This window comes from Mus musculus, chromosome 8 (assembly GCF_000001635.26).
Source record: "Mus musculus strain C57BL/6J chromosome 8, GRCm38.p6 C57BL/6J".
NCBI lineage: Eukaryota > Metazoa > Chordata > Mammalia > Rodentia > Muridae > Mus > Mus musculus.
In genome coordinates, this window is record NC_000074.6 from 34,290,181 (window position 1) to 34,362,269 (window position 72,089).

Below are 72,089 nucleotides of genomic sequence, written 5' to 3' on the forward strand. Positions count from 1 at the left end.
AATAAATCCCAGAAGGATCAAATGTTTCAATGTAAAAAAATGTGGATCTATAAAAGCATGAGAGCAAAACTCTCAGGAACTAAGAAAAATCTTAGAACCAGGTACAGCTCTGTAGAGCACAGAGTGAGAATTAGAACAGTAAAGGGAAGGAGAGCAGGTTTGCTTACAGCCAAAAAAAAAAAAAAAAAAAAAAAAATGCTTGAAACCAGAGGTAAGATGGTCCGGGAAGAAAATATGGCAACATTTGTAACAAGGCCAGGTAAAGAGGGGACAGAGAGGGAGGCCACTTAAAGAAAGGACAGAGAAGGAGGCCATGTATAGAAAGCATGTTTTGTTCATAAACAAGGATCATGCTCACTGATAGTTAAAGAAAATTCAGGGACTCACTTATTTTGACTCCCATGGGATTGGCAAAGATTAAAATTTGATGATTTCTACCCCCTCCCACCCCCCATCCCCGGTCCACATTTGGCTAAGATCCTTACCAATACCCTGTGCACTGTTTCTCCTGGGAGGACACAAAGGCATGAGCATTTAAAATTAATTTGGCAAAGTATGGCACAACACAATTAATGTTGTAACGATTTAAAATGTTCGATTCTTTGACTCACCATTTCTGCTTTTCTAAATTTATTTTGTAGACAAATGTGCACACATTTCCAAAGCCAGATGTACAGGCTGTTCCCGGCTGCTTCCTAATAGCAAGAAGAACAATAAGGAGACATTACAGAAGCCTAAATGTCCACCCACAGGAAGCATTTATCAAGGAATGTTAGTATACATGCATACATACACACACACACACACACACACACACACACACACACACACACACACACGGAGAGGGAGGGAGGGAGGGAGGAAGGGAGGGAGAGAGAGAGAGAGAGAGAGAGAGAGGTTCACATACTAAACTAGAAAACAAGTTGCAACATAGTAAGTATTTGTGTTAGATTGAGGTCCATGATATTTGAAGTAGACTCTTCAGTAATTACTCTGTTGGTACAATAGGTTGTAGGTTGAGACAGATAGATTACTGCATTTATAGACTTTTAACATTAGAGAATGAAATTAATAATTTATAGACTTTTAACATTAGAGAATGAAATTAATAAACTATTTTAAGAGACATCCATATGTATATGTATATGTATATGTATATGTATATGTATATGTATATGTATATGTATATGTATATGTATATGTATATGTATATGTATATGTATATGTATATGTATATGTATATGATATATATGTATATGATATATATGTATATGATGTATATGTATATTCTTCTTTAGTCAACTTGATACAAGCTAGTGTTATCAAGGAGGAGGAACCTCAGTGAGGAAATGCCTCTATGAAGTTGCCTATAGGCAAGTCTGCAGGGGATTTTTTTTTTTTTAATTAGTAATTGATGTGGGAGGCTGCAGATCACTGTGGATGGTGGCGCCCCGGATGGGTAGTCCTAGGGCATGTAAGAAGCCAAACCAAACTCGCCTAGGATGAGCAAGCCTAAGCAGTAAGCAACCAGTAAGGAACATTTCTTCTGGCTTTTGCTTCACTTCCTGCCTGCTGGTCCTACCCTGACTTCCCTTCAGGAAGACTACAGCTGTAAAATGAAATAAACCCATTCCTCCCCAAGTTGCTTTTGATCATGATCTCTTGTTTGTTTTTGTTCTTTTTGGGACAGGGTTTCCCTGTGTAGCCCTGGCTGTTCTGAAACTTGTTCTGCAGATCAGGCTGACCTGGAATTCCGAGATCTGCCTGCCTCTGCCTTCTGAGTGTTGGGATCAAAGGCGTGCGCCCAGTATTGATCATGACCTTTACCATAGCCATGGAAATCTAAGATAACCTAACCTACCATGAAAAAAAGAGAGAATTTTTTGCCCCATGTATTAGATACCCCCATTTGTATGAGGTGGAGAAATTGAGGGGTACTATACATAAAGGTAAGGCTGCTGGCGTTGGGAACGTCCTTAGTTCTACCTTTGACAGGGTCTCACCATGTAGCCCAGACTGGCTTTGAACTTTCAATACTCCTGCATCAGTCAGCCTTCCCAAGGGCAGGGATTATAAGTGTACATCACCACATATTGGTCACCTTTTCTGTTGATCTTGCTTTGGGGAGAGGAAATGGTGTCTTTGTTTGCTACCATTTGGGCTTTGGTAAAATCCTAACTCTATTTATAAGCTGTGTCATCCAGAAATATTTTCTAACCTTTTGGGGCTTGTAATAAGGAAACAAATAACTGAGGCCACTCAAAAAGTGCATATAAACAGATAGAAAAAAAGACAGCCATTCCACTGTATCTCAAAGGCAGTGGGCCATAACGGAACCACTGGTAAAATAGAACTAGAGGCCCAATGTTATCAAGCCAGGTACTCTGTTTTTTGTTTTTTGTTTTTTAAAGATTTATTTATTTATTTAATGTATGTAAATACACTGTTCCTGTCTTCAGACAAACCAGAAGAGGGCATCGGATCCCATTACAGATGGTTGTGAGCCACTATGTGGTTGCTGGGAATTGAACTCAGGACCTCTGGAAGAGCAGTCAGTGCTCTTAACCACTGAGCCATTTCTCTGGCCCAGCCAGGTATTCTGTATAGTATGTTACTAAATGCTCTCCTTTGGGCTCTCTTGCTGCCTACCCTCAGCCCTATGCATTGTGGGAAGACAGACAAGCAAGCAAACAGTGTGGAAAACAGCTAGCCATCTTGCATCTCTCCTCAGTTTGTCTTTCTGTGACTTTCTAGACAAAGTTTTGTTTTTTTTTTCTTCTGAACTCAGGGGTTTTGACTTGACTGTGTCAACATTGAGCAGCAGCCTCTGAGCCTCTGTATAGCCTCCACACTCAGAGAATGTTGGTCGGCCAGAAGGCTCTACACAACTTGGAGACGTGGGATCACAAGAGAACTTTAGGGTTAAGCTTCTAGAGAAAAGATTAATGCTGAAGGATGGCATCAGGAAGGTTGTGGATAAAGGAAGGAAGTGGAAAAAATTCAGTAGTTCTGATGATGATAGGGATATTATGTTATGAAGGCAACACAGTGTCCAAATTTGGGGACATTTCATTTTGTAATAAGAGTTTTTAGCAGAGCTAACTGAATCTTTTGGAGTGAAAGCTTAATACAAAAACCAAACAAAAATCCCTGCATTTAGTCTGGCTTGCTCTTATGAGGGTCTTGTGCATGCAACTCCAGCTGTGGTACTTTTACATATGTGCTGATACGGTCCTATCTGGCAAATAATGGTTTGCTGTAGGTATTTATTCCTTCTGTCTCTTTCAATCTTTCTACTCTCTCTTCCAAGATGGTCCCTGAGCCTTGGAGTCGGGGAAGCATGGGATAGATGTCCAATTTAGTGATGAACAGTCCAGTATCTTACTCTCTGTATGTTGACCCGTTGTGGATCTCTGAAGTAATTGCTATCTAAGGCAAAAAGAAGTATATCCTGTGAAGGATGAGAGATATGCTGTTCTATGTTTTAGTTACTATTCTGCTGCTTTCAAGAGACACCATGACCAAGGGAACTCTTTTTAAAAAAGCATTTAATTGGGGGCTTGCTTATAGTTTCAGATGGCTAGTTCATGATCTACATGGCAGGAAGCAGGCAGGCATAGCTCTGGAACAGTAGGTGAGAGCTTTGTATCCTGGTCTGTAGGCAGCAGAGAGGGAGGGGGAGAGAGAGACTGGACTTGGTGTGGGCTTTTTAAACCTCAAAACTCACCCCTAATCACATGTCTTCTAACAAGGCCTTACCTGATCCTTTTCAAACAGTTCTACTAACTGGGGACCAAGCACTCAAACATACAAATCTTTGTGGGGAACATTCTCATTCAAAACACCACAGGTATAAAGAACTTAGAGGCCAGTTTAGCACTATATTGATTTAGCAGAATAATGATATGAGGTTCTCCCCTAGGACCTAGGACCCAGCCAGCCATTGGTTTTTGGTCCAGTTAACAGTAACAGACATGAGTTTCATCTTGTGGAATAGCTTTAAATCCAATCAGAAAGTTACTAGTTACTCCCATAACGGTTGTGCCACTACCGCACCGGCAAGCATACCTTTCTAGGGTAGTTATTATTATTGCTTACAAGGTTCACAGCAAGGTAGGACTGTTGATGGTTTTGCTCCCCTGGCTGTGTGCAGATCACCTCTAAGTACTATAGAGTCTAGACCCTGGGATGACACTTCTAGGTTGAAACCAGCTTGAATTTTCTGTATCCTGTGTCTTAGGAATGCGATGTCTTCAGGAATAGAGTTTTACCATCATGTTTTAGAGAGCAATCTAGAGCAACGACCATAGCCGTTAATGTGGCTATCCCTGCTCCAGTAGATGGTTCTATACCCACACACACATACAAGAGCACTAGGTAGACTCAGTGGAAAAGTTTTCCTTTATCAAGGAAAACAAGTGGTAGAAGGGAATGGTAAGGGAAGGGTTGGAGGGGAGGGCATGGGGGTAGATTTGACCAAAACATATGCATGTATGAAATGTTCCAACATAAAAAAAGAAAAAAGAAAAAGAAAAAAAGAATGGGCAACCACTTAAAAAGCACCCACTTTCCACTTCCTGAGTGAAGGAAAAAACAGCTGAATTAGCCTCTCATTCCATCGAAGCAGCTTTTTGTTGTGCATCTGCGAGTTGACACAGCATTGATCCATTCAATCCGGTTCCAAATTGTTCTGCTAAATGCTACACAACTTTTGTCAGAGAAGCTGTCGCCCCCCCTTCCTTCAAGAGCGATTGTCTATAATTAAGGAGGAAACCAGAAAATAATGATAGGGTTCTCTTCTGCCTTTCTAATGGCTTTCTTATTAAGCATGTCTGAAACTACCACCGAGATGCTGGTTTTCCGCATCCACCAAAAGAAGTCAGCCGTTACACAATTATTTCTTTTTTAAAACCACAATGGGAAACATATCAGAGAGGCTCTCAATGGGCTAAAGACACCATGAAGCACAAAGTGGGGGCGGGATGGAGGGCTCTCCAACAACAAAAGGCTGAGAATAAACGCGTTATTAAAGAAACATCGATGAAAATTCTGATGAGGTGATCTGCGAGGTATTATTGTGCCAGAAGGGGAGGATATAAGAAAGGGCATTGGGGCCGTTGGGGTATTTGCACCATTTTATGGTTAAACATTGGAGGGCATTGAGATGTCCACAGGTTGATGTCTAATCCAAGACACCAGGGACATCATTGCTATAGCCATCCATGTTGGAAAGTAGCGTGTGTTCCTAGGTTAGCAGGCTATTACCCTATTGGGCTCCCATGAGAAAGTGATAAAGTCCCAGGAAGACGGACTCTTGCCCCTCATTCTTGCCCTCCTTCTTTTTCAATTTCCTCCCTAGATGAAATAAAGGGAGAAATGCCAATGCTAGTGAGAGACAGCCAGCAGGAGCATGAACAAGGTCTGACTTGCAGGTGTTTTACTGATGGGTGGATATAGCTTTATAAAAATTACTATATATGCAGAAGAAGGGAGGAGGGATTCTAGGAGCTGAAAGGGTCAGGACACCAGGAGAACTCAACCCGCAGAATCAACTAAGCAGGGTGTATTAGTCAGGGTTTTCTAGAGTCACAGAACTTATGGATAGTCTCTAGATAGTAAAGGAATTTATTGATGACTTACAGTCGGCAGCCCAATTCCCAACAATTGTTCAGTCACAGCTGTGAATGGAAGTCCAAGGATCTAGCAGTTACTCAGTCTCACGCAGCAAGCAGGCGAAGGAGCAAGAGCTAGACTCCCTTCTTCCAATGTCCTTATATTGTCTCCAGCAGAAGGTGTAGCCCAGATCAAAGGTGTGTTCCACCACACCTTTAATCCCAGATGAAAGGTGTAGCCCAGATTAAAGGTGTGTTCCTTAAACTCGGAGATTCAATCTTCTGGAATCCATAGCCACTATGGCTCAAGATCTCCAAACCAAGATCCAGATAAGGATCTCCAAGCCTCCAGATAAGGGTCACTGGTGAGCCTTCCAATTCTGGATTGTAGTTCATTCCAAATATAGTCAAGTTGACAACCAGGAATAGCCACTACACAGGGCTAACATGGCCTCAGAGACTGAAGCAATGATCATGGACCCCACATGTGTCTGTGGTAGGTCTCTTGTGGTTGTAAAGCTTGGTGTGCTTGTGGGACTCTGAAGAGCGGGAGTGAGAGGCATCTCTGACACATTTGCCTGTGCTCAAGACCCCTTTCCTCCTCCTATGGCTTGCCTCATCCAGCCTTGATATGAGAGTTTGTGCATAGTCTTATTGTAATTTGTTATGCTGATATCCTTGGGAGGCCTGTAGTTTTCTTTTGCTTTTTAAAGAGAGATGGGGGAAGAAAGGATCTGGAGGAGAGGGGTGGCTGGGGCTGGGGGTGTGTGGTGGAGGTAGGGGAAACCATGGTCAGGATGTAATGTATGTAAAGAATAGAAATTTAAAAAAATGATTACACACAACCTTGAGTAATTCTTATCCAAGATGTTTAGAACCAGAAATACTTCTGAGATTATTTTCAATCCTGAACTATTTATGTAAATGCAGTAAGATAACATAGTAAGAAGCTAGGAACCTAAATCTGAACAAAGTTTATTTGTGTTTCACACACTTTATATTCCACAGCCTGAAGGAATTTTAATCCATTAGGCAATATTTTTAGTCCCCCTGGGTTTTGACTGCAACCTCACTCATGGGCAGGTGTGGACTTTTCCACCTGTAGTAGCTTTGGATTTTGAAGCATTTTAGATTTTTGAGTTTTTCACATCAGGAATGCGTATGCTGTATGCTAAAAGGCTGAAATCTCATTTTTAGGTTCTGCCTAACTTTCCTCTCTGGTGATCTGGGCTTTGTCTCATGGCTCCTTTCCTTTGCTCCCAGACTGGGCACAAGATTCTGATCAGCACGAATCCAATGAAAATGTCATTCTTCATTTATTAGCAAGCCCGTCTTCTGATCTAGGAGACCGTGGGATGCTTTGCTAATGTGGGAACTGCTCTTTCTTGAAGGTAGATTTATGAATAGGGTGGAGGCAAAATTGGAACCACTCAAGAAGTGACGATTACTCTGGAGGATCTTGAATGTCCCATAAAGGCCTACATGTCAAAGGCTTGCAAATCTAGCCATACATGATTGGAGCAGGCGGGACCTTAAGAGTAGGGCCTAGTAGGAGAAAGTTAAGTCACATGGGTATGTCCTTGACAGGATTGTGAGACCCTGGGTTCTTCCCTTTTCCCTGTACTCCCTGGGAGCAAGCAAGCAGCTTCATTGGCCTCCCATCGTGATGTGCTCTGCCTCCAATGACCCAAGACTGATGTGGGGCCAAGGGATTATTGACGGGATCTCTGGATCTGTGAGGTGAAGGGAAACCTTCCTTCTTTCAGGCTGATTTATCTCAGGTGTTGCTACAACACGGGGAAGCTGACTGACATGTGTATTACTAATAATTGTCTAGAACAATTTTAAGCATGTCTTTTGCTTTGTAGTGGAAAGTCCTAGGATGGGTAACCCCAGAGTATAGCCCTGGAACAAACCCTTGGATCTCTCAAATCTCAGGTTCTTTATTCATTAGATTTGAGGTGAGAGATCTCTTTAAAATATTTTGCATGTATTGGAGTTAGAACTAATTCACATACATTTTTATATTATTCATACAGTAATGATTGGACTTTAGAATCAGAACATTATGTAGATTTTAGATTCAGACATAGAATGATAGGTTCGCAGATGAGAGCTTGGTGGTGGATGATGGCTGACTGATAGACATGATACATAACTGATAGATAGATAGGTTGATGAGACAGATAGTATATAACTTGTGGATAGTTAGGTTAACAATGATGTCAGATAGAGGATACATAGCTCTAGCTTCCTATTCAGTTAAAGTTACCTTCTTGGTAATATCACTGGTAGCAGGCCATATAATATTAGTTTGAAAATTCTTGGGACAGAAGTCATACTATCTTCATAGGTGGGTGACTTTAGCTATTTGAACAATCCCATCATATGGCCAAATACACATGCTTGTAATATCTACTCCTTGACTAATTCCTGCAGTTGACTAGGCCATGGTTATGGTTTGAATATGCATTTTTTTCTCTCACAGGTTTGTGTTATGAACCCTTGTGTCTTAGGAGACTGGGGTGTAGCCTAGCTGGTAGAACTTGGTCAAAGAGGGTGGCCTTTTGAATGATGTACTGAGTCCCAAGTTCATACCACTTTCTACTTTGTGGTGTGCTGTGGTATGGTGGGTCTTCCCTCTAAGGCCCTTCCTGCCACAGGCAGGGTTGTTTCATCATGCCTTCTGCACCATCATGGACTGAAATCTCTGCAAACTGTGAACCAATATAGACCTTCCTACCTTTTGTTGTTTCTGCTACATGTTTTGTCCAGTGACACAAATGTAGTTAATGTAACCACGGTGCTTAGCTGTTTTGTTAAACTCTAGTAGAGAGGCTGCTGTGAAAGTATTTGTAAACAGGTTCACTGTTAAGCTGGTGGATTTGGAGGAAAGCAGGTTAGCTTTCACAACGTGACTGGTATCTCATTCAATAAATGGAAGGATTTAAGAAAACACAGGCCCAGATTTCTGGAGGAGAAGGGAGTTCTGACTTTAGACTCTAGTTGCAGTGTTAGCACCTCTCTTGGAACTTTCCAGTTTGTGAGCCAGTTCCTTAAAACATTTGTCTGTCTGTCTGTCTATCTATCTATCTATCTATCTATCTATCTATCTATCTATCTATCTATCTATTAATCTAGCCATCCTCTATATATCTATATATCAGCCTATCAGTCTAGTTGTCATTAGTCTATTTATCTGTCAGTCATCATTGATCATCAATTTATTCATGATCTATGTATCTATCATCAAACTACCTCTGTCCTTTATGTATCTATCAATGTAGTCATCATCCATCTATTCATCAATAAATCATCATCTTTCAGTCAATGATTCTTATTTATGTATCTTATGTATGTATGTATGTATGTATGTATGTATGTATGTATGTATGTATGATTGTAAGTCTGTATGAATCATCTCTCATCAATCCACCTATCTATCCTCTATGTATCTACCAATGCAGTCATCATCTGTTACTTCTGGGAGTCTTGATTGGGGGTCTTTGTTGTCTAGGAGTCTTTGTTTTCTCGGACAGTTAAAAAATTAAAAGGCAGGAAGAATCTCAAGAGTGACAGGTGGCAATAGAGCAATCTCAGCCACTGCAGACAGCAGCAGACAGAAGCAACAGCTGAAGAAAGGCTTGGGGTTGAGGATGCACACCTGTGTGGCAGATGCACAGGAAAAAGACCCTCTCTGAAGCAAGGGGTAGAGGGAACCCTGGGAAGCGAAGACTCCAGTCTCTTCTGAAGGGCTGTCTTTGTCTTATAAAAGTCTCTGAAGAGTTGTTTTGTTTGTCTCTAATTTATGGTTGGTCAGTTTGAAGAAAGATAGGATGGTTGACTGGCCCACAGTATTGTGTAATATGTCCTATGTGGTCTTGAACTTGTTGAGCCAGTCCAGCAGCATGGAGGCTAGTGGCCGGGGAGAAAATAGTCTATGAGGCCTTTGTTTTAATCTGCCAGGCTTTTGTCCTATGTCAGGAAGGTGAGGAAGAAGCCAGCCATTTTGAAAGCTTGCCACCTTTATTACCTAATCACGGCTCCTCTCCTTGTCTGTCCTCCCACCAAGGAGTCTGTCTAATTCCTGGTCCCTCACATCTGTCTATTAATCATTCAATCGTTCGTCATCATTCTTTTCATGATGTATGTACGTATGTACATATGTATGTACGTATGTATGTATGTATGTATGTATGTATGTATATACTATGTATGTATATATGCATGAATGTATTATCTATCTATCTATCTATCTATCTATCTATCTATCTATCTATCTATCTATCTATCTATCTACCCACCCATACCCTACAGGTTCATGTTTCTCTCAAAACCCTGAGTATTTATATTCAAAACAATATGGAAGGCCTTCAAAGTTCCAGAGTCTTCATAAACCACATGTTAAATTGGGTCCCGAGACATAGATGCATGGTTGGATGGACTTGTCCTAAGCAAAGAGAAGCAAACTTCCACCACAAGACTTAAAAAGGAGCAGATAGAGAATGCCAAGAGAGAAAGATGGGAAAATGAAGATTATAAATTGCTGAAGGGGTCAGCACCGAACCTTCCATCTAGTAGAGCCTCCTTTCCTGAGAGCCATTACCATAATAAAGACACGCCGCGGGCAGCTGGCCAAGCAGCCGCCAGAGTCTTCTGACTTTGGTAGGTTTCTTAGGCTATCACAATATTTGCTTTCACGCATGGGAGATAATTGACACTTGGCTGTCACAGCAACAGAAGCAGGAACAAGACCCACACCACACGGGGAAGGGGGTGGGTCTGGTTTTCATCTGCTAGATCCGGTCTAAGAACGGCTTCTCCCCTGGACAGCTGTCGTCACCCAGTCTGGTAGCTGTGCTTGCTTCCTCAGACATGAAGGACGAGACTGAGGGTGACTGGAAAATTTGTGCCACACGGAAGTCTAAGGGCAGTGTTCCTGAGGCGGTGCTCAAAGTCATCTGTATTTCAAATCTTCACATGGTGGGGGAGTCGGGCAGGACTGCCATTGGCAAACTGATAGGCACAGTGCCAAATCTGGTCTGTGTTCCCATAGCAGGCTGCTCCACCCTTACTGACAGTTTCATACAAGCAAACAGCAGGTCGTGGTCATGTTTCATATCCACCATCTCATCTCACTCTTGCCCTGTTCTACTGAAACTCTTCCCCAGCAAGTCTCTTTCTGACTCTCGTGCCATGGTGTGTGTGTGTGTGTGTGTGTGCATGTGTGCACGCATCTGTGCGTGTAAGTGCATGCATGCATGGAGAGTTATTTATTAGGACATGGAACACAGACACTGCTAAAGAAGATGGCACTCTCTCCTGCGGTCAGTGATTGTCAATAGTCTCTGGGGGAGGGGCGGGCATCATGAGCACCAATAGGAAAACATGAATGTAAGAATAGCTGTGCTTACAGTGGGCTCATAAGGAAGCAGGGTTTGTCATCAGTTTACTTGGTGCCTGGTTCTCTCTTAGCTTGAGCTCATGTGTCTTTCTGGATGGGTTGCTAGGGATGCTCTTTGCCTTGGTTACTAACTCTACCAAAGCTTGTCAACAAGCTAGAGTAGCTATTAGTTGAAGACCCACGCCCCTTCCCTCTGTAGCAGCTGGGATTGGGGCAGGAAATGTATTCTAACTTGGTGGCCTATATGTGCCTTCCTCTGATCTTCTTCACTGAAACCAAGTTGTTGCTATTCCCAGCATACGTGGGGTGCGTCTGTAAGTCTATTCTCTGCAGAAAGTAGAGAAGCACTGTCCAGGGGTGTGCTGGCTCACAATGGCTCCTCAAAAATGAATGCTGTACCAGGTATTGATAGTGCTCTTTCTCTGATGGCTTAGCTTGTGGGCCAGTTTAGAACTTGGCAGTAGGAAGGAGAGAAGGATGAAGGAGAGGAAGCCCAGTTGGATTAGAGGTTCAAGTTGATAAGCAGGTATATAGGTCAGGATTGAGTAAGTAGTTGGTAGACCCCTGGGTTCTGTATTGAAAAATTGCAATCTTGACTCAAGGGGAAATGAGAAGGAAAAGGAACAGGTGGATGACAGAAGAGTCAAGGTTCTGGGATGAGCAGGACTCCTCAGCAGGGAGGCAGCTGTAAACCAGGGTGGTGTGCTTTCAGAAAGGCTCTGATTCCCAGGAAGGAATTAGACTCCACTAAGAACTAGGAACTTGAGAGTTGTACTCGTGGCCCACTGGAGAGGTTAGCAGACAACTTGATGTGTGTAGAGACCTCCCTAGGGTTCGGATCAACAGAGCTAAGATGTATGCTTGGGGGTTCCTTGGCCTAAATGTTTCTGATCCCTCCAAGTCTATGTGTCGGATCTCCCCACCCCCACCCCTTGCCATTCTGCTAGAGGCGAGCACAGCATTATAGTACTGTGCAAAAACTCACGAGAAACAAACAGCCCGCTCCAAACACCAGATCTGCAGTCTGCTGGACAGCTTGGGCTTTCTACTTCTAGAGTTGAGAAAAATACATGTCCACTCTTTGTAAGCCACACAGTTCACCGGCACCTTTATTCCAGCAGTCGGAATGGACTGCCCTGCTGATCAAGCTGTCTTTCTGTCTTGCTCACTTTCCTGGTTGGAGGTTTATAAAAAAAACCCTTCAATTCTAACACTGGGGAGGGTGTGTCAGCTCCATGTGTTCTGAAAAGAGGCCATAAGGCCTGCTCTTCTCAGGCAAGATCACAATCCCCTTTTATGACTTTCCATGAGACATTGCTGGTTATGAACGGTGCTTGCTTTGAATTTTTGTCATCATTATCATCAGGGTCGTCTGTATTACAGTCATTACCATCTCATCATTGTTATGACCATCATCATTACAATAACCATCGATATTATATCTGTTATAAGCATCATCACCACCATCTGCATCTTCATCGTCATCACCATCATCGCCATTTTCCATTTACAAAACATTTAACTTTCTGCTATACACAATAAAAGCAGAAAAACAGTGCCACAGATTTCCATATATCTGACATCTACTTTTATCAAGTGTTAATATTCTTTTTATTGGGCTCTATGAAAAAAAAAGAAACATCACAGATACAGTTTAAAAAAATCTCATCTTTTTATTATTTTACCTTCTTTTTTTTCCCCTTTATGACAACAAGCAAGCCATGAGCCATCATCTTGAGGAGACAAGTTCCTGGGGTATACATTCCTGGTCAAAGTATCACCGTACATTCTGCATCCTGGATTTTTAGAAAGCAGTAGTGATGTATTGCCCTTCACCTCCAGCGGAGGTTCTGTCAATGTTTGATGTGATGAAGACAAAGGCGTTGGCCTCCTCACTGAACACATTTGTATTTCTCTGATTCTGTCGTTCCCCCCTCTTTATGTAGCCTAATGCTATGCATTTGCTTCTACCTCCTGTGAAGGGCTCATGCATCTATAGACTTGGTAAATATGGAGTGTAGAAATAGGATCTACCTTGGGGAGCTTACACATGCATGTAAAGACCAACTCAACTGCTTTAAACTTAATTTCAGATGCAAAAGATGGGACAGAAATGAAGGCGTGAGATAAAGACATCAACTAAATTAATGTCGTCAGAACAGTTAGCATTTAATACGAGTGGAAAATATCCCACATAAAATCTTGCCAGGAAATCTCAGTTCTGATCTCCTCTTGACACATGGATGTGGGATAAATACACACAAACACACACACACACACACATGTACACACATGCACAAACATACTCAAATGTACCCCCCCCACACACACACAAATATACACCCATATTGTTCACTTGGGTCTTGGCTACATGGAATCTCTTAGGAGGGCTGTTAAAGATGGAAGGTGGTCCAACCTTTTTGCATTTCAACATGGTGTTATTATCTACCAATGTGGTTTTCTGCTCTCATAGCTAGCCAGGATGACGGCAATCCAGGTGCTTTTAGGTTGAACATACCTGGTGAAATACTAGGATTTTTAGCTCCCAAGAGATGGAAGGTTCTCCTTGTGACAGAGGCTGCCATGCTTCTAGCCCCCTTAACCACCTGTTTCTTTGGTGGAAGGATATTGATGTTTCCATACAGATTTGGAGCAAAAAAAAAAAAAAAAAAAAAAGGCTTGGTTTTATTCATTTTTTTTTCTCTCCGAGTGAGGGAAGCTTTTCAGAATGAACATACTGAACAGCAAATTATCATCCCATTAAGCGCTTAAAATTATAGACAGCTGAGCCAAACACGCTACCCACCGCTTTCCCTCGCCCCTAGATCCAGTCTTACACGCAGCTACACATTCCAGATGATCAATTTGCTTGGCTGTGATGGTAATTTACCATCCCCGTGTTTTGCTTCGCAATGGTTTCTCAAATATCATTCTCGAAAGATAGGCTCTGCTGCAGGCACTCTGGCAAGAAGTCTTCGACTTGGGCTCTTACGTGGTTCAGGATTGGGATGTCCAACAATTCAGAAAGGGCCTCCTCCCCCATCTCCACACACACACACTCACTTTATATATACATACATATGTATATGTATTTATATATTATTGCCATCACTACACAATGGTGGTTTCATGGTCTCCTGTTGCTCTTCCACCACCACCTTTGCTTTCTATATAAAGCCTTTCCACACAGAGCACTAGGACTCTCTGTGACAGCACAGTATGAGAAACGACAAAGAGGAGAGATACAATATCATATCTGGTACCCCATTAACTATTTAATAAATCAATTCAACATTTACTGACCACCCACAGTGTTGTGCCAAGTGTGGTGCATTTAAAAAAAAATGGTAAGAAACAATCACTATCCTCACGGAGCTCATGGTGGCAAACAACAGATAAATAATCACAGATGGGGAGAGCGATAGGCTGTAATAGAATCTGGGACAAGGTACCACCTTAGCTCCATGTTCACCAGATAGCTTCTGAAGAACAAACACAAGGAACCTTCCCTGCAAGTGCTTTCTCCATCCTTAAGGTCATCAGACAAGTCTGCAAAATTGTGAAGGGTCGATGAATTGAACTCAGGACGGGCAGAGTGTGTAGGAATTCCAGCCACCCTCCAGCTCCTTACCCACACAGTCCACTCCATACAAACCATGCTCAATTCTTCAGAACCCGCATTAGCCTGCCCTCCTTCAGGGCACGCTATATGGAGGCCTCCTCTCTGTTGCTTTGCTTCAATATCTTACCAGTGCTTCAAGGTCAGGCTCACCTTGTTGAAGGCTCATGCACCACCAGGTGATGTTGAAGATGTAGATCAACATCTGCTTGACGGTGATCTTCCCAGGTTCTCAGTCCCTCAGAGAGCATAATGTATCACATTCATTTTTCACCCCAATGGCTTGTTTACTGAATAAGACAACTGTACTTTCATTATATTTTACTTATTTACTCTTTCTTTTTTCACATATGCTGTCAGGAGCCATCTAGGAAAGACTAAGGCTAGCAGGTAACCTTCCTGGAGGTGGCCCACCATCTTTCCATGGTCTGTAGTGGGTGAGCTCTGGGAATCAAGGTCCTAAGAGACTTCATCCCAAGATTGCTTCTTGCAACTAATATAGACTTTCCTGTCTCCATTACATACCCTAAGGATTCCTGGGCATTCTCCCACCCTATTGAGCAGACTTCTTGCTGATCAACGTGAAAATGAATTTTCATGAATTAATGTTTAGATGAATTAATGATTTTATAGAATTCCTGATTTGAATTAGATAACTTTAGGAAGAAGGTTTTAAGAGATGGTTTTAGTTGTTTTGCTAGGAAGATGTAAGAAAGTTAGAATCAAGAATAGAATGTGCCCACTCCTCAAAATAGTAAATAAAGGTGGCATAATAAGAAATACATTGAGCTTTCTTAATTACAAAATACTTTTGGGACAAATTTGTACTCAAGAGAAACCATTCAGGTCCAAGGATGAAGCCACAAGTGTGTGCACTACGATAAGGTAAGGCCATGTGAAAACTATTGCTTTGACCTTAATGAGCTTACAGAATGAATCATGGCTTTGAACTTGCTACTGATTACCTTCTGTTACTTCCCTTCGAGGTAACATTTTAACTATGAGGTAATTCTTTCTTTCATAGAGAGCTTTTGGTCTAAAAGCTATAAAAAGGCTGAAAGCAATAAAGAAAATCAGTGTGGCTATTTACTGCTTCATCCAGTGAGTTGCCTATGTGAGTGACTTCTTTCCCCTTTCCTTTCTCTTTGGTTCAGAAAGAGTTAACCAAGGAGGGGCTCCTGGCTAACTGGCCAGAGAGTACTAGCAGTAAATCCTTTTACTCAATTCCCCACTCCTAAACAGCACATTAAGTAGCCAGAAATTAGCGCTTATTCAAGCACAAAGAGTTCACTTTCCCCAGTGCGTATTTAAGCACAGAATTAAAGAGACAAGAAGCTGGTGGTTTTCAGCCACAGAGCAAGCCAGAGAGTGTTAAGTTTCCAGAAGCCTTCAGCTTCCAGCCCCCAGTTACAAGGCTGGAGGTTGTCGGTCTTTTGGCTTTCATCCAACTCTGTGTTCCACCTCAGCTCCAAACTCCAAAAGGCTGGGGTGGGACCCCAGTAATGTGTTATATGTGTATGTATTACGGCATATGTATATCATGGAGTGTGCATGTGAAGGTCAGAGTTCAGTGTGCAGGAGTGGGTTCTTGCCTCCAGCCATGTGACCTCCCAGGGACCAAACTCAGATCGCTTGGCTTGGAGGCAAGTGCCTTTATTTGCTGAACAACCTTCCCAGTCAGTAGGAACTGTTTGATACAAGGTGAGATAATTCAGTTTTGATTTTCCTGGATGTGTTCTTAGTGGGATTCTCACTGTGTGTAGAATGAAGAATATTGATAAGCTTGATACTTTTTCTCATTGATCGGAGACAAGGACTGTGTTCTTTTGGGGGCGGGGAATAAAAAAGCTTTGCTTTTGAATTATTTTCTCTTAGGGTAGAAGGAAGCTGAACAATTTTATGTGAATCAAGGGAGAAAAGAGGAGGGTTTGCTTCCCAACAGGAACACGGGCTCAAAGATTTGTAGTCATCATCTTCTTCTTCTTCTTCTTCTTCTTCTTCTTCTTCTTCTTCTTCTTCTTCTTCTTCTTCTTCTTCTTCTTCTCCTTCTCCTTCTCCTTCTCCTTCTCCTTCTCCTTCTCCTTCTCCTTCTCCTTCTCCTTCTCCTTCTCCTTCTCCTTCTCCTTCTCCTTCTCCTTCTCCTTCTCCTTCTCCTTCTCCTTCTCCTTCTCCTTCTCCTTCTCCTTCTCCTTCTCCTCCTCCTCCTCCTCCTCCTCCTCCTCCTCCTCCTCCTCCTCCTCCTCCTCCTTCTTCTTTAGCACTAACACGTTTATTTACTAGCCAAAGGAATGATCCTGGGTAAACCAAGTTTGACATGAAGTTCCATGTAAAGTGTTTGTGATAAAGAGAACTCAACAGTCATGAAAAATAAAACCAAAGAAGTGAAGCTGTTTGTTGTTTATGTCCGCTCACTGAATTGAGCATATTCACTCTGGCAGCTAACTCCTGTCCAGGATGACGAGGAAGCTCTCATTGCACCTTCTCGTAGACCCGAGTGCAGGTGGCATTGTTCATGACACGCTCCACAATCAACTTCCCATCCTTCAGTTTTCCTGTTATCGTGCTCCCCTTCCCATTGCTGGTGCTGGACCAGGGCACCATCTTGGAAGGTACAGACCATCTCAGTTTTTCTGCCATCAGCCATAGTTTCATCAAACTTCTCTCCCAGGGTACAAGAGAACACGGTCGTCTTCACTGTGCTCTCGGTTTTGATGGTGATGTTGTTGCCATCACAAGTAATGATAGAGTCTGGCTTGGCCATGGCAGCCATCTTCCTAAGAGCCAGTCCTACTCCTAGCTCTTTCGCGTACTCCTCAAAGCCGTGGCTTTCCATCAGGCGCCACTTCCCTTCGAGATCCTTAAGGCTGGCCATGGCGGGCGGGAGAGCACAAAAGCAGCAGAGACACAATGGTGAGGATGCTCGTAGTCATACTTCTTGTCCTAGGAATCCTTGTCACCAGTCTGACTTACACAGTGGTAGCAGGAAGACCATTATACCAACCAAACAGAGCCTTTTACCTGGTGTTCATCTGAGGAGACTGGAAGGATCCAGGTGGTTAATAGATGTGATTTTGAGTGTTGAGATCATGGGGGTACAGGTCACCCCAATGGAATTTGGCAGCCTTTGCTTCAATTTATGTTGTGACTACGGAGTTATAGCATTTGATATGTCATGAGGAGAGATTAATTCCATTATGGAATGATGATATAGTTTGGATCTTAAATATCTCCGACTTTCATAATGTAAGGCCTGGGTTTCTAGTGAGGTCATACTGGGAGACTGTGCGAACCCCAAAATGATGATGTCTAGTGGGGAGCCTACAGGCAATGGGGATGTGCCCACAAAGAGGGGCAGTGGGAACCCCAGCTTCTTCCTCTCTTGCTCCCTGGATATGAGGTGAGAAGTCAGAAGATCAATAAATCACAGACCAAAATCCCGAAACCATGGGTGTAAGAGGGATTTTCTCTTTCTGAGTTCATCGTCTCAAGAGTCGGCTACGCTGATGGCACTGATGCATGTGTGTGGTTTTTAGCCTAAGAGTTCTAGGATTCATAGGAAAAAGTGAGAAAAACAAATATCCCACAGGAGTGAAAAACAAAGTGAAAACAAAGAACAGAGACAGAGCACACATATTCAACACTCAAGCTCTGGGCTGTATCAGATGGTCACTAGAGATAGTAGGTGTGCCCAGGCCCTGAACCCAGAATCATCTACATCTGGGCCTTTGATGATGTTATACCCGAAGGGAGTACTGTGGAGAACACCAAAGTGATCAAAATAAGGTCAAAATAAGGTCAGTACTCCACATCTATTGTTATTTATTTATTTTTAAATTTTATTTACTCATTTATTTTTTATGTGTTTGGGTATCTTGCCTATATGTACGTCTGGGCACTGTCTGTGCATATGGTGATTTTGAAGGCCAGAAGAGGGTGCTGGATCCCTTGGAAATGGAGTTGCAGATGTTGTGAGCTGCCATGTGGGTGCTGGGAACTGAACCTGCATCCTCTGGAACAACCAGTGCTCTTTAGACCAGGCCATCTCTCCAGCCCCTCAAACACACACACACACACACACACACACACACACACATATACACACACATCATGTGACTGGTTTTATTGACAATTATAGGTGCATCCAAGAGTTTGGAGTAGATTTTTTGAGATGATGTCTGGGATTTGGGAGGCTCAGTGGGCAGCGATGATGGCCATCCTACCAGTTTCTCACCGCTGTAATGAATTGTCTGGGAGAACTTAGGAAGAAGACATTCATTTCAGCTTACGGTGTGTCAGTCCATCGTCGGTGAGCTTCATGGGTTCTGGGCTGTGGTGAGGTAGTCAGGGAGCATGTGGAGCAGGAGCCTGCTCACCCCATGGCATTCAGGAAGCTGAGAGAAGGGGATGAGATATTCCTTCCAGGGTACACCCATATTTACCTATGTCCTCCAAGTCGACCATACTTCCTAGCTTCTACTACCTCGATACTCCGATACTGCCATCAAATCACAAACCCATAAATGAATTAACCCACTGCTAAGGATCAAACGTCATGATCCAATTCATTCCTAAAAGTCCGTCTTCTGACAACCAAAGCTTTAAAACACGGCCCTCTTAGGGCACCATAAATGTGAAGTAAAATGTATGTGTATGTGGCATGTGTGCACCCATGTGTATGGGGGAGGCCGGAAGTTGATATTGGATACTTACTTCATTGCTTTTCATCTTCTATTTTGAGTCAGGGTCACTCATTGAAACTGGAGCTTGCCAACTTAGGCTAGGCTGGCTGGCCAGGGAAACCAGGAGTTTCTCCTGTCTCCACCTTCTCAGTGCTGGGGTTACAGATATTCAGCACCATGTCTGGCTCTGTATGTGAGTGTTGGGGATGCAAATTCAAGTCATCATGCATGGGCAGAAAGCATTTCACTAACTGAGCCATTTCTCCAGCCATTGACTCCTGCCTATTGATAAGTCTAGTCCCAGACAGAATGTTACCCTGGGAGAAACTTGAGATATTGGATCTGTAGCCTCAAACTCCATGAGTGAGTATCACAGTCATGCAATGAACGGGGCATCCATGTCTCCTTTCAAAACCATGGTTAGGATTATTTGTTTGTCTTTTTTTTTTTTTTTTAATGGTCAGTCTGCAAGAGCTGACAACTCTTGGCATGGCACAGTCTTAAGGAAGTCTTAAAAATCTGTTGTGTTTTTAAAACAATATTTGAAATTCAGAGATGTTTTAATCAGCTTAGAAGCAATCTACTTTGGAAAAGGGGGACACAAGTCTGGAAACCACACCATCATAGGTCTTTAATAGCTGATTACATTGCAGGCAGAAAAAATGGTTAGGCGGTCATGGCCAGAATGAATAATGACATTAAATGGAATACAAAACACATCCATATAGTCTTATTGAATTGCGAGTCAGAGACAGAGAGAAGTTGAAAATTTGTCTGAATCTGATTAGACAAATAAAATCTCAGACGGAGGAGTGATGGATGATGTGGTTGACTAACTTTGGTCTCTTTGGGAGCTAAATGTCTTCAGAGGATGCATTATGGAATTTCAGAGCTGGAGGGAGTCCAGGCGTTTAATCCAGATGTTCATCTGTACGGATGACAAAAGGAAGGCTTGAAGGAATAAAGAATCTGACAAAGGTCTCTGCAGCTAAGAAGAGATTGGGTTTCAACTTGAATCCAGAACTGATTATTGGAAAGCTAGAGGCAATTTGATGTATCACATTGTGCACCTCACTGACAGGTCTGCCCGCAATAAGGGCTTAATAAATATTTATCAAGCTACAGGAATGCTTGGTCTTGTGTTATCTGAGTTACTCTGTCGGGCATTTGGGGATCCCCACAGCACATCAAACACCCACAAATGACCTCTGTATCAGTTACTTTTCTGTTCCTCTGATAAGGTAACTTATAGGAAACAGAGTTTATTTAGGGTTATAGCTCTAGAGGGATAAGAGTCTGCCATGTCAGGGAGATGAGTGAGCAAATGGTAGACATGGTGGCAAGGGCAGGAAGCTGAGGGCTCACATCTTAGACTGAGAGTGTGAGGCAGAAAGAGTGAATTAGAAATGGTGCAAGGCTTTGAATTCTCAAACCCTGCTGCAGTAAAATACTTCCTCCAACAAGGGTATACCTCGTAAATATCCCCAAATAGCATCACCTACTGGGGACCAACTATTCAAATAATTGCAACTATATGGGGAGGGGAGAATATATTAGTCAGGGTTATATAGAGGAGCAGAACTATCTATCTATCTATCTATCTATCTATCTATCTATCTATCTATCTATCTATCTATCGATCAATCGGATTTATTAGAATGGCTTACAGGCTATGGTCCAGTTACTTCAACTGTAGCTATCTACCAAAGGAGGTTCCAAGAATTCAGTAATTGTTCAGTCCATGAAGCTGGATGTCTCAGCTGCTCTTCAGTGTACACCAGAATCCTGAAGAAGTGTGTGCTAATGCCAACAACGAATGGGCTTTGCCAACATGAATTAGGGCAAGCAGGCAGAGAGCACAAGATTCCTCCTTCCTTGTCCTTCATATAGACTGCCAGTAGAAGGCATGGCCCAGATTAAAGGTGGTTTTTCCAACCTCAAACGATCTGGATTAAAAGTGGGTCTTTCGATTTTAATGACTTGATTAAGAAAAAAAAAATCCTTTACAGGTGTACCCAGCTGCTTGGGTTTTAGTTAATTCCAGATGAAGTCAAGTTGGCAAGCAAAAACAGCCAGCACAGGGCCATTCTAACTCAAACCACGGTACTGTCATTTTTTCTTCTTAAGGTACAGTGACACTGCGAGCCTGGTGATGCATCTCTTGGCTCTCAAAACGCCCAATGTCCACAACGACTACTTTATATTGGTTCTATGTGCCTAACACATCACCACTGTGCACCCAGACTTCTGCTCTGGAGTGGAAACTTAAGGGTTCTTTGGAAAGTCAGCAGTGTTGGATGGTGTTTTGCTAAAGCACACATGTGAAGGAATGCTTTGCTGAAGCAGATACGGAAGAGAGGATGTTCTGCTAAAGCAAGCACGTGAAAGGATATGTGATGAAGGATTCTTTGCTAATGACATGCATGTATTGATCTGCCTTACATTGTGTAGTTGAGCTGCATTTTGTAGGGATTCCAGAGAGAGAAACACACCAAAAAAAACAAACACAAACAAACGAACAAAAACAAAACTTCTGGTGGTGTGCTCTAGCTTCTTACCAATTCAGCGGACTTGGGCCCATTGGCAGAGTGTTATCAGCTGAGGCAGACACATGTGCTAAGGCAAGACACGAGGTGAGGCAAGACCCGTGGATGACATGTGATGTTTGGAGGGAGTGTAGACAGGACTCAACAGACTGGGAGAGGAGCTTGGGGCTTGGCTTGCTGTAGAGCTAGCTGTGAGGTTTATTGGTTCAGCATCTTCTCTGAACTTCACTTCACTGAGAGAGACATGACAAAGAACTCCTGGTGTCACTCCTGGTCCCTCCTGCTATCTCATGTCAATCCAGCTGAGGCCTGGCTGTTCCTGCTAGGTCGCGCCACCACTACTGCTATCCTGACACTACTGAACTGGACTGCAGGTGTATCCATGAAGTGTTTGCAGTGGATCAAGCTGCCACTGCTAACCTGTGAACTGAACTCTTGATTTCCTGACAACACAGATGGGATCTGCTCCAAACAGCCATTTCTAAACAGGTCCACTTCCCCCATATCCTTTCTTTTCCACTACCTCTGGTGGGTGGTGGGCTAGAAGGGAGGTTAAAATGTTTAAGAACCATCATTAAAAGTAAGCTTAGAAGAGATGGCTTAGTGGTTAAGAGCGTTGACTGCTTTTCTGAAGGTCCTGAGTTCAATTCCCAGTAACCACATGATGGCTCGCAACCATCTGCAATGGAATCTGATGCCCTCTTCTGGTGTGTCTGAAGACAGCTACAGTATACTCATATAAATAAAATAAATCTTTTCTTTCCTTTTTTTAAAAGTAGGCTTAGAAAAAAAAGTTATACTTTTCAGAGAGGCAATGGAGAGAGAAAATATTGTTCACCTTCCCCCCCCCCCCCCCCCCCGTCATCTGAGTCCAGGTTATCCACCTAGAGGCCAGAGCCACCACTTCCTCAGGCCACAAGCTGGGGAACTTGTAGCGATGCTTCTTTCTGTGTCCTTCACTAGTGACAACTTTAAGGATGCAAAGGCGTTATCCTTGATTCTAGTCCTCAAGCCATTGTCTTAGGCCAGGGACCCACTGCTTTTCCCAAAACCTCTGTGGACACTGAGAACATGACTTTCCCTGTCACTCACCTGACCACTGCTCTCTTCTCATTAGGCTGGGGTGAGGTTTCCCACTGTCTCTGGAATAATGCTAAGATGTTATCACATTCCCTTTCAATCTTCCAGTCCTAGAGATCATTTATATACCGTCTCTCCTTGGACATATAGGGATTGAATGTGGGTTAGCCTGCAAGCAGGCCTAACTCACATGACTGGCTCATTTCTTCTTTGTTTGGGAACTAATTGTGTTTTCTTAACAGACACATCCTAACAGGGAACTCTGGGAAGTGAGGGGCAGGTTGCCTTTCTGTTTATAACACTTCATGTTCTTTCTTCTGATAAACATGGCTTATTTACAAGGAGGCTTCATGCCCAGTTTTTTTTTTGTGGTTCACAAGGGTTTGTTATCTTTGGAAGCTTCCTAAGTTTCTAGAAATGCATGTCAGAATGCAAAAGAGCTACAGTTTTCCAAAAATGTAACATCTTTTGCCATAATAGTCCAACAAAAATAAAAATCTGAGGTTTTGGTATCTGTTTGAAGATGAAGGGTGGGATGAGGAACTGTTAGGAACCCCCTGTGGAGCAGTGAACAGTGCCCAGAGGGGATCTATTCAGGGAAGGTTTGTGATGGTAACACAGCTCTCCTAAATTCGCTTCTCCTTGCCTTAACTCTCCTGTGACATCTCCTTGAGTAATTCTGACAATATTACAAATGAACTGAACTTCAGATGCTGAACGGGGTGATAGGTATTCACAATGAATTAATATCCTGCCTTCCATTGTAGGCACAAATTGACTTCAGATCTAACTCAATCTCATTTGAAAGGTAAATGAATAAAGCCTTGTGAATACAGTTGATCATTTCTTGACCTTTGAGTAGACAAAGATTTTCTTTTTAAGTGCTACTTTAAAAGGACATGTAATGAACAAAAGAAAATGATTGTACTGCACTAAGAACTGTTCATCAAAAGCATGAGAAAGAGAGAAGGAAAGATGGTAGAGATTCAGTGTATCTGTCTATCTATCTATCTATCTATCTATCTATCTATCAATCATCTACCTATCATCTATCTATCTGTCTATCATCTATCTATTACCTATCTTCTATCTTTCTATATATCTTTCATCTATCTATCTGTCTGTCTATCTATCTATCTATCTATCTATCTATCTATCTATCTATCTATCTTCTATCTATCCATCTATCAATCATCATCATCTATCAATTTATCAACCATATTTCATCTATCTACCTATCTATAAAATATCTACTTATATCTATCCACTTATCAATCATTTGTATTTTATATAGGACTCAAATCTTCAATACCTAAAGAACTCAAACACCATGTAAAAGATAGAAATTCAACAGAAGAATGAGCAAATGTCTCTAATAGAAACCTCAGAAAGAAGACACCTGAGAAGAAATAAGAAAGTAAGTGTGAATTAGTCAACTCAATTGATCATTTGAGGAGGGCCAGCTGATACCACAGCATAATTCTAGAATATGTGACTAGAATGACCGAAACAAGATGCACAGGAAATGCTCAGGGCTGGTAAAGCTGTATCGTTACGACTAGCTCCCTCATGTGCTGTTCATGAAGCATGCGTTTGATGCAGAAGACACTAAAGGACAAACTATTGGCCATGGTCTACTCCAGCTGGGAAACACTAAAATCTAATTCAGAAGCTTCAGTGTTAGGTGACTATATGCACCAGGATAAAGTGTTGCATGAACCATTGTAATGAGTTAAATGAATGGAAACTAGGGAAGGAAGGAGGTGGGGTGGGCAGATCTTTTGAGACCATTGGATGGTTTGTGTTAGAGAGCTGGGACAGCAGAAAAGGAACTTAAGTCAAAGTGGGGCCTTGGTAAGTGGGATATGAGAGAGTGATGGAAGTTAGTGATATGAAAGAAAGTGGGCTTAGCTTATGACATCAATTCCCAGATGGGAAGAGAATTTAATTTATCAAACATTTGAGCAAATCAATAGATGATCTACCATCCCACTCAAGAAGAAATGAGAATAGATGTCTATGATAGCTAACCTTGTTCTTAGTTATATGTAAGATATTGAGACAGAGTCTTCCTATGTAGCACAGGCTGGCCCTGAATTTGAGATGCCTTGAAATGAGAGATGTGTAGTACCATGCATGGCTAGGCAATAGTTAGTCTTGCTTGACAACCTGGTTGGACTGAGGACCATTCACAGCAGCAGAGAAGAGCCCTGTATGTCAGAAGAAAGTGAGCTTTGGATGTAGTTGGCACCACTCAACTATAGTTTCAGGGTGATCAAAAAGGGAGGGAAGGAAACCCACTAGCACAACATTCTCTGCTTCCTGCTGCCAGGATGTGGTCAGATCTGCCCTGCCCACCCTGCTACAATAAGCCTCAAAAACTGATCCAAAATAAGTCTTTCCTCTCATATATTAGTTAACACCTTTTACTTTTATTTTCATTTATGGATATTTTCCCTGCATGTATGTCAGTGTACCACATGCATGTATAGCCCATAGAGGCCAGAATAGGATGTCATATCCCCTAGAACTGGAGTTTCAGATAGTTGGAAGCCATTATGTAGGTGCTGGGACTTGAACCTGGGGCCTCTGGAAGAGTCGCCAGTGCTCTTGACCACCATCTCTCCAGCTCGCTCCCTTATATTAGTGATGTCAGGCATTTCCCTGTAGTGTCGACAAACAGTGAAGATACATGTTAGTTGTATATTGACAGGTTTTGAAGGAGTTTTCTGGGGTGCAGCCAGATGATACTTGTCTTACATAATGATATGGCCAAAGGGGAATAGGTTGGGCCCTGGAAGAAGTGAGAGGTGAGGTTTTGGATTCTCGACTACAGAAGAATCGGTGACAGAATGGAGGAACAGGCTCTTCAGGGCAGGGCATATTGCAGAACATGAGGAAGACTGGCGGCCTCTTGAAGATCTACAGGCTAAGAAAACAATAATGTGTATACTCTAATGCTATGCTATGTACAATGAAGGCTTTCAGAAGAAAGAGGAGGCAGAATTTAAGGGATCATCACCTACTAGAATTTCCAAAAAGAATTCCACAACATGCCGGCACATAGCACTCACGAAGGCAATATGACTTCCAAGAGCCAGTGATAGGATGCAGTTGAAAGTGGTAGAAGAGAAAAAGCGTTTCTGTGAGTGAGATCAGGTTAGATGGTGAAGTCCCAGGAGGAGCGCTGCATTCTTTGAGCTCTCTGTCTGCAGTAACATCTGGAGAGAGAGAGAGAGAGAGAGAGAGAGAGAGAGAGAGAGAGAGAGAGAGAGAGAGAGAGAGAGAGAGAGAGAGAGAGAGAGAGAGAGAGGGAGGGGAGGGAGGGAGGGACATATACCTATGTAAATATGAATACAAGTCTGTGTATATGCGTGTACAGGCACACACACATGGCTGCATCTATATGTATTATAAATGTATAAATGCTTTTATGACCTCGCTTGAATTTCCAGCCCACATAAATCTCCTAAATAACGTGCCTACTTCAGAGACAAAGGATACCAGAGTATTAATTAGGCTAAGTGTTTTATGTGATGATGCGGTGGGGGGAGTTTGTGGGGTCAGGGTTTGAGCTGGGCCTGGTGCCTCATCCAGGCTAAGTACTAAAAAATGAGGAGTGTGTCTGAACCTTTCTCTATATCTTTTCAGTGTAATATATCTCATGGGGAGTTGGTTCTTTTAGCCTACTGATTCTTTTAAATATGTGCTGTGAACATTCTTTAAAGTAGTTAAAATGGAAAATCAAGCCAGCATCCCATCCATATTCTCCCCTTTAATAGACGTCTCTGTGGAGAGCTATACTTGGCTGGGAGGACGTGAAGGAATCAGCCCTCCCTGACCTGCGCGAGCTCACTGACCGGAGGACGTGATAAATGGTGCCCATGCATGCTCTTCGATCGTCATCTCTACAGATTCACAGGGACAATGCCAAGGCAGTTCAGCTTGAACAAATCACGTGGGTGTTAGCGAAAGGGAAGGTTCTGCCGGGCAGTCTCTCAAAAATGGTTTTGAAACTCTGCTCTGCGGACCTGACCTCTTGGTTCTGAATGTTTTGGGGGAAGCAGTTTATAAGCTGATGGAGCATTCTGGCTTAGCCCGCTTCCTGAATCGACTAGGGCTTTTATTACCACTTAGGAAAACCTGCTCTTCTGAAAATTGTACGGTGAACCCTTAATGAGTTCTCAAACAAGAATGAGGTAATCTTCATGATAATTTAAAGTATTTCAGAGGTCAGGGGGAGCTTATCGTTTGCTTTATCACAGACAGAATTGACTTTTCCAGTCAATCATTTAAGCAACAAACTACCTATACTATGCATATTATCACGAAGACATCTTTTTCATATGCGTGTTTCTTCTTGTAGGTGCTTTGGGTGTTCATCAGCGAGGCAGGAAAGAGACCAGATGGCTCATTATTAGAAGCCGATCATTAATTTAGACATCCTTTCCCTCCTCCCTCCCTCCACTCTCTGTCTTTGAGTCTATCAGGAAAAACGGTAATTGACTATCTGGGGGAAAAGGGGACGTTGACTGTTTTGGAATGGCTGGCTGAATAAAAGACAAGGGCTCCTCCTCCCTCGGACGAGCAGATGTGTGCTTTGTTATAGGTTCATATTGGGTATATTAGCTTTGGGGCAAAGTGTGATGGGTCGCCATGAATCTACAAGGGAATTTCTTAGATGGGGGTTTGAATGTATTCTGTTGGTTTAACATGTTTCTCCAAGATGGAGATGTAGGTAAATCAGGGATCTGAAAAAAAAAATCCTTCTTGGAAACATTTTTTTTTTCAAATATAAAAGAATGTGTTGACCAGGTCACATTTAGGTTCTCAAAGTGTCAAATCCTCAAAGGCAGAAGTAAAAGGCCTATTTGAAAGGACAGTTCCTTAGCACCTCTCTGAGACGAGGTCTTTCTAAATAATGATACGTATAAAAGAAATGACTGGAGGTCTATAGTCATAAGAAGGGCATGGAGTTTTCAGACTATCAAAACCAAATATGGATGCTCCAGTAAGTGATGTTCCATTACCCCCCCCCGCACCCCACACACACACACGTACCCCAATCAGTAGCTACATCCAGAGGTTCAGGGTTTGTGTGACTGCCATCCTTCCAAATTCCTTTCATTTACAAAGGTTGTAGATAGTGGTTGTGAGGTAGGTGTGGCTCAACAGAGTCCAACAGTGTCTTCTGGTGTGAAAGTCAGAGCCATTGAAGTGCTCTGGGGTGAAGCTTGCTCTCTTTCTTTCTTTCTTTCTTTCTTTCTTTCTTTCTTTCTTTCTTTCTTTCTTTCTTTCTTTCTTTCTTTCTTTCTTTCTTTCTTTCTTTCCCTTCCTTCCTTCCTTCCTTCCTCCCTCCCTCCCTCCCTCCCTCCCTCCCTCCCTCCCTCCCTTCCTTCCTTCCTTCCTTCCTTCCTTCCTTCCTTCCTTCCTTCCTTCCTTCCTTCCTTCCTTCCTTTCTTTCTTTCTTTCTTTCTTTCTTTCTTTCTTTCTTTCTTTCTTTCTTTCTTTCTTTCTTTCTTTCTTTCCCTTCCTTCCTTCCTTCCTTCCTTCCTTCCTTCCTTCCTTCCTTCCTTCCTTCCTTCCTTCTTTCTTTCTTTCTTTCTTTCTTTCTTTCTTTCTTTCTTTCTTTCTTTCTTTCTTTCTTTCTTTCTTTCTTTCTTTCTTTCCCTTCCTTCCTTCCTTCCTTCCTTCCTTCCTTCCTTCCTTCCTTCCTTCCTTCCTTCCTTCCTTCCTTCCTTCTTTCTTTCTTTCTTTCTTTCTTTCTTTCTTTTTCTTTGCTTTAACCCCAACTAGCAGGCAAGTGAAACAAATTTTGAGAAAACATTCAAGAAGCCAAACTCCCAATTTGCCAAGGGAGTGTGACTATCATTTGGATAGTTAGAGAAGTGAGAAGAGGTGGTTGAAGGTGTTGCCCCATTTTGCCTACTGCCCAAAGTACCTGTCACTCAAAAGATGAGTTTTATGAAGGGGAGTTTGCTTATGTGGTGACCACCACAAGGAAGTGAGAACCTCAAATCTCAAAGCCACCCTTGTGAGAACAGCATTTAGGGGCATTTATGAGACAGAGAAACAGTTACCTGAGGTGAAGGAGGAAGAGGAGGAGGAGGAGGAGGAGGAGGAGGAGGAGGAGAAATGGGAAACTGAAGTCATCAAGCCAGGTGTAATGAGACATGCCTACAATCTCAACACTCTGGAGACAGAGGCAGGAGGACCTCAGCTATTTCAAGAATAGCCTGATCTACATAGTAAGTTGCTATATGGCAAAGCCCCATTTCAAAACAAACAAACAAACAAACAAACAAACAACAAACAAGTAAATAGAGGTGTGATGGATGGTTTGGGTATGCAGAGACTTACTTCATGGCTTTGCCTGGGAAAATGGTGGTTTATCACGTGGAGGGTGAGTTTGGCCATCCAGCACTGACCACGTCTCATGTGACATCTACTCAAGTGAAGGGATTAGTGTGTCGGCTAGTCTGAGGTGGACAGAAGTGTTTCTAAGTCTTTGAAAAACATCTCAAGAGACGGCTTCCACAGAGACCATGCATGCAACAGGGTGTCCTCTAAACCCAGCGACAACAGCAAGCTGCTAATAAGGCTAGTGAAACCCAGGGCTTCAGATGTGGTAGAGAGCATTGCAGAAAAATATCTATCAAGTCCCTTGTTCCTTCCCACTTGGCTTCCAGTGGGCATCCTGGGAGGTTTCTCTCCACCTCTCAAGACCTTCCTCCCCCGCTGGTGTCCATTTTGAACTGTGAGCCATCTGCGAGTGTGGGAGCCAACCTGTCATCTTGGGATGTCCGTGACAAGCCTAACTTCCCCGGCCTGCATCTGAAGATACTTCCAATGCAAAAGGTTCTGCCCACCCAAGTGTGACTCTCCTCCCTCGCCAGTCCCATTTGCTCTAGTGGGGGCATGCAGGTGACAATTTTTATGTTAGGGCCTAGTCATGGCCATATATCCAGTTCTCTATGTTGGAATGAGGTTTTGATTTTTTAAATCTTGGGGAGACACTGACTATGCTGGAGCAGCCCCATGTGTCAGTTTGAATGGGCAAGGCTGGAAGCACTCAGTCACATCTGAGGAGGGCAGGCCTCTGGGTAGGAGTGGCTGAGGGGGAGCTATTTGCATCTCTGACCTGCCGCATGCCTTCGCTGAATGAAATTCATATAATTACTACACACCGTGACTTCCTCTAGAGTTGTATCCGTTCCTGTTGGCTTTTTCCCCCCCTTCTTCTTCCTCCACTTCATGAGTATCCAATTAATTAACAGTTGTCATGGTGACTGTTGCCATGACAGCATAAAAATTTCCCAAAGAGCTTCTCATTCATATTCTAATGAAATAACATGTACAGAGCCGGGTGGCTGGAAAAAATGGTCAGGAGGATTCCAGAAGAATGGAGAGGAAATGAAAGGCTGTTCTGCCGGTTGTCCAGTGTTGACTTTAGTCTGCTTGTCTTCAGTGAGACTGGTTTTATTGCTCTTTATTAGTTTTCCTATAGAAATGCCCAGTAATTCCTAGGGCCAATAATATTATTGTGCAAAGCAGCTTAACTTAACCTATGGATGGACAAGCTTTTTGTCCTAGGTCAGAAGATGGGGGACATACTGATTTTCTTTTATTGTTTGGTCTGATGACATTGCTTGTAGGATACCTAATGGGTTCTCTTAGGGCCAATAAAGAAAGCAAATAGCCTTTGGCAGCTTCCACCTCTCAAAAGATAGCATCAGTCACCTGTCCACACGTAATTCAGCAAGAAATCCAAGATTTCTTGGCTGCCCTTGGAACACTGTCCCTGGATTGTGCGTTCCTGTTTAATGTTTGTTATGGTTTAAATATGCAAAGTTCCCCACAGGTTCCTTGTTTGACTGCTTGGTCCCATCTGCTGGTGTTATTTTTACAGGGTTTGGGGAATTTTAGGATATAGGACTTAGATAGGAAAAGTAGGTTCCTAGAGACTGTAGGTTTTATGGGGTATCTTGTCTCCTGGTCCTTTCTGTTCCTCTCTTGTTTCCTGTCCACTTAGCTGTAAGAACATCTGCTGCCACATAGTCTCAGGCATGTGAGGCTAAGTGAGCAGAAACTGACCAACCAGAAGCTCTGAGGCAAATAGAACTCTTCTTCCATTTAGTTGTTTCTGTTGGGTTTCTGGTTATGGCGGTGCAACAGTGAGCAGTGCATTGATTCTCTCTGTTCCTCCATGAAGGATGAAAAATTTCTAGAACCCTTCCAACCACAGGCCTTTGTGTACTAGTGCCCTTTTCTAAATCTAGTACTTCAAATATTGGCCAAACCTGTGCTTTACAGTCTGTTCCATTTAATCTCTTATTTACAGGCCCAGCCGGCATGGGCTCCATGGGGGACAACACTGGCCATGTGTGAGGCCCAGATTCTTAGCCTGTGGACAAAGCCTACTGTATTCTTTTCTTCAACTTTTTCTCCTCACAATGATTCGTCTACTCCAGTGCTTAGAGTCTTTAGCATATAATTCTTTGTGTGTGAGTGAGTGTGTGTGTGTGTGTGTGTGTGTGTGTGTGTTTCCAGTAAACTTTATTGATGGTATTTAAGACAGTAGGGAGGGCTCCCTAGGCCCCTCCCATTATTATGGGGGTTTGGGATGGAAATTGTGAGGAAGATGCTCAGTGTTGGGATAGGGACTCCTCAGCAACCGAGGGCCTCTCTCTTGCTCTCAGTGTTCTTGTTGGGGTGGGTGGTCCAGTTTTTCTTCCTCCTTGGAGGCCATGTAGGCCATGAGGTCCACCACCCTGTTGCTGTAGCCGAATTCATTGTTATACCAGGAAATGAGCTTCACAAAGTTGTCACTGAGAGCAATGCCAGCCCTAGCATCAAAGGTGGAGGAGTGGGAGTTGCTGTTGAAGTCGTAGGATGCAACCTGGTTCTCGGTGTAGCCCTGGATGCCCTTCAGTGGGCCCTCAGATGCCTGTTTCACCACCTTCTTGAGTCATCGTACTTGGCAGGTTTCTCCAGGCAGCATGTCAGATCCACAATGGATACCTTGGGGGTAGAAACAGGGAAGGCCATGCCAGTGAGCTTCCCATTCAGCTCTGGAATGACCTTGCCTATAGCCTTGGCAGCACCAGTGGATGCAGGGATGATGTTCTGGGCAGTCTCATGGTCATCACACCATAACCTTCCAGAGGGACCATCCACAGTCTTCTGAGTGGCAGTGATCGCAAAATTGTCATGGATGACCTTGGCCACGGGGGCTAAGCAGTTGGTGGTGCAGGATGCATTGCTGACAACTTGAGTGAGCTGTCATATTTCTCATCCATCAGCTGTTCACACCCATCACTAAAATGGAGACATCAGGAGAAGGGGTGGAGATGATGATCCTTTTGGCTCCACCCTTCAGGTGGGCCCTGGCCTTCTCCATGATGGTGAAGACGCCAGTAGACTCCAAATATACTCAGCACCAGCATCACCCCATTTGATGTTAGTGGGATCTTGCTCCTGGAAGATGGTGATGGGCTTCCCGTTGATGACAAGCTTCCCATTTTTAGCCTTGACTGTGCCATTGAATTTGCCATGGGTGGAGTCATACTGGGACATGTAGACCATGTAGTTGAGGTCAATGAAGGGGTTGTTGATAGCAACAATCTTCACTTTGCCGAGCAAAAGGCAGCCCTGGTATCCAGGCATCCAATACGGCCAAATCCATTCACATCGACCTTCACCATTTTGTCTACGGGACGAGGCTGGCACTGCATGAGAAGATGTGACTATCTCTGGAACAGGGAGGAGCAGAGAGCCAGCATATATTCTCTTCCTTCCTTCCTTCCTTCCTTCCTTCCTTCCTTCCTTCCTTCCTTCCTTCCTTCCTTCCTTCCTTCCTTCCTTCCTCACTTCCTTCCTTCCTTCCTTCCTTTCCTTCCTTCCTTCCTTCCTTCCTTCCTTCCTTCCTTCCTTCCTTCCTTCCTTCCTTCCTTCCTTCCTTCCTTCTCTCTTTCTTTTTTCTTTTTGGTTTTTCGAGACAGGGTTTCTGTGTAGCCCTGGATGTCCTGGAACTCACTTTGTAGACCAGGCTGGCATCGAACTCAGAAATCCACTTGCCTCTGCCTCCCGAGTGCTTGCGTTAAAAGGCGTGTGCCACCACGCCTGGCTCATATAATTCTTTTAAACTTAGCTTTTATTCACTTATGTTTATTTTGTGTGTATTTGTATACATGGGAGACAGGAACACAGTTGGCAGGGACAGTTATCTCCTTCCATCCTATGGGTTCTGAGTTAGGCTTGCTGGCAAGTACATTTGCTTGCCGAGTCATCTCTCCAGCCTCATTTGTTATCGTTGTTTCGGACACATGCTATATGCAAGTCTAGTTCCAAGCCTCTGCTCTTTGTCTGAGCAGCATACTTCTCAAATCCTGCCTGGAGCTCTCCTCGCTCTACTGTTGCCTCTTTGCTTGCCCCTACCTTCTATGTAAGGATCTGAATTCATTCTCGTTGTTATTCTTTGAAGATTCAGGGCTGTGTGAACTAAATTTTCATTCTTGCTCCTTTGGGAACTAAGATGCCTATTCAGATGTCTAACTAAGATGTCTCTCAGATGTGGTTCTATATCTGCAAAACACTGTATGGTTAATATTTTATCATCTATGCCCTGAAACCCTTCACAAAGGGTGGGAATGCTCTCTAGAGGCTCTCTCTCTCTCTCTCTCTCTCTCTCTCTCTCTCTCACACACACACACACACACACACACACACACACACACACACACACACACACACACACGATGTTTGCAAGGACCAATTTAGCTTGAAGGGTCCATTATTTGTATGAATAATTTTCTCAATAGATCAAAGATAGGTGCAATGGTGTGGGTGGGAGGTGTTACTTTAGTCCCTTGCAATCCACATCCACTCTTGATGAGCCCTCCCACTTCTTCATCCTGGGCCACTGTTGCTAGGATACTACACATCCCTCTACCTCCAATGGGTTTGGCTTAAGCTGGGTGGTCAACCCGGGGCCAAAGGGAGCTAGGATGCACACCTGCCTGCTGAGCCTGCTGCACCTTCAGCCTGGGCTGACTCCCAGGGGAACCACAGGCTCTAGGCCAGTGCTGCAGCTGGGCCTGCCACCTTTCTGTCAGCCATAGTTGGCTGCTGAGAGGGCCCTAGGCTGGGTGAGCCATCCCCCCCTCCCAGTAAATATACTTTCTTACAGGGAAGAAATGTACCCAGATGCCTTGTGGGACATCCTAAGCCTTTTACACCTGCATTGCCGAATCTTTTGTGCCTCCAGTAAACTTTACTCAGGCTTTGAAGTCTTCCCATGGCCCACAATGCTTGCCTATCTTGGCTTGATGTGACTTTTCCCTTATGACCCAGACAGACCCTTTGTTGGCTTATTTATGTTGTTTCTCTTGTTCCTTGTAGCTGCCTTAGCTGTTTTGGAATCTGATCTACATGGCAGGCTCAATCATTCAGACTCACCAAAGCCTTTCCTATCTCCTAAAGACAATGTAACAGCATGGGCTTAATAAGGCCACTGAGGTCCCACACCAGTCCCTATTTTAACTCACTATAACATAGTCCTATGTGACCTGCAGCCCTGGGCATCAAACACAGCCTCTTACATGCCCAGTTTCTTTAGTCATCTCTATCTTTTCGCCTTTGTCTTCTAGCCTCTGGTAATCCAATCCCATCTCTGCTTTTTAAATTTTATTTTATATTATTTCATTTTTGTATACTTAATTCACTTTGTATTCGCTCATTAACCCCCCTCCTAAAACCCTTCCCATTAGTCCCCTCCCCTTCTCCTCTCAGCCCGTGGGGGTCCCCTGGGTACCCCCCCCCCACTCTCAAGTCTTTGAGAGGCTAGGCGCATCCTTCCCACTGAGGCCAGACAAGGCAGCACAGCTAGAAGAACAAATCCTTAGGCCTGTAATTTGATCAGGTCCACTGGAAACTGATTGTTCTCCATTCCTCCATTGCCACTGTCCCAGGAGGTGGGCAGTTCTATCATTCAGTTTCTCTGTTTCTCTGGCACTCACATTGATGCAGTCTGCCCCTTGTCCCACAGCCTCACAAACAGGACTACAAGAGACGGGTCTCATCGCCTGTGTAAACGTCTTTTCTAATTCAAGCAGTTGGATGGCATGGTATTTCCTAAACATGGCCTTCCTCTGTCTCAAAGATGGGACCCAAAGGGTTATCTTCCGACACATCTACCCTTCTCTCTCTTTCCTCCCTGTCTGGTTCTTTCCATGGACTCCAAATGTTGGTTCCATTTTAGCTTGGATTAGTTTGTACTCTATTTTCTATACATCCCCTACTGCAAGAAATGCTAAGTCCATACCCCCATGTAGTCTTTTTTTTTCTTTCTTTTCCTGCCAGTCCATAGGTCACTGCTGAGGATGGTATCCACAGGTCTTACTGTAACTCCTCCCTTAAGTGGTCACATTCATTCTGGATAGAGCTCGGCCTATCCAGAGTACCCAGGGCAAACTCTGGACATAGCCGCGTGCACCTGTAACCGCAGTACTGAGGAGGCAGAGAGAGGATGCCTGAGGTTTGCTGGATTCTGAACACATGCAGGGCTCTTTCAAGAGGGAATCTCTGCGTTGTCGTTGCTTGTTAAGAGTGAATACTTTGAAATCGGCCCAAGTCAAGGAGTTTGAACTAAGCCGCTTCTCGTGGAGCTGTGTGGTTGTGACCTCCACATTTATATCCACATCCAGGTGGTTATCTGCAAAGCAGATATGGTTTCAGAGGGGATTTCCAGCCTAATCCCTGGTAATTAGCTCAAAAAGAGAATATTTGGAGTGAATTCAACGGCACCAGGCAGCTGGTGCCGGGAGATGCTTCTTTGCCTAATTTCCCTAAGTGGTTTCTGGGTAACCTCACCTTCAGACCCTTTGTCAAACACAGCTGAATCCTTAGAGGTGCTGAGGCAAGGCATGCAGTTAACCCCATATGTTCTGTTTAACGGAGCATTTGGGTAGCAGCTGAGACCAGCCCGTGATATGCCAGGCGTTCTCTGATGATTCGCTTTCCCTGGGAATGTAGAAGTCAGCGATTCATCTGTCTTGGAAGCATCCGAAGTCAGTGGGGCCACCAGCAGTTGATGTCAAACGCCATCAGCTCTTCCCTCCCCCCCCCCCCCCGCTCCCGCCCCTCCCCCTCCCCGCCCCCTCACTTCCCAGCTCCACTGCAAAGCTACCAACCACATTCTGGGCTAGCCCTTGGTTGGAGCTTTGTTTTGTTAGAGCTTCTGGGGGAGGGGGGATGGGCAGCTCTTAGCTCACTGGTCCCAGGAAATCCTGGGGTGCTGAGGAGAGAGAAGCCCCTCCCTGCGCAAATGATGGGAGCTCCGTGGATTCTCACCTCGGCTGGCTGCCTCACTCTGGCGCACCAGCTGCCAGCCCTGTGACATAACCTGCTCAGGCGTGAGGAGAGGATGCCATGAAAAGATTCATCTCCTGAATGATCATCACCCCTGCTTCCTGATTCACTTCCAGGCCCCCTAGCCCCCCACACTTCACAGCCCATCCGCAGGACCATCAAGGCGTGGGATTCTGAAGACGTGCAAGTCAGACGGCGGAGTTATTAAACCCCACGTCGTCAATTCTAATTAATGCCGCGAGCCACCTGGATATTTAGTGGCTGGAAACAAAATCAATTTGAGTTCTGAAATTGAATTTACATACAGCTGGCGTGATAAATCAGTGACGCGCTGCAAGGTAGCCCACTTCTCTGCAGTCCGGGGATAGAATTCCTGTTTGTTATCTGGTTATTTTGTAAATTCCGAAATTAACCCAGAGCTGTTGGCCTTTCCAGAAAGGGCACGATGGCAGGGAGAATGCTTGAAAACTTCAATTCCCACTGTAGCTCGGGCATGAAAAGAAAATGTAATCTCTGTATTTTTGTTTATAACTGTCTCAGTTTAATTCATGATTTGCCGTACTCCACACCCCACCCCCAGTGGAACAGGGGAAAAACAAAAAAACCTAAATGTCTAATTTGGTTTGAGTTGAATGTCTGATTTGATCCTTTAAACAGAGCCTTCAAGGAAGGCTCAGACTTCTAGGGAAAAAAAATGCCTTGAATCTCAGATGGCCTCCTCTGCTTCTGGCTGTGTCTCTTTCTCAGTGACATCTGGCATATGGAAGCATCCTGTGACAGGGAGTCCGGTCTGCAGCTCTGGACCTCCTGGTGCAGGGACTGTGCCCTCAGGCTGATCTCTCATTCCCTACCTCAGGAGTTGGGTTACTATCCTGGGCCCGGTAGCATTCTCCTCGCTTGCCTGCCTTCTGGGTCTATCTGTGGCCATGGTTGTTGGACACTGTCCCTGCTGATCTGGACAGGTCCCTGATTTTCGCCATCACTGCCAGGTGAGGAGATGGCTTGGAAAAGAGAAAGCACAGGGTATCTATCCATCTCTTCTCTCTGCTTTGCCGAGCTGATCAGCCTGGCTTTGGGTTGGCATGTGGCAGCTATCCCTCTCCAGAACTCTCCATAGTACTCAGCTATGTAGGTAGCAGAGATAATGTCTCCCTGTACTCGGCTAGGCCTAGCGCAAAAACTCGGGGATGGAAATGAAGACATGCCTCTGTGAGGCTCCCTTTCTTTCCTTATAGTTTCCCCACAGTACTCCAAGGTGGAAAGAGAGGAGACTTCCTTTCACTCCCCATATAAAGGGCTGCTTTTTCCATGGGACCTTCCTGCTTCAATGGAGGGGACATGTTGTATGACTTAATAGTCTCTCAAAGAGTTTTTCTCTTCCAGTCCCAGGCGCTGCGGGAGCTGCGGGTTACCGTGCAGACACGGCTAAGTCTAAGAACCACACCACACACAACCAGTCCCGCAAATGGCACAGAAACGGCATCAAGAAACCCCGGTCGCAAAGATACAAATCCCTTAAGGGGGTTGATCCCAAGTTCCTGAGGAACATGCGCTTTGCCAAAAAGCACATCAAGAAAGGCCTGAAGAAGATGCAGGCCAATAATGCAAAGGCAGTGAGTGTGCGCGCAGAGGCCATCAAGGCCCTGGTGAAGCCTCAGGCCGTCAAGCCCAAGATGCCAAAGGGAAGAAGCCACAAACTCAACCGTCTGGCTTTCATCGCTCACCCCAAGCTTGGGAAGCAGATTCGAAGCTACATGGCCAAGGGTCAGAGGCTTTGCCAACCAAAGCCCAAGGTTCAAACCAAGGCAGAGGCCAAAGCTCCAGCCCAGGCTCCCGAAGGTGCCCAGGCCCCTGTGAAGGCCCCATTGAAAAGACTCCTGCACGTGAAGACAGATGGACTGCTGTGACACATCTACCCACATGCTATTTGCAGATGACCAGTATCCTATGCTGTTTTTACAAATAAACTTGAGGCCAAAAAAAAAAAAAGTCTCTCAAGAACCATGTGTGGTTAGCCTATGGAAGGGGGTGGGCCTTTAAAAGGTGGAGTTGGGCGAGAGGAGGGTAGGTCACTGGAGAGATGCCCTTGAGGGGACAGTGAGGAAACAGTTCCTTTCTCTCTTTTCTTGCAAGGCAAGCAGTCTGCTCTATCATGTGCTATGTGCCATGGTCTTCTGCCTCATGGCAGCTGAATGACAATAAGACCAACTGACCACGGTCTGAATCTTCCGCACCTGTGAGCTAACACAAACTTTTGAGCTGCTTAGCTCAGGGATTTTATCAGTGTAGTAGAAAGCCGTCTAGCGCGGCATGCAGTCTTAAGTGTCAGTGGGATTTTCGTGTATTGGTGCTGTCTCCCTTCAGTCCTCAGTGGTTCAGGGACATGCTCTATTGTTAAGCACTATCCAAGCAATCCTTGATGATGAAAGGGAAGAAGAAGATAGAAGAGGGTCAAGATAGTGCTTATATTGGACAAGGTCTCACTGCGTAGCCCAGGATGCTCATGAACTTGTGATCATTCTGCCTCGGTGTCCAGAGTGTTAGAGTACAGTAGGTGCCATCATACCTAGCTAGAAATGTAAACCCAGGACAATCACCTGGGTAATGTCTTGTGGCATAAGTCCAGGTTTCTTTTTAAAAATTTGGACATTATCATTGAATTACTGTGTTCTCTCTCCCCTCCCTCCATCTCCCCATATATGCCTCTCTGCTCACCCTCAAATTCAAGGCCTCTTTGTTCACCAATTGTTATCACCTCTCTCTCTCTCTCTCTCCCTCCCTCTCTCTCTCTCCCTCTCTCTTTCTCTCTCTCTCTCTCTCTCTCTCTCTCTCTCTCTCTCTCTCTCTCTCTCACACACACACACACACACACACACACACACACACACACACACACACACTCTGTTCAGTTAATGTATGTTTTCAGGGCTGATTGGCACCAGAGTCTAATTTTTGAATGTCACAAACTATTATCCCTGCCATTCATTTTGCATTCAACCTGAAAAAGTCTGCTGTTTTCAGGCACACAGACACCTCTGGGTGCCTTGAGCAATTGAAGGTGACATCAACATATTCAGAAACTCAGGAGAAACACACATGAGTGACCGTCTCTGTCCAGATAGATCAGACTGTATTACAGTTCACAGAATGCACTTCATCAACAGCATTTAGAAAACATCAATGGTGTGTGTGTGTATAAGTGTATGTATGTGTGTATGTCTGTGTGTGAGAAAGATAGATAGTTGAGTTAGTTGTCATACATGAAAAAAGAGAGGTCCATTAGACTATCCTGGAATAGGATGTATAGGATCCTATAAAACTTTGAGATTGTATTCACAGATACAACACAACATTTATAAGTTCAAAGGTTACAAAAAGGCAAGTGGGAGTAAGCAGTTTCAACTTAAATAAAGGAATTCTGGGAGAATATGAAGACAACAAGGATTAGCATTACACTCAGCCAGAAGACTGCCTTTAAAAGCAACAATGTGGGCATCAGATTTGAAGACAAAGTACTTATTCCTACACAGACAAAGAAGAAAGGAAGTGTCTGCAGGCTTTGCTGGGAGGGGTGCAGGGTTGGTGAGATAGGATGGCACAGTGAGTGTTGGGAGTGGCATTGTGAGAATGGCTTCTGTTGAGAAATCTAGCTGCCTCTGAACAGGCACAGACCGGCTATGTGACCTCAGTTAAGGGTGCTTCAAGTACCTTCTCATTTCAAAGAAGCCAGAGGAGGTCCTCCCAGGCTCCTTGCAGGCAGAGCCTTGGTATAGACTGGGAGAATGGGGGATGGGATGAAAAATGGCACCAATGGGATCCCTCCATCAACTGATGACAGAGTCACCTGGAGCCCAGGAGAGCCGTGGTCCAGGAATGAAACGGTGTTGAGATGCTGCTGTCTGTAGTTGGCTGAATGACGGCCTCCAAGATGTGATGTCTGAGTCCCAATTCTTGGAACCCAGGCTCAAAGTTAAAGGAAAGAAACAGGGCTTTTGTCAAAGTGATTTAGATTAAGGATTTTGAGGCGGTGAGGTCATCCGAGATCAATTGAGTAGACCCCAACTGCCATCTCCACTGCAGATATGATGTGATCTGTCTACGCATGCTCCACCACCGTGGGATCCACCTACTCACTCTCCACTGCTGTCACGCCTTCCCTGACTTGATGGTCTGTCTCTCTTCTTACACCATGAGCCAGAATAACCCTTTCCTTCCCAGAGCTCCTCTGTATGATATTTTGCTGGGCAGTATGAGAAGTAAGGGCTGTAGAATTTCATCACTGTGAAAACGATGATCCCAAAGTCCTTGATATTCATGGGTGGGGTCTCAGACACTTGATGAGGATCATGCTCTGCTCTGTGTACACTCACATAACATCCCTGTGAGCTACAAAGTTTTGATTCGATTTAAAAAATAGTTTACCTTGAAGTTACAGAGACAGACAGACAGAGAGACAGACACACAGACAGACAGACACACAGTGAGTCCAGAGTCATGGAATTAAAAGACTTATGAGCAAAATAACCTTACTTCTCTTCTTTCTAACTCCAGTTCTACTCTCTGGACAATGCTCTCAGCTCTGCAGGTCTTAGTTTATCCTTGTCTGGTCCTGTGCTCATGGACAGAGTAGCATGGCTGGACTTTGTGGTCCAGATTGAGGGTGGATATTCCTGCTTCAAATAATTGATTATAAAATCCTCTTGCAGGAGTGCCCAGCAGCTTGGATCTTGGTGGCTCTAGATGCTGTCCAGCTGACAGCCAAGATTCAACCATCACAGGTAGCTGTATATTTTGTCTTTTAAGTTGCTGCATAGCTTTCCCAGAGTAGTTGGAACATTTTTTTTTTTCTCCTCACCAACAATGCATGAGTGTTTCAGGTTCTCTCTGTATATATTTTAAGGGACAGTGTGACATAACTGTGAACTTAACCTTTGTTGGTGTACCCTAGGCGGTGCCGCTCTGATTCTGAAAATAACAGTTGAGCTGTCTGAATCACTCAAAAGCAGCAGGATCCTGCTAGCTAGCCTGGTCTGGCCCCTCAGCAGTGGTGAGGTACTGGGGACCAGCCAAAAGGCACCCCTGGGGGTTGCAGCCAACTCACATGCTGAGAGGTCTTTGGATGGCCCAGGTCCCTCCCAGAGGTTTGCTGTCTATAAGTCAGGGCTGTGGAAGTGTTATCTTTGGTTTTGAGCAACTTTTGCCATTGTGGATGCAAGGGGCTCTTTATTTTGGGGGATGGGGGAGCCCAAGCACAGATGTTACTATTAAAAGCCCCAGTTGCATGGAGGGCTGAAAGTGGCGACAACGCAGAGAAAATGTTGTCTTCTGATTCCTAAGAACAGAGCCAGATGGAGGAGCCTAGCTGGGAATAGGAGGTGGGGGTGGGGTGGAGAGGGGGAGTGTGGCTAGGATCAAAGCCAGAAAAGAGGTGGCTTCCCAAAGAAAACCCCATGCCAGTTGCTGACGGGGGATGGGTGCCTTCCATCAGAGTTATAGAAAGCTCAGCTATGGGTCAAGCTATGGGCTTCGTGTCCAAATGTCTAGGTCCAACCCTGCTTCCCACCCTATGACCGTTAGCAGTGATGGCTGGTCTCAACTTGATTAATAGAGAAGTGCCTAAGGCATTTGTAAAGCACACCCCTGAATGTGTCTATGGGGGTGTTTCTAGAGATAGTTAGGTCTTGAGAGTTGTACCTGATGAAAGGTTTACTTTGTAGTGGATTAAAATGCCATAGACTGTTAGGAGGTGATGGAAATGTGGGAGGTACGGTCTGATTGGAGGAAATACACCACTGGGGGCTTATACTTGATGGCTATTTCCTGCCTTTCTTTCTTCCTATGATGCTATTCTGTGTCTTGTCCACCATGATGTCAGCCATTGTGACCCACCATCCTGGCCCAAATGGACTGAAATCTTTGGAACCATGAGGTGAAATAATTCTCTTTTCCTTGTTTTTTCAGGTGTTTGGTCACAGCTAGGTGAAACTAAATAATAAACCACCTGTGCAAATTAGCCAAGCTTGTTTGACTTTTTCAGGTCTCAGGGTTCTTAGCTCCAAAATAGGGTTGCTAATGGCGGGCTAAGAATTTACACTGAAGATGACTGGGGACAGTGCATGCAATGTCCTCAGAATGGTTCTCAAATTTGCCTACGAAGTAGAATTACCTGGAGATCTTTAAGGATCTCCAAAGGCTAGGGACTGAGGTTACTGACACTGGCCTAAGGGGTACAGCCTGAAATGCTCCCTAGATAACATACTGTGTTGAGTATTTTTCCCCCAACTAAAATTCATGGCCTTCACCAAACTTCAGAAAATGGCTATTATTTGGAAATATTAATAGTTTCATTGCAGGTCACAATTAGTTAAATAAAAATCTAGTGTAGCTTAAGCTAGACTAAGTTGTTATATATATATATATATATATATATATATATATACATACATACATACACACACATATTTATATATAGTTATAGTTATGAAAGGCTTAGGCATAAACAAGATGGTGTGAAGACACAAAGTGTTTCACAGCTGACAAGTTGACAGATGCCTAGGATGTCAGCTAGCAATTACCAGAAGCTGGAAAGGAGGCAGGGTTTACCCTTCCTCAGAGCCCTTCAGAAGGTTTCCTTGGCATTAGGAGTGTTTGCACACAACCTTGAGGACCTGAGTTCAGATCCCAGCACACATGTAAGAAGCCAAGTGTGACTGCTCAAGTGTCTATAAGGTCAGTGCTGGTAAGGGGCTGGGAGTGGGGCAGTTAGGAAGATCTCTGCGACTTGCTGGCTGCCAGTCTAACCCCAAAAACCATGAGCTTCAGGTTCAGGGAGAAAGCTGCTTACATGGAATAAGGCAGAGTCATAGGGAAGGATACCTGGCTTCTAGCCTGCACATATTCCAACACCACACCAGCACCCATATTTTCATAAATATATCTGTCTCTGTCTCTGATTCTCTCTTGAATCATGAATTAATGAATGTCTGTTGTTTTCAGACAGCAGACATTTGTGGTATTTTGGTATAGCAGCCATTATAAAAAAAGACCTCATGTAATTATTATAAGGTTGTGGACAAAGCTGTCAGTACAATTACTCAATAGATGTGAACTTTATTCATCATCTTGCAGTGTATTTATTGCCTTAGTCATGTGCAAGAATATCAGACTGGAACATCTTTGTTATTGTTAGTGTGTGAGAGGAGTCTTAAAGAATCTACTCCCTGGGATTAGAGAGATGGCTCAGTGGTTAAGAGCATTGGCTACTTTTCCAGAGGACCCAAGTTTGATTTTCAGCATCTATATGGTAGTTAACCTTTAATTCCAGTTTCTGGCCTTCATGGGCAATGCACACATAGGGTACAAAAACATACATGCAGTCAAAACCACCATATATATATATAAGATAAAAATAAGTAAATCTTTAAAAATAAAAGAACCTCACTCATCAAGCATGGATCAACCTCACAAACCAAAAGGGTAGTTCAGAGACATTTGTCCACGTGAGCTCTAGTGACTCTGTTACTATGACAAGTTGGGTCATGGGAACCTTCGGTTCACTGTTTCTGCTTTTGATGGTCAAACTATTCTACAAAGTCACCTTCTCTCTGATATATTGACTCATCAAGAGCCAGGGTCAAAACTTGCTTTCTTTTTCCTTCAGAGCATCAGCTTTTGGGAAACAAAGCCAGGTTGATAATTTTACTTCCTGGTGTTCTGCTCTGTCTTATCTTCTCTTTGAAGAAAAGAAGCACAAGAACCAAGAGTGGGGACTGGGGAGCAAGGAGCCGCAAGGCCTGAAGTACTACTGGTCTACCAGCAGGGGAAATCCCCATCACTTATTGATCCAGTGATAACATTCTCCCAGAACTCTTTGCCATGACAATGGACTCCAGGAGGCCTTTTCCTGTGATTCGGGGAGATGGACAGGTTCTGGGGCTGAAGTTTTGCATCACATATGTGTTAGAGTGAATCCTGTTATTTACCTCTTTATCTTCCATTTCTGGTATTCAAGGGGATTCTCAAACTTCAGCAGCCAACCGTTCTGTTTGCTTTGGACTGAAGGATTTCAGGGACCTGGGCATTTCCTTGCTAAAACTGGTAAAGTCTGAAGCAAGCTGGGTCAGTCTGTCTTTCTCTCAGAATTTTTGTTTTCCTCTGAGACTAACATTTTGGGTCTCTGTGTAAATTGGCCTTTGCCTGTTTCTAGTCTGCCACGTCTTTTCTTTGCTATTCTAAAGAGGTAGCGGCAGTCACCTATGAGCAAGACGCTCCCTCCACTTCCCAGATTGACCTGACTCTACTCTCCTGGCTGGACAGCTTTGCCTTTGGGAATGAGCATCCTGGCTCTGGAGTCCATCTTCTGGGCTGCTTCCAGGCTTACCTGTTACCACAGCTCACCATCACCAGACTGTTAGCTGTATCTTGTCTGTTGTACTGAGATCATTTTAAATTTATGTGTCTGTTTATATTCATGCCAGTGGGTGGATTGTCAATGAGCAACCCGAAACGGAAAGAAGACAGATTTCTCTATCGGTGGATTAGCTGTCAGTTGCTGGCAGAGTGAAGAGAGCTCATGAAGTGTGTGTGTGTGTGTGTGTGTGTGTGTGTGTGTGTATGTGTGTATGTGTGTGTGTGATTGGATGGGTAGGTGGTTGAGTGTAGGAAAGAGAGGAAAGGAGGAGGGATACAGTAGAGAAGACCATCTGTTCCTTGGAGCCTCTTTTAACTGTTCCCTCCCTTCTTTCCAGTAGCTACGTCCTTGGTTACCATTGTCTGGGACAGACTTTGATTTTAAGATATTTCTGACTTAGCTGTTGACCACAACAGTGATTCCGATTTTTGGTTCTTTTCTCTTTGAATTAGGTTTCCCACAGGGAGACGGAGGAACAAAAGAAACAGATTTTACTCACTTGGTTTAACTTCCTGGGTTCCATTCCTAGAGATGGTCCCTATAGCTTTAAGAAAACCAATTAGCCTTTTTCGGACCCTGATATAGTTGTCTCTTGTCAGAGTATGCCTGGGCCTAGCAAACATAGAAGTGGATGCTCACAGTCGGCTATTGGATGGATCACATGGCCCCCAATGAAGGAGCTAGAGAAAGTACCAAAGAAGCTAAAGGGATCTGCAACCCTATAGGTGGAACAACATTATGAACTAACCAGTACCCCGGAGCTCTTGACTCTAGCTGCATATGCATCAAAAGATGGCCTAGTCGGCCATCACTGGAAAGAGAGGCCCATTGGACACGCAAACTTTATATGCCCCAGTACAGGGGAACGCCAGGGCCATAAAAGGGGAGTGGGTGGGTAGGGGAGAGGGGGTGGGTGGCTATGGGGGACTTTTGGTATAGCATTGCAAATGTAAATGAGCGAAATACCTAATAAAAAATGGAAAAAAAAAAAAAAAAAAAAAAGAAAACCAATTAGCCTTTTTCATCGTCAGTTGCTTTGTAATAACAAGAACCCAGGCCACATGAACATGTTTTCAAAGTGTGGTACTGATGATGATAATCCTAGGGTATTCTCTATATTATCCTCTGCCCAAAGACCTAACGCAAAAGCAAGTGAAGGCATGTAGTTTATAGAAGAAAACCAACACTGATTACTCTGACAATCTGCCTTACTTGCTTATCTACCTCTGAAAGCCTGAACAGAGGTCAGAAGCAGATGTGGGTATCATCCTTTGCCTTGTTCTCTGGAAGCAAGTCTCTCAGCCCACCTGCAGCTGGCCTAGCAGCCAACAAACTATAAGGCACACTCCTGTTTCCACCTAAGAGCACTGAGTGTCACAGGCACATGTGCTGATACATGAAGCTTTTTTAATGTGGGTGTTGTGGATTCAAACTCGGCTTCTCATGTTTACTTAGCAGGTACTCTTCCTCGATGAGCCATCTCCGCTGCCCACAAGTACTTTATGGTTATGTCGGCACATGTGGTATTGGTGTGTGCACCATGCATGCGATCATACCGGCGAACCCATTGTGCACATATGCACATGTGGAGGCCAGAGCAAGATGTCGGCTGTCATTCCCTGTCACTCTCTACCTTATTCCCTCAAGGCAGCCTCTCTCAGTGAATTGGAAGCTCACTGTTATGGATAGCCTGGCTGACCCTCCAGCTCCCCTCATCTGGCTGCTTCTGCCCTGCAATGGTGGAGCCACAAGCATGGACAGCCACGCCCAGGAATCCTGGGATTCAATCTCTGGTCCTCACGCTGGCAGAGCAAGAACTCAACCACGCATTATTGCTTTAGCTATTAATTTCCTTTTCACGCTTTGGGATAAGGCTTATCCCAGCCCCATCAAATGAAAAGGAAAACAGCTTTGATTTAGACAAACACTGCAAATATCTCACAGAATTCTCAATACCCTGTGCCCAGCTCTCCTGTTATTGACAATTTACATTATTATTATATGCATGAACACCAACACCGTCTTCATATTTCTGTAGCTTTTCTCCAACCTCTCTGCTTTCTGTGCCAGAATCCCATCCAGAATTCTGCATCACATTTAATTCTCTTAGGTTCCCAAAGGCAGGGCCAGCTTCCCTTTTCCAACTACCTCTTTGTCTAGTGTGTTTTTGTTTAGTTGATTTCCATTATTTCTTCTTATACTGAATTCAATTCATTCTTAATTATTATTATTATTATTATTATTATTATTATTATTATTATTATTATTATTTTAGCTTTCTTTGTTTTGAGACTGGATCTTACTATGTAGCCCTGGTTGACCTGGAATTCACTATGTAGACCAGGCTGGCCTTGAACTCTCGGAGATCTGCTTGCCAGTGTGTACCAACACACCCATTTTTTTTTTGTTCTTCTTAAAATGGAAACTTATATACATAATTTTTAAATTTTATTTTTCAATATAAGCACATCAATCTCTAATTTCCCTTTAAATTCATTTTTAAAATGATTAGCAATCCGGTAGAATTTTTTTCTAATATCATGACTGATATCTCCTTTTGACCCGTAATTACTTAGGAGTGTTTTGCTTAATACACAAATAATTGGAGGTCTAGCTCTGTCTCTGTTGTTTTCTAACTTAAAGCAGTCAGTGCATAGTGTGAGTGGAATGTTTAAATGTTTCAAGGCTTGCTTTCTGATCTGGTATATGGTCTAGCTTGGTAAGTGATCTCTGTATGCCTGAGAAGAGTTGATATGATGCAGTTGTCGGACTAGCATGATACAAATGTCGGTAACATCAGAGTGGTTTGATGTAGCTGTTCTGATTCTCTGGATTCTTGTTGAGTTTTGTCTTGTGGTTCTACCAATCCACTGAGAGAGAAGACACCGTGTGTGTGGACTGGTTACTTCTCCCGTGAGTTCTGTTAATTATGTTTGTGTGTCTGAGGCTCTGTCATGGGGAACACAAACTGTCATTTAGAATAAACTTGGTTATCTCTGAGGACATTATGTGCCTTGGGTCCACTTTATCTCATCTTAGTATAGCCACAGTTTTGGGGATGGCATGTTTTTAGTTCCATCCAAGGTATGTCTCTTCTGACTAATATATAGTTGGGCCTTTTGTATTTTTCCTTATAACTGTGAACTTGTAACTCTACTCCTACCCCAAATTTCTCCATTTTAAATTCCTTATATTAATGTGGTCTGTTTTCTGAACACATTCCATTCTGTGAATGAACCAATATTCACACATTGTTATTGGCTAAAGGCTATCTTTACACTAGGAATCACTGTTGGTATTGTAGGTACTATCAAGTTTGATAAATGCCATGTAGCTACTAGTGTAGGGCCGCTGTTTTATTGCCCCCAATTCCCACATGTCACACATTATGCTCCTTTTCTGAACTCCTTGCCGTGATCCATCCTTTGTTTCCATAGTTACCTTTCTCCAGAATGCTAACTACTTGGATTAACACAGTAAGTTGACTTCTCAGACTTAGCAATATGAAGTTAAGGTTCCTTTGCATCTTTTGGTGGTCTGATCATTTTTTATTACTGAGTAATATTTCTTATTAGTGCATATGGCAAATACAGTACATCTTACCTATGGAGTCTTTAAGGACCGGTTCTATTGATGCAGGAATTAAAGGGATGCTATAATAATAGGTTCTGCAGAGGGAGATATGACATGGCACGGAGGAGGCATCTAAGAGGAACTTCTAATGTACAGGCTTACCCAAGCAGATGTGGAGGGAAAGAGGTGAGGAGAGGAGAGAAGAGGAGAGGAGAGGAGAGGAGAGGAGAGGAGAGGAGAGGAGAGGAGAGGAGAGGAGAGGAGAGGAGAGGAGAGAGAAAGGAAAGACAAAAGGAGGGGAAGGAGAGAAGATGGAGAGGGATAGGGAAAGATGAACCGAGAAGGAAGAGGGAGAGAGGGGAGAAGATGAAGAAGAGTCAGAGAGGGAGGTTAGAGGCAGAGTAGAGATCTAGGCCATATGCGAGTGCTTTTCTTGGGGGCTAAGGTGAGTACACACACAAAGTGTGAAGGAAATTCACTGGTATGTTTGAATGTCATTGTGTCACAGATGGGGAGAAGAAAAGGAATCTGTGTCAGGGGCTGACCTTATCAACCTGGTACACATGGCCACCTGGTACTTAGATTCTGTTTGGGGCACCAAGAAAAGAAGTCCTTAAAATTCACGTATTGTATGGATGTGTCATAGTGTTGATTCAGCTGTTGAAGGATATCTTGGTTGCTTCTAAGTTTTGCCAATTATGAATAAAGATGCTATAAATATTTGTGTGTGGGTTTTAGTGTCGATATAGTTTCAGCTCACTTGAGTGAATTCCAAAAAACTTGACTGCTGGGCTTCATAAGTGTGGTTTTTTTTATTAATTACTTTCTGACAATTTCATATGTGTATATAATGAATTTTAATGTTCATCTCAATTACTGTCTCCCCCCCCCATGAATCGCTTCTTCTTCCCAAGTAGTCTCGCTATTTCCATGTCGTGTGTGTGTGTGCATGTGTGTGTGTGTGCATGTGTGTGTGTGTGCATGTGTGTGTGTGCATGTGTGTGTGTGTGCATGTGTGTGTGTGTGCATGTGTGTGTGTGTGCATGTGTATATACGTGTGCACATGCCCCACTCAGTTGGATTAGGGTTGCTTTAAGAGTATGGGTATGGGGTATTTAATAAAGCATGGACAGCTTACCACTGGCTACACCACTCTCCCTTCCTTGACAACTATTAATGGTCAGTAGTTCCTCAGGAAGGGGTGGGACCTCACAAGCCCCTCCCGCTTCCATGACAGACTACCTGTGGGTCCAAAGTTATGTAACCACAGCTGCTGTGAGATCAAGGGTGCAACAAACATGTCCTGCCTGGCAGACAGCTTTCTACAGTACCCCTGTCTTCTGGCTCTTACACTCTTTTTATCTTTCTGCTACGGAGGACCACATTTTGTGAAACATTCACAGACTACTGTTCTGTATTCTCAACAGCACTCAAAGGGTTCTAAGATGCCACATGCTCGCCAGAACTTACCGCTATTTGTGCTTTGGCTTTTGGCTACTCTGTAGGTGTGTATTGTTTTATAATACGTCATGTGGGATTTCTCTTTATGGGATTATTTGCTGCCTGGATTGTGTGTGTGTGTGTGTGTGTGTGTGTGTGTGTATGCGAACTGTCCATTAAGATCTTTTGCTCATTTTTATGTTAGACTGCTGTCTTAGTTTGTTCTATTTATGTAAAGAGACACTGTGATCACAGTAACTCTTATAAAGGAAAACATTTAAGTGGCTTATAGTTTCAGAGATTTAGTCTCTCACCATTGTGGTAAGGAGCATGGTAGCATGCAGGCAGACATCATGGTGTGCTGGAGCAGTCAGGAGTCCTACATCCAGATCTGCAGGTAGCAGGAAAAGAGAGAGACACCAGGCCTGACTGAAGCTTTTGAAATCCCAAAGCCCACCCCTAGGGACACATCTATTCCAACAAGGCCACACCTCCTAATCCCTCTCAAATAGTGCCACTCCTCAGCGACCAAGCATTCAAATCTAGAAGCCCATGGAGGCTATTCCTAGTCAAACCACACAGTTGCTTATTCTCTTATTCTCATGTTTTAAGAAGTATCTGTGTATTTGATGAATCCTTAATCAAATATTTGTTTTGGAATAATTGTCTCAGAGTTTAGTTTCTCAGAGGGGTTTTCTGGGAATGGGTCTATAGAGCAAGTTTGAAGAAAGGCCAACTTAATTTTTTTAAACATAATTATATGGCACATCTAAAAATTTATTAGGAAACTCAAGGTCATCTACATCTCTTATGCTTTTGTACAGTTTTAGATATAGGTACATGGGTTGAGTGGTGGCACACACCTTTAATCCCAGCACTCAGGAGGCAGAGGCAGGCGGATTTCTGAGTTCAAGGCCAGTCTGGTCTACAAAGTGAGTTCCAGGACAGCCAGGGCTACACAGAGAAACCCTGTCTCAAAAAGAAAGAAAGAAAGAAAGAAAGAGAGAGAGAGAGAGAGAGAGAGAGAGAGAGAGAGAGAGAGAGAGAGAGAGAGAGAGAAAGAAAGAAAGAAAGAAAGAAAGGAAGAAAGAAAGAAAGAAAGAAAGAAAGAAAGAAGGAAAGAAAGAAATTGTATAAGGTCACTATCTATTTTTTGTATGTATACTAGATGTCCAGTTGATCCAGCAACATTTGTCATAAAAAAAGAAAAGGAAACAGTAGTTATGCTTTCTCCACTAAGCCTTAGTTCTTTGGTCAAAGATAGGTCATGGTTGTGTGGGTCTATTTCTGGGTCTTCCATCCACTTGGTTGATCTGTATGTTTGTCCCTTCACCACCCCACATTGTTGATGGCTGTAGCTTTGTAGCAAGTGTCAAGGCTGACAACGCCAGTTCTTCTGCTGTGTTCTTTACTTTCAGCACTGTGCTGGCTTTGCCTCGCCACATAGATTTTAGAATTTTCATGTTGATTTGTGAAATAGCTTGCTAGTTTTTACTGGTGTTGCACCAACTATATACACACACTCGGGGAGAACTTACATCTCTGACTTCCTGTCTTTGTGTGTGGAATTTCTTCTGATTGTTTAGATCCTAGATTTCTTTCATCAGAATGTTGCAGTGTCCCTATAGAGATCTTGGGCATATTGGACTGCATTTATCACCAATTCTCTTGCTTGCTTACTTGGTTCTAACGAACATCACACTGTGTTTTGCTTGGTTTCTTTTGTTCACTGCTGGTACATAGGAAGGTGACCAACTTTTATATTAGCCACACTTGTGACTGCCTGGCAGTCTGCACTTCCATGATTTTACTCTTTGTTTGGGGGATTTCCTGCATAATCTATGCCATTTGAACACAGAGACTCTTTTTTTTTTTTTTTTTTTTAAATTTGAGTTTCTCTGTGTAGCCCTGGCTATCCTGGAACTCACTCTGTAGACCAGGCTGGCCTCGAGCTCAAAAATCCACCTGCCTCTGCCTCCCAAGTGCTGGGATTAAAGGTGTGCACCACCACACCCGGCTGAACACAGAGACTCTTACTTATTACTTCTTAGTATATATTCTCTTGGCTCTCCTCCTAGTCTCTCTGCATTACTGAGGACTTCCAGGGTGATGTTGAATGGTGGGAGTGAACAGCCTTCCATGTTCTTAATTTGAATGGGAAAGTTTCTAGTTTATTACTATGATTATCGTGTTAGAGTTGGCTTTAATTCTTAGTGTTTTTTTTTTAAACCAAGTTGAGGAACTTCCTGTTTATTCATAGTTTTGTGAGAGCTTTCATTGTGAATAGGTGTTATTTTGTATCATTATAAATAGGTGTTATTTTGTATCGAATGCTTTTCTGCATCTGTTAACATAATTGTATGATTTCTCTCTCCTTTAGTGTATTGATATAATGGACCACATTAATTGATGTTTGAACAATGAGCCAGTCTTACACCCCTGAGCTCAACCCACATGGACATGCTGTGCCATTCTTTTGACTCGCTACAGAATTCAACATGATATAAATTTTATTATGGGGAAGAGAACAAATGCAGTTGTGCTTCCAATATTTGGGGAAATTACAGGGGTCAGCACACTTGGATGGCAATAGATAAGCTTTGCCCTGGAAAAACCCATCTGATTCTGAAAATTCTGATTTGGAAGACAAATGATTGCTGATTCAATTTAGTACAAATGCAACTGTTCAGATTCTCTGTCTTCATGTAAGCTTTGTCAGATTATGTCCTTCAAAGTTCACTTAGGCTATCACATAAGGTTCTTTTTTTGGTATATATATATATATATATATATATATATGTATATATATATATATATATGTACATATATATATATGTATATATATGTGTGTATGTGTGTGTATGTGTATATGTATATTTACATATACACACATATGCATATACTCACACATACATATACATTGTACATATTGGGGTGGGGACATAGCTCATTGGTAGAGTACTTGCTTCTCGTATGCAAAGGCTCTGGATTTAATTCAAAGCATAATTTTGCTTAAGTTTATATATATAATGTAAATATACATTAATATGTTATAAATGTAACATTTCTGTATTTCAGTTATCTTGTGCTCTGAAATGATGTCCCTTGTTTTAATTTTCATTTTAGAGTCTCTTTCTCATTTTTACAAAGGTAATCTGACAAGGATTTTAAATACTGTCATGGTTTATGTGTTCCTCAGAAGTGTGTTGCCCAGTTGCTAAGATGCTAAAGCAATTCTGGCCTGATATCACACTTTACATGGTTTCTAGTCTCTACACTTTAAGGTGTATTTGAAGCTCAAAATATGATTTCTCTTGATGAATGACCCATTTTGCATGAGTTTGAGAAGAGTATGTATTCTGTTGTTGAATGTAATAGTCTGAAGATGTCAATTATATCCAGTTGATTGATGGTGCTACTTGCTTCAATTATGTCCTTAACGATTTCCTGCTTACTGGGCTTGTCAATTACTGAGAGTGGGGTCTTACAGTCTCCTACTGTCGGAGTTGGCTCATCTGTTATTCCATGCAGTTCTCTCAGCTTATGCCTTGGTTTCAGTTCTACCATATTTTGACACTTTGCTTTTAGGTGCATAAATTTAAGGATTGTTATGTCTTTTTGTAGAATCAACCCCGTTTGTTATTAATATCGTGCTTCCTTGTCTCTGATGGTTATTTTTGTTCTGAAGTCTCCTTTGTCTAAAGTTAAAATAGCACTCTAGATGTATTTTAACTAGCACTAACAAGGCATAACTTTCTGTATCCCTTCCTATTGTTTTTAAAGATTTTGATACTTTACTTATTCTTATTTTATGTGCATTGAGGTTTTGCCTGGAGGTCTGTCTGTGTGAGGGTGTCAGATCCTCTGGAACTAGAGTCACACACAGTTGTGAGCTGCCTGCCAACTAGGTGCTGGGATTTGAACCTGGATCCTCTAGAAGGGCAGCCAATGCTCTTAACTGCTGAGTTATTTCTCCAGCCATTTCCTAATATTTCTTAAAATCAAATTCATCTTAACTGATATGCATATATATACATATGTATACACACACAAATATATATATAAACACACATATATATGCACATATATATTCACACATATATGTATACACACACATACAAACATATTGTGCACGTTAGGGTGGGGATGTAGCTTAATGGTAAAGTCCTTGCTTAGCATGCGTGAAGACTCTGGATTCAATTCCCAGTAGTGCAAAATCGTGCTTAACTGTGGAGTGCCATATGTGCTTTGATAGTCTTGCTGGATATAGAATTCTAGCTTGGTAGTGTTTTCCTTTTCACATTATAAATATTTTGCACCACTTTTATCTTTGTGTCGTTTCTGAAGAGAAGTCTGAGCATGTTCCTGCCACTTTTCCTTCATACATAACTTCATCCTTCCCACATAACTTCCTTCATAATGTTCTCTCTTTATCCCATTTGCAATTTGAATATGTTATGCCTAGTCATAAGTATTTTTGTATTTACACTGCCTGAGTGTTCCCTGAGCTTCTTGGACCTGTGGTTTGGTATACTTGTCAGCCATGATTGCTTGACATCTCTTTTCTCTGTGCTCTTTATCTTTTACATTCCCTTTCTGCGTCCACGGAGGTCAGATAGCTCACTGTCACTTTTGTAATGTTTTCCTTTGGCGTTTCAGTTTGGGCATTTCCTTTGTCGTTTCCTCAAGCTCATGAATTCTTCCCTCAGCTGTGTTTGTTTCATGGATAAGACCATTGAATGTGTTTATACTTGTGGGACAAAACACCATTGCCAAGGCAGTTTATAGAAGAAGCATTTATTTGGGCTTATGGTTACACGGAGATAAAAGCTCGTGATGTTGGAATGGAGGCATAGCAACAAGAACACGTATGGTGGTGGGGCAGGAAGTAGATGGAGGGCTCGCACGGTGGTGGGGCAGGAAGTGGAGGGCTCGCACTTTGGCGGGGGCAGGCAGTGGATGGAGGGCTTGCACAGTGGCGGGGCAGGAAGTGGAGGGCTCGCAAAGTGGCAGGACAGGAAGTGCATCTTTAATAACAGTGGGAGTAGAGAAAGAGAAGTGCCAGGAGGCTTGGATTTTTGCTCTCAAAGCCACCCCTAGTAGCATACTTTCTCAGCAGGGCCACACCTCCTAAGCCTCCCTAAACAGCATCACTTAGTGGGAACCAAGTATTCAAACGCCTGAGACTGGGAGGTCGGGGGGGGGGGGGGGGGAAGGGCCTCTCATTTAAACCATGCCACATGCATGATTCTTGTTAAAATATTTTTTATTTCTTGCTTTTTCCTTAAATAGTTGTTTTGTTTTTCAGCCAGGTGGTGGTGGCTCATGCCTTTAATCCCAGCACTCAGGAAGCAGATGCAGGCAGATCCCTGAGTTCAAGGCTATCCTGGTCTACAGAGCAAGTTCCAGGACATCCAGAACTACACCATGAAATCCTGTCTTGAAAAACAAACAATGCAGATTTTTTTTCCTTCATGTGAGCTCTTTTTTACTTAACCATTCCTGTTCATTTTTTCCCCTTAGCATTTTAATTAAAGTTTTTAAAGTCCACAGTCCTAATCTGAATGCCCATCACACTATATCTGGACTTAAATGTTTGCTATGGTTATTCCATCTGTTTTTCTTGGTACCTGCCCATGATGCATTTGTGTTAGAAGGAACTGAGGTTGATAAATATGAGGCCTTTTGCTTACCTGGCTAGGGGTCAGACTGTCCTGTTTGTTAAAGCTATGGGTATCAGAGCTCTCATGTCCTATATCCCCTCTCCCCTGTATTTTTGTCTTCCTTAGAGATGTATGAAATAAAGCTTGAAGTAATCTTCTTTGTCCTGGGCATCCTGTCATTATAAGAACTCCTGTTGATGTGGTGGTGGGGTGGGAGGATCAGAAGGAAACAGTTCATGCCCTTATGATTATTAATAGATTCAGTCTTTTAGTAAGTATGTGTTCTGGGCTTTCCTCTCTGAGGTGAGTTTATTAGTGAGATTCTGATGCTGTAATAAAATACTTGAGAAAATCAACTGAAAACACAGAAAGGTTTCAGTGCAGCTCACTTGCACTGGTTGCTTTGGGGCCTGTGGCAGCAGTACATCTCACGGAAACGGGATGCGTGGTGGAGGACATCTTTACTTCCAGATGTTAAGCTAGGAGAGACAACAACAGGAACTGAACTCCCAGAAACCTCCCAAGGGCACCCCCCAATTGTCTAACTTCCTTCCAATGGTCCTCACCTCTTTAATGTCCCATCACCTCCCAGGGGCACCTGTCATAGGGACTTGGGTCTCCCAAGTAGCCCTTTTCTATTGAACTTTCCACCTTGGTAGAAGTTCAGCTTGTAAGGAGATGTGATTGACACAGGCAGTGTTCATATACTCACCTTCTCTTCGGGTCAATCCCTCCTTCTTCCTCACCTCCACCTCCAAGAGATTCCCCCCAAATATTCTTTGGCCAGGCTTCTCTAATCTTTCTTGGACATTTCCTGGTCAAGTAGTTGGAGGCTTTCTTCATGTTTCAAGGAACCTCCCACCCCAGCAGGTTACTGACCAGGATGGGGGGGCTCCCATCTCAAGTTAATAATGCAGCCTCAGATGCTAGGAAGGTCAGAGACAAGGCCAGCCAAGGAGGACCAATTCACAGCCTTCTGAAGTAGATATACATCATCCTGGCATTGGTATTCATTTTGCATTTTAAGGCTGAGTCGATTCTCTTTGTCTTTGCCTTGAAGCTGCTATGGCAGAGGCTAAAGCTGCCGGTTGATTTGTCATTTGTCCTAAAAAAGTGGTAAAGGATGGGACAGGACTCTAGGCCTGGCAGTGGATACAGGAAGATGAAAGCACAATACTCTTGCTGGGATAGTTTATAATGTGCTGGGTAATTAAGCCTAAGGTCAGTTCCAGGAGCAGAAATAAAGCCAATGGCAGCACTGGCTCACAATTCTATGCAGACTTATTGGGAAGCAGTCACTCTATTTATGTGTGTTTCCTTGAATGTGGGGGATGGCTTGCCACCAACTGAACTGCAGTGAAAGGCATGTCTATATAACTTATACCTTACTTCCTAAGTACTAGAATATAGGTATGTATCACCAAGCCCAGCTGACGCAGAAATTATTTATAAGATCTCTGACATTCCCTTTTCCTCTAAGTCTTCTAAATCTGGTGTGTATTTGTTATTTATAGCACAGCACAATTAGACTAACGTGATTTTAGGTGCCCAATAGCCATGTCTGGCTATGGCTACCAACCTGGAAGGCACAGATCAAGGGAGGTGTCTAGCATATTGTTTTGATTACTTACAAATGGTCATTTGAAACGCAATTATACAATGGTTTATTAAATGACTATTTTGAGAAGCCATTGCTATTCTTCTTACCTATCTGGCTTGCATCACAAGACTCCGCTGAGCTCTAGCACTATTTGCCATCTATCAGCAGTATGACTGGTGACACCCTTGGCTTATAGTGGCAAACAGAGAGTGTGGATACACTGGACAAAGGGAATATTATTCATGTTTTGGGTGTCATCCTGCATGGGATGGAGCAAGGTGATGCAAGATTTCATCCTGCGACTCAGAATGGTTTGCAATTTGCAACTCACGAATTGTTTATTTCCGGCAACTTCCACTTCATATTATCCTACTGGAACGGAGCCACAATTAATTTGGAAAGTTCTGTTATAGATAAGGGGGTAGTGGTTACTTGGAATACACAGATCACACTTCAGAACTTCTGTTTTGTGAGAAAGGAGGAGACGAATGTGATCGGAGAGTGATAATAACACAAAGAAGATGAAGGATCCGAGAGAACAGCTGTGGGGCTGGGGGGTGGTATTTTAGATGGCTTGGTCATGGCAGACGCCTCTGGAGCGATGACATTTGGGGTTCCTGGACATAAAGGGAAATAAAGGTTGGTGACTTCGCCATAGAACAAATCAAGAAAACTCTCAAAGTCTGACACAGTTTGGAATTGTTGGCATGGGATGGCAGCAGCAACCAGAGGGCAGATTAGCTCTTGTTATTTCTGGGAAGACGAACAAGTGAGAAGGAGCAGGCACCATTCAGGATGATTAGTGAGCCTCTTGCTGTTTCACAGTTGTAGTTAAACTGGAGGAACACCAAGCAAGCAGGATAGGATGGACACGAGGGGCAGAAAAAGACGCTGGTTCTCAAGTCTTAGGAAGCTCAGACTTGATGTGGCATGTGGGGTATACAGGAAGTCTTTGGAGAACAAATGGAGAGTGGCTCCTTTAGAGACCATGGTCTGGTAGTTGGGACATCGAAAGGGTTCACTGGGAAAAGGAGCTTGCAGCACAAACCTAGTGATACGAGTTCAAACCCTGGAATCTGCATAAAGGTGGATGGAGAGAAGGGCTTGTGTAGTGTTTTTCAAAACCTCTTCAGATATTCTATGGCACCAAGACCTTTACACAAAACAGTTGGCTTTTGTGGGGCTTATGGAGAGGTGGGCCAGGCGTAGGTAAAGCCTGGGGTCTTCGATACTTCATCTCTACCTTCAAAGACACTGGTGATCCTCATTTCCAAGTATTGAGTCTAACATACATCATAAAAGCAGTGGTATTGGGCTATGAGTACATTCATGTTGTAGTTTTGCTGAAGTAATTACTGCGAACTCTGTGGCTTAGAACATCAAAATGTGTCTTCTCACAGTCCTGGAGGATAGAAGTCTGTCTTTGATATGAGCAGGACCCTGCCCCATCTCAAGCTGGTGAGCATTCTAATCCCTGTACCTTCTAGCTAATTATGGCTTCCAGTGTTGGTGACTTGTGATCATCTCGCTCAGGTTTCTGTGTCTTTCTTTTGTGCCTTTTTTTGTCTGTATCTTCTCCTTTTGTCCTACTTCTGTAAGGGCAGTGCTGATGAGTTTATAGCCAACCTGGATAGCAGGATGATTTCACCTTAAGTTTCTTAATTACACCCTCAAGGCTCCAGAAAGGACACAGGCTCTCAGATGCGATTGCCCTTCCAGGGTGTGTACATACACTGTATGCAGTCTAGCTTTTCTCCCTATGGTAAACTTACACCCTTAAACAGAGTTTTAATGCTCTCAATCCTGTTGATAACTGATTGCTCATCTCCCAGATTTGTGTGACTGGAAAATGAACGGTAAGGAAGGGTGAACAAAGGACTGTTCTGTTGGCTGTCTGAGTTCTAGGAAAGGCAGAAGAAGGTAGGGTGAACTCAACCCCATCAAGGAAAGGACAGCTTTAAATTAAACAGCCAGGGAAGGGATTGTGGGCACTTCCCTTTGTCATGCGAGTGCACTTTCCTAATTCTTGACTGGAGCTCCAAAACTATTCTGTCTAAGAGAGATGGAAGATTAAGAAAAGTGTAGATGGGAAGGGAAAATTAGCCAGAAGGCAAGAACTAAGTTCTTCCTCTGGCTATCTGTGAAGACAAAATGGTATACCTCTGATCTTCATAGAGATATTTTCTGTCTTGTTTTGGTTTTGCTTCTTATTCCAAAAGTGGAAAAGAAAATCAGTAGAAACTCATGGGTGGAGGTGATCTATTAGAGAGTAAAGTGCCCAGACATACTGTATACCTCTGGCAAAAATCAGGCAAAAGAATAAGTGTTCTTGCCTAGTGCCCTCTGTGGGTGAGTGTGAACAGCAGATCACAGCAGAACTGTTCCAGTGGAATCCCTAATTCCTTACACACACACACAGACACACACAGACACACACAGACACACACAGACACACACAGACACAGACACACACACACACACACACACACACACACACACACACACACACACACACACCCCAGGGTCCATTTGAATACTAAGAGAGGCAAAGCAATGTTTGTTGGTTGTTCTTCAGTCCTATCATTGAGGGTAGGGTCAAGAACCCCAATGCTGCTTTCTTCAATTGGGTGATTGGCATCTCTGAGAAAGCAAGGCTACCCACAGAGAGACCAAGAGCCATTCCATTCATAGGCAAGGTTTGTCGGCCAGAGGGAGGGATGACGTGGATTCTTCCTGCAGGTCTGAAAATACCAGTTGGCTGAGCCATGGTGTCTGTCAAAGTGTAGGGCCTGCCATGCTCTCACAGTTTAGTCCTTTTGTTGGAATTTCAGTTTACAAGGAAACCTCTCAGAACCCCATCGTGAAGGAAGGCTAAGTTTAGCCCTGATACTTTGAAAGCTTCTGTCAGGGAAAAGAGAGGATTCCCGTTATTCCGGACAACAGTGGCTCTGACATTTGAATTGATGGCCATTTGTGTGTGGTTGTGATTCCAGCATGTAAAATGTCTGAAATGAGCTAAGGAGGCAAGTACATACATCCAACCAGACAAGAAAGGTAGCAGCCTAAGCCATCTTCCATGGCCCACACGCTTTAGAGTAGCCTTGTCAACTCCTCTGGGTCATGCCAAACATGAAGGGATTAAGATGTCTTCTGGAGGGGTTGGGGATTTAGCTCAGTGGTAGAGCACCTGCCTAGCAAGCACAAGGCCCTGGGTTCGGTCCTCAGCTCATGGTGGGGGAGGGGGGGAAACAAGATGTCTTCTGGAGATGGGCTCTGCAACTCATGTTCCGCCTTAGAGGAAGGGTTTGTGGGGCAGATAATAAGGGTTCCTTGGGTTTTGTGAATTAAATGAGCCAACCTACAGGTCACCCTGCACAATGTCAGGTGTGTTTTATGTCCCAAGGAGTACTATTTCTGCTTTCTTACCTCCCAGAAAACTTCTGGTTTCCTTGCTAGTGAGACTTAAATGTTGAAAGTTTTACCAATTTTAAAGGCCGAGAACACACAGGGGCTTTCCCACAGGCCTCACCTCTCTTCCCATAGTTTCTACAGTTTCCCAAGTATTATTTGGGCAAACCAGAGAAGAATGGTTTGGGGAAAATAGATTTTGTTGGTTATTCAATGATCCTGGAAGAGAAGGTCATTTCTTCTGGCTTCTAACTCATCAGAGTGGGTCTTTCCAGGTCCCAGGCTTCCCCAGATACACCATCTGGTAGGTGTTTGTTCATGCAGCAAATGGCAAGTGAGTTTCCTACCCTGAGCTGCCCTCTGGGCTCAGAAATTTCTCTGGCCCTGGAAGTCACATACACGGTCTTGACCAAGTCATTACTTCTCCCCAAGTCTCTTCAGCAACTCTATGATGTCTAATTAGATAGAGCAGCAAGATCCTCGACACTCTGAGATGCCTCTATTCTAAGACCACAACATCTGGACTGACTTGGGGATTCTACTTATCTCAGATATTGTGATTTCTGCCTGAACTCTGAGGTGCTGCCTTACTGGTGAGCACAGGAGAAACACCAGCCTTGTAACTGATGTGGTGGTGGTACGGTTCTGAGGGCTCTGTGCTGAGTAGATGCTATTATTGCCCACAGGCGAACTGCAGCCTCCATTAAAACCAAAACTGTAGGGCTGGAGAGATGACTCAGTGGTTAAGAGCACTGGCTGCTCTTCCAGAGGTCCTGAATTCAATTCCCAGCAACCACATGGTGGTTCATAACCATCTATAATGGGATCTGGTGCCCCCTTCTGGTGTGTCTGAAGATAGCTACAGTGTACTCACATACTTAAAACAAATAAATATTAAAAAAAAAAAAAAGAAAAAAGAAAAAAAAGAAGACTCTAGAAAAATGCTCTTTAGACCTTGCCCTGCATTTGTGACATACATTATGGTGGGCAAGATAAAGGGTTAACTATGAGCTGGATTTTTTAAAAGTTTTTAATTTTATTATTATTATTATTTCAAATGATCTGTGTGTGCGCGTATGTCTGTAAAGGCTAAATGATTTATGTTCTGGAAACTGAACTCTCTGAAAAGGCAGTAAATGTTCTTAATAGTTGAGCCATCTCTCTGGTCCTGGGGGCTGTTTTATTTGATGCTATTCTTAGATTCTATTTCAAAGTCCTTGATGAGTGCGAAAGCACAAGTTGTTGTTGTGTACTGCCCTTGATTCCAACAGTGAGTAGGTCCTGCACCTAGGAACTTTGGTTGGTTGTTCTACAGCAGTGGTTCTCAACTTCCTCAATGCTGCGACCCTTTCATACAGTTCCTCATGCTGTGCTGACTCCCACCCATAAAATTATTCTGTTGCTACTTCATAACTGTAGTTTTGCTACTGTCATGACTTTTCATGTAAATCTCTGTGTTTTTTGAGGGTCTTAGGCAGTCCCTGTGAAAGGGTCATTCACACAAGTCTCTACCCACAGGTTGAGAACCGATAGGCAAAGAGTTTTTCCTGTAGGTAGCACTCAAAAGAAAGGGTGGGTCAGAGAGGTTCAGGGTGAGGTCTGGGGACAGAGAGACCAGGATCATGGGGACAAAGGCTTCAAGGGACAGAGCCTTGAATGGGAAACTGGACAGAAATCAAATATTCAAACTAGATTAAAAATGCTTACTATGGTGTATCTGATTGTAAAGTTCTCCTGGATTCCCTGTGAGGTCTTTACAAAACTATAAATTATACTGTTGTGGAGTAATTTTTTTTGTTCGAGTGTGGGAAAGTTTCTGAGCCTTGTTGTAAGCTGGGAAGAGAAGCCACTATGGGATCTTCCGGTGGACTAAAGCAATAACTGATGATCTGGGGGGTCTTGTTTAATGCATTTATGCATGGATACACAAATAGAGCATCACAAACTCTTATAGCGTGGGGTATCATTGACACATACATCTTTTTATAACTAAGTGTATGCTGTCAAGTTTCAGCCGTATCCAGGAGGTGTGGCTGCCAATGTCATGGTGGTCCGTTACCCTGTCACCATTTTAACCCAGACTAAGAACGCACCTTTCTGTCAACTTTATTCTCATCGGGGAAAGAGTGTGATTAAAAACACACCAATAAAATGACCATGATCCCCGATGTCCTAGCTGTACCCTTATTTGATATCTTTTAAAGTCCATACCCTTCTAGTGCTACAAGGGGTGTCCCAAACTGAGATGTCACGTGTATCCCAGGTATCCTGAGGTTGGGCCCTGTGGACTTGCTGTAAAGTGGAACTCAGGCACCTGCACCACAGGAGAAGCTATTTTTGCCCCATCTCTGCTGAGCCAGATCCCATCTCAGATTGCATTAAAGGAACTGCCTCTTTCCTTTTTCCTTTTGCTGCTAAGGAATAGCTTTTCCTCTCAGATTGATTTTCTTCCCTTGATGAAGTCCCAACCTACACACTGCTTGGTAGTAATTTAAAATGAGCCAAGGAGCAGTGGGTCCTATTAGAGGCACAAAGCGACCCACTAGGTATTATTAAGGGTCTCGGGTCTATCTTTTAACTAAACACGGAGTGCTACTTTAGAACAAAGGAGACTTCTGCTCCTTGGCAAACGTGGCTTTACTGTTCAGTTTTCCCAATTATGGGCCACACTGCCCCCTGCTCTTGGGCCTGCTGATCAGTCTTTTATTAGTCTCGCTACCTTTTGCCCAGGGCTCTGGCTGAATGCAGGCATTGCTGTGGTGGGGTGGAAGGGGCTGGGCCTGCTTTCATAGAAGCCCACTTCCCACTACGATCTATACATCCAGAATTAGATTGGCTTGCTTACTTGCTGTGGAACAAGATGGATTAAGTGCTGGCCCCTCCAGATCTGGTCTCTCTCTCTCTCTCTCTCTTTGTCTCTCTCTCTCTCTCTCTCTCTCTGTGTGTGTGTGTGTGTGTGTGTGTGTGTGTGTGTGTGCACTTGTTCACATGTGTTGTTTTCATTGTGGATGGGCAGGAAGCTGGGCTGCAGAAGCAGAGGTGGGCACAGCCTGAGCCAGAGTACAGCTGCTGCTCCCACACTGGCTCTTGGCAGCTGCTTCCTGCCTAGCTTCTCCCAGAATGCTCAGGTCTACACTTGGGCCATTGTCTGCTCACATGGCCATAGGCATCACCGTGGGGTGTAGTTTTGTTACCAATCTGGTTTATGAAATTCTATTGTTCAAAGAGCTTGCTAGATAGGAGCTGGGTTTGGGGGTGGGGTGGGGCATGTTGGCAGGAGCCAGTGAGAAGACTGTCGGTGACTCTGGCTTACCCCAGTCATTCTCTTGGCAAGCTCACAGTACCCTCTTTGCCCTGGGTGGGCATTGCCCTTTACCTGATTTCTGTGTACTGCCAGTAAGTCAAGCTGGTCTGGCATCCAGCTCACAAGCAGCCACTAGTGAAACTTTGTAGATGTTTGCTGAAAAAAAAAAAGGAGTTAACTATGATATTCAGCTGGTTGAATGATGACGTTGAGATTAATTCTCTAAATTAAGCGACTGAGACAAGTTTTTGTTTTTGTTTTTGTTTTTAATGTTCATGTACATGCTAATGTCTCTCCCACCCCCTGCCCTCTCTCCTACCTAGACTTGTTCATCTTTCAGGATTCGAGGACTGCAGGAGCTCTGGCATTTTCCCTCCCATTCCCCACTCTAGTTCTGAGGGTTCTGTGGGCTCCTGGGGAAACACTTTGTCTTCCTTCATCAGATAACACCAAAGCCCTTAGAGAGAGAGAGAGAGAGAGAGAGAGAGAGAGAGAGAGAGAGAGAGAGAGGCCATGCTAAGATAGATGTCATCGCAGCTAGTCCACAGACTAGAGTGAACTCTAGGGAGCTACCTGTGAGTGATGTTTGGCCTGTTTTGTGATCAGCTTCTGGGACAGAACATCTTTGTAGATGAACTGGAGAGACGGCAAAATACTTGTTGCTCAGACACAGAGCCTGAGGATGGATCTCCAGCACCCACATGTAAGTTGGGCCTGACAACACAGGTTTGTAAAACCAGCCCTGAGACGAGATAAAGGCAGATTCCAGGGGCTCACTGCTCACCCAGCCTAGCCGACTTGGTGAGCTTCAAGTTCAGGGAGAGACCTTGTGTCAAGAAAATAAGGTGGGGAGGGATAGAGGAAGACCCCTAATGCTGACCTTGACCAACATATACACGCACACAGATACACTCCTGTGCATGTGCATTTGCACACACATGCGCACTTGCACACACACACACATGCACACGGGCACATGCAGGAATCTATATCTACATTCTATCTATCTATCTATCTATCTATCTATCTATCTATCTATCTATCTATCTATACTAAGATGGTTGAAACACAGGAAGCATTTAGGCTCTGGGTTCTAGAGCGACCTTGAAATTGCAGAAAGCACTCATCCATCTCAGTTCTTTTCCAAGGTTAAGTTAAAAAAACAAAACAATAAAATTAAAGCTTTTTCTCTCTGAGGTCCCAAGCACTATAGTGTCACATTATATTGACTAACTTCAGCTGACACAAGGAAAGGAGGGAAAGAAGACGTGGGGCTGACGGAGTCATCAGCTCTCAGAGGCGATTATGGAGGGCACAAAGCATCCAGAACAGAACAGCTCCGCCTCGGAGGGAGGGAAAGACTAGAAACAAAGAGTAGGGCACTCTGGCGCGGGGTTTGTGCCTGCGTGGCTCACTGCCCTGCGTAGGATGGGTAATCACGAGCTTGCTGATGGAAATCTGCGTCTTTTGAAGTTCTTTTTCTTTTCTTTTTAAGTGATTTCAATTATAGAGTAGTTTCTCTCTCTCTCACTCTCTCTTTTTAAAACGGTGTCCAGCGTAAAGCCAGGCTCTAAGACTTTGAAACCTTGATGAGCAGGAACTTGGAGGATGTTTGAAAAGATGCTAGCCATTTTCTTTCTTTTCCTATGAAAGCATCAATTTCCTTTTGATGGGCACGTGATTGCCTCTGAAACCTCGGGTGTGCCTCAAGTTAAGCATAGGCTATGCTCTAGCAGGTAGCTACTGCCGAAGGCTCACCTCGGTCTCAAGAGTGGTTGTCTTCTCTTGGGGTGTGGCTGAGGCAAACTTGGACTTTTCTGTGTGGATTTTTTGGCAGGAGACTGTTAAGATTTGAATCTGGCATGTCCTTACCAAGAGTTTTGTCAAAGAGTTTTGTTGTTGTTGTTGTTTGTTTGTTTGTTTGTTTGTTTGTTTGTTTTCCTCTCATAGCAGCAGGACTGGGAGGTATGGGTTTGATGGGGAGTGTTAGGTCTTTAGCCTTCATGGGCAATATTGGAGCCATCTGGAAGTCTTTTGACTTTCCGCAGTAAGCAGATTCATCAGAAGCTCATCAGCTGTCAGAACCATCCTCCTCGGACCTTCAGAACTGTGAACCAAAGAGAACTTATTTCTTTATTAATTACCCAGACTCAGGTTTTATACCATATAGCAAAAGGAAATAGAGAGAGCTACAGAAAAAGGGAGAGCACCTTTATCTTCTTGGAGGACATACCAGACTGGAAAGTCAGCAGGGAGGGACCCCACAGAAGGCTGCTCTGGCGCCTGGATTTTGGTTGTGTCTCCTGTATCTCTTTTATCTTCAACACTGTCAATCAAATCGCATCTAAGAAACCCCATTTCCGGTTTCACGGATCCCCTCTGGGGAGTTGAAGGCCTAATGTGTAGCTACTGGATCAGGAGTAGGGGTAAGGTATATAGGGGAGGGGGACACCAGTTGTCATGGGGAGGCTACCTTATCACAGATGAAGAGGAGGGTGCAGAGTGCAGTCAGTCAGTCTGCCCATCTTGGGGTTGAGCTACAGGAAAGCTGAACCTCAGAGTACCTGGGGATTCTTTGTGGAGATGAGAGGTATCCCGCAAACACCCAGGAAGGGAAGTTAGGTGAAACTCAGGATTCCATGCAGTGAGATTGGTTGGCTGTCTAGAGCTAGCTGAATCTCTGGTACCCACAGCTGCCTGACATTACAGAACTTCTGAGGGCTTTTAAGAGAATATTCCAAGGTTTCTGGGGGCTTGGCTTGCTTATCTGAGACCATCATTGCCACTGGGTAGGGTGATTCCATTCTTTTTCTCAGTTCTTGAAATTGCCCCACTGCTTTGCTGTGTCGGGTCTGTTTTGGTACGTTGGCAATCATTTCCAATGTGATGGTTAGCTTCAGTTGTGAGCTTGATAGACCTGGGAAGAGGGAACCGCACTTGAGGAATTGCCTTCATCGGATTGGCCTGTGGACATGTCTGTGGGGTATTTTCCTGGTTACTCCTCTGTAGGAGGGACTAGCCCACTGTGAGCAGTACCTGGGCTGTGCCAGAAAGGCAGCCAAACGTGAGGCTGAAGGCAAGCCAGTAAGCAGTGTTCCTCCATGGTCTCTGTTTCAGTTCCTACTTCAGGTTTGAGCCTCAAACTCCTGTTCTGGCTTCTCTTGATGATGGACTATGTAGCCTATAAGTCAAATATACCTGTTCCTCCCCAAGTTGGTTTTGGTCAGTGCTTTATCATCTTAACAGAAAGCCAGTTCAACCATCACTGTGTCTTTTCTACTTGTTATTCTCTATAGAATGTGCATTGACTTCTACATTGGCTTCTTTCATTCACTTCAGAATGATGCTTCTTGCTTTTTTTTTGCCCCCATTTGGATGTGGCCGGTGCAGTCAGCAGAGCAGAGCTCTAAAGCACAGTTGTAGGAGGCACAGAGGTCCTTATGCTTGCCAGGGGAACCAGGAATGTTAAACACACAGGGTTGTCTCTTCAATGGCTGAGATGCATAACCTGTTTTCTGCCCAGAAGGCTGGAAGCAGAGGCAGTTTATAGTCTCTTGACCTTTGTGCTATCTCTGGGACTGAGACCACACCAGATCATCCCCCAGCCTTTCCAGATGTTTGTATATGAATCTATGGAACCCATCTGTCTTAGTTTGTGTTTTATTCCTATGAAGAGACACTATGACCATGGCAACTCTTATAAAGGAAAAAAATTCATTGGTCTGGCTCACAGTTTTAGAGGTTCAGTCCATTAGCATCATGGCAGGAAGCATGGCAGATATGGTGCTGGAGGAGCTGAGAATTCTACATCTTGATCTGCATGCAGCAGAAGGAGACGGTGTGCCATACTGGGTGTAGCTTGAGCATAGGAGACCTCAAAACCCACTCCCATAGTGATACACTTCCTCCAACAAGGCCACACCTGCTCCAACAAGGCCATACCTCCTAATAGTGTCTCTCCCTATGGGCCAAGCATTCAAACACATTGAGTCTATGGAGGCCATAACATCACACCATCTTCATGGAAGATGTTATGCGGTTTTTTTTTGTTTTTTTGTTTTTTTTGTTTTTTTGGTTTTTGGAGATAGGGTTTCTCTGTGTAGCCCTGGCTGTCCTGGAACTCACTCTGTAGACCAGGCTGGCCTCGAACTCAGAAATCTGCCTGCCTCTGCCTCCCGAGTGCTGGGATTAAAGGTATGTGCCACCATGCCTGGCTCATTATGCATATTTTACTAAGAGTTTCAATGTAATCATCACATAAGCTTTATTGTATATATGGGGTTGGGTTAATTATCACTAGGAAACCTTTTTCCCAATGGTTCTGTGCTTAAATATGCCTATAATAAACTACCTGCTGCTCAACTCTTGAAGTCTGAACCAGAGTAGCTGGTGAGCTAGTGAATCATACTGAACTGGAATTCCTTCTTGCTTCATGCTGAGCAACACTGTCTTGGCCATGTGTTTCAGGGATCTCCATATACCATGGTCCATTTCAGTTGCTGCCTCTGCCAAACTACCACAGCCAGCAGGAGACGTTCATCGTTATAGAGGAAGCACAAACACCTACTGCAAAACACTAGTGGCAAATGCTAGCCCACACGCACATCTGACCGCTCTAGGTTGGGCCTTGGGCTAAGCCATTTGGAAAGAAAAGTCTCACAGTCCTCATGAAGCTCTGACTTAACAGGGATTATAAATGGTGAAGAGAACATGGAGAAAATACGAGTGCTTTATAACCAAGCTCACGTAGATCATGCACACAACTGGAGCTCCAGTTGGAATTGCTGAATCCTGGACTTGAGAATGCCTACAGGATCTTGCAGCTTGCCTGTGGCAAATTATATGGAAGAGGTCTGTGGAGAGTGTTAGAAATCTTCCAGTCGATGAAGAAGTGGGAGAGGAAGGTCATGGCAGTGGTAGCTCAGAGACAACAGAAAGACAAAAGAGCCTGCTGAAACATAAGACCGAGTCACTGTCTTCATGATACATTAAGATAAAATTACGGTTTGATCCACACCTTGGATACACAGGATGTAACAGAATTGTCATGGGACATACTGTTATGAGACTGACTGTTTTGGGTTATTAGCTTCCTATCCATTAATTCCTCATCTTCCTCTGACCCAGAAATCAAGAGCTCCATCTTGGATCCCAGTACCCCTTTCCTCCATCATGGTCTCTATCCTAGTACCTGCCGTCCAAGGTCACCTTCATCCTTTTACAAGTTCAAGGGTCTGAACTGAAACTCAACTACCATCACTTTCCATTTGCTCTGAGTGGGTAGGAGAGAAGTGTTTTATTTCTACCACATGGGAGGATTAAAATAACTTTAGAACATGTTGCTTGTTAAAAAAACCATGAGCATTTAGCATGTGAATACTTAGCAAAGGAGCCCCAGGGAAGAAACGAACAGAGAAGTGTGACATAAGTGCAGGCAATGACTATCCTAACATCTTCGTATCCTGGTAGCTTATTTAATACTAGAGTGTTTAAAAAGGCCCTCAGGGGCTGGAAGAATGAAACAGATCCAGAATGGCTTACACGCTCACACACACACACATGCACACATATACATATACACATATATACACACACACGCATATGCATACACATGTGCACACACATGTATACACACACATACACACATACACACACACACCCCTACCTCAGTTTAATTCGAAGGCAATGCACTGCTAATGCATGCCACCTGAAGCTATCCCTTCAGCATTGATACTTACCACCTGAGTAGATTTCACCAGCCATTGCTAGTCCCACCAAGTCCTCCGTGATCGCCTCACACGAGCTGCTGTAATGAAAAAATTGTTATTTTGTCATTTTCCGGTACCAGAATCCTGCAGGTTACCATAGAAAACCATTCTCATGTGTACGTGATCTCAGGGCTGTAAAACATGGCTCAGTTTTACCCTACCTTCTGCTCCGGTGTAGCAGAGCTGTCTGCCAGAGATGGCTGGCAGAAGAGGCTCTCCTGATAGAGACAGCCCATGCTCTGTCTGAACAAAACCAAAAAAAAAAAAAAAAAAAAAAAAAAAAAAGCCTGCTCTATCCACACAAAGAGTGGAAACCAGCCAAGAGCTACACTGTAAGTAGATAAGTTAATTTATCAGCCAGAGAATTCAGATGAATGGGACAGTCATATAGCAAAGGCTGACCTGGTGAAATGGAATAGTGAATGAACATTTTTAGCTGAATCAAAGCTCCAGGCTTATCCTGCCCCAGGCACCCGTGTTTGTATTGCTCTTGAGTATGCTGGTCCTCTTTTTTGACAATGTGGGGTGTGCAGCCTGGAGTCCTGGCTCATGCTGTGTGAGCCATCTACCCCTGAGCTATAGCCAGAGCCCTTCCTTTCCCCCACCTCCTTAATCCATTTGAAGGAATTAAGGTGTACTGTGTAAAATGCATCAGATTTGGTTTATTGATTATTTCAAGCTGAAATCATTCCGTTGCTCCATGATATATATATATATATATATATATATATATATATATATATGTATTTTTTTTTGTTTAAACAGAACAGAGACATCATGCTTTGATCATGGCCTTATCCTTCATTTGCTGTGCAGATCCCAGCATGTACATGAACTTAATAAAACGTTTATGCTTTTGTATTATTAATCACCTCTCTTATTAATTGGCTTCTCTCATCTATCCAAAGAGCCCCCCATAAAAGCTGTGAAGAGAAAGGGGAGACTTCGCTGTCTCCCTCATGATGTCTACTCTTATTTCAGTAGAATAAATTGTCTTCCATAGCATTCCTCACTCCACACTCCCTGTGACGTCATCTGGCAATTACTGATTGCCATCAGAGGCTGCCTCGAATCCTGCAAAGTTAGTTCAGCGTCTCCTCGATTCCTTCCGGGTTCTGGCTGTTCGAGAGCAAGACTGACTTTTACTGTGCCTATCTAGCATGGGAGACTCTTCCTGGATCACGTGAGCCCCTCTGTCGGCACTTGTTGAACAAGTAATGAAAAATAATGACTGACCTTTCCATCGCTGTCTGTGTCATTTATACAACGGTAACGGGAAATCTTCTTTTACCCTATATATCCATGTTATCAATCTAAAGATACCCTGAACATTGAAAAGTGTGTTCTGTTACAGTCACTGCCAGAAGTTAGCCATGAACCCTGCCACTAAGAGTGGATGTGACCTTCTTAGGAGACAGAAACGACAGAATTCATTTTGCCAGTGGGATTTGGAAGACTGAGCCACGAAGTGCAAACCAACTAGTTGAAGTAAAAGATGGATTCACACCTACACATGGAGCCTTCATAAGAAAGTGCCAGTGCATTGGAACTCCTCTTAGCATTATTTTAAAGGGTGTTCAAGCCCACTCACCTCAGCTCACGTTGCCTCCTCATCTTTGCCATCATCCACTCACTGGCCCATCTCCTGGTTCTGCTGTTGGAGACTTCATTGTCCCCACACCTGATGTCAGTTCAAAACTCCCCTCCTAAAGATCAGAGCTTTGGACTCCTGAATTAAAACTTCACTTGGTAAAAACCAAAGCCAAGAGAGGCAGAGAATTTTCAGCGAGGAAGAAACACAGGGAGGGAGAGTTTCCAATTGGCAGAGAGTATAAATACCCTAAATGTCACTTCCTAACCCAGCGCACTGCTGGGATCCAGCTCAGAGTTCAGAAATAATCCCACTCACTGCTCTGCTTTTTTTTTTTTTTCTGACTCACAGAGGAGATGAGGTGCACGTATTCACACTGTAAGGTTTATGTTGTTGGCCCAGATCCTGCATGGAAATGGAGCCCTGCTGTTTTCAGGCTCTATAGGGGACTAGAATGGATAGGATGTATATGTGTTGGAAAGGGATGTGTCAGACTGGCTTACATGCTAGAATCTGAATAGTCCAAACAATAACTGGCTGTACATTGGAGAAGCTGAGAACTGCTGGATGCTTCACTTAAAAGCCCAGCAATGGCACTGAAGGTCTAGAAGATACCTGGAAGTCACTGGGCCTGTTTTGGAAGCCAAAGAAGCTGGAGTCTGATGCCAGTGAAGAATGACTGTAGTAGCAGCAGGACTGCCACCCTTCTACCACCACCACCAATATCATCACCCCACCTACTGCCGCCACAATATCACCACCACCCATATCACCACCTCCAATATCACCACAACCAATATTACCACTCCCACCCACTACCTCCACCTGCTACCACCACTACTGTCTTAGGGTTTTACTGCTGTGAACAGATACCATGACCAAGGCAACTCTTACAAGGACATTTAATTGGGGCTGGCTTACAGGTTCAGAGGTTCAGTCCATTATCAACAAGGCTGGAACATGGCAGCATCCAGGCAGGCATGGTTCAGGAGGAGCTGAGAGTCCTACATGTTCATCTGAAGGC

At 43.7% G+C, this 72,089-nt stretch overlaps 3 pseudogenes; 1 reads left to right on the forward strand and 2 right to left on the reverse strand.

The window, feature by feature from the left end:
- On the reverse strand, positions 16,894-17,539 carry Gm6100 (predicted gene 6100; annotated as a pseudogene).
- Positions 31,476-32,662, reverse strand: Gm8254 (predicted gene 8254; annotated as a pseudogene).
- On the forward strand, positions 37,732-38,174 carry Gm4889 (predicted gene 4889; annotated as a pseudogene).